The 72089-nt window shown below is 35.9% G+C and overlaps 3 pseudogenes; 2 read left to right on the top strand and 1 right to left on the bottom strand.

The window, feature by feature from the left end:
• Nucleotides 1-4395: 4395 nt before the first annotated feature.
• LOC114223554 (mitochondrial import inner membrane translocase subunit Tim23 pseudogene) lies at nucleotides 4396-5027 on the top strand (annotated as a pseudogene).
• Nucleotides 5028-33483: 28456 nt separating this feature from the next.
• On the bottom strand, nucleotides 33484-34180 carry LOC114223538 (V-type proton ATPase subunit G 1 pseudogene; annotated as a pseudogene).
• Nucleotides 34181-44525: 10345 nt separating this feature from the next.
• On the top strand, nucleotides 44526-45933 carry LOC114223553 (putative elongation factor 1-alpha-like 3; annotated as a pseudogene).
• Nucleotides 45934-72089: the final 26156 nt, after the last annotated feature.

Here is a 72089-nt window from a genome sequence, read left to right as displayed (position 1 = left end):
TACCCATTGAAAATGTAGAAGGGATGTAGATGTGTAGACACTGTTATTATTTTAGAAAACTAAAGGCTCATATTCAAAATATTACTGCCCTAATTAATACATGGTATGTACAAGACGGTAAAGTGGCCAGAGACTATATCATAATGGGCAGATAAAATCAATATTTATATATTTTCATGGGTATTTAATGGAAAGAAACAGAAGAAGAACAGAAATTCTGGTGTTGGCAACCAATACAATTTAGAAATTCATTCCAACTATTTGTAACTTGAAAATCAGACTTAATTAAAACACTATTCTGAGGGGAAATATAAATATGTCTATTGGAATGAATAAGTGAAAAAAAGACAGTAGTCATGTGCAAAAAAATGTCACACCCCAGAGTGAACAAAATTAGGGAGTATTAAATGTCAATATTAAAGCTGAAGACAAAGACAGAAATAAATTTTCTTTAATCAAAGAAAAAGGAATAACTTATTTTCGTATAACTAAATAAATTCAAATGATAGGCTAAAGTCAATTAAATCTAAAACTGAAATAATACAAGAAGGAATAATAATCTTAATCTGAAATAAAGAATTTCTAAATATCCTTCCATATTGAAATATCATTTGTTTTTTGTTATAGTTGGAGCTGAAAATTATCTGGCTATGAATGCATTTATCTATTCATTATGTAAAGAAATACATAATGAGATATGTTAAAAGGACTCTACCAGGTACTAGAGATAAAATAATGGAAAAGACTACACCCCATCTGTAAGAAGCTTATAGTTTAATAGCGCATTTCAAAACCTGTGTTCTACATAGAACTAATTCTGAGAAAAATTAATGACAAATATTTTGAAAATATAGTGTTCCATCATCAAATAAATTCGGAATTATTGCTTTCACTCCCTCTCTTATATATTTTCTGATATGTCAATCAGCATCTTCTTTAGGAGTTAAGTTTTAAAAAGCAAAAATGAGAATACTCAAAATGATCCTTAAAAGTCCCCTAAATCTTCTAGAGGATACAACATACATGGCTAAATTTATAGCTCATGTTGGAGGAAAATATATAGTCTAAATCTATTTCATTGTTTTGTTGGTAGAGGATCACATGAAATGTTTGGCTTGAATTTAGAAGCCAAATTGTGTTGAAAATGTGTATCTTTAAACATTAGTTTCATATGCAACATGGCCAGATGCTCCCATGAAAAATGAGTAGCAATTTAAACCAGTTCAGCCAAAAGCAAATTCCTATCTCCTACCTCAATTTTATTTTGGATAAATGGAGAGGATCAGTAGGCAGAATCACCTACAATATTTATGCCTTCTTTTTTCTTATATTTGTTTTTATGGTTGTTGTTTTACTTTCTTGTTTATCTACTTTAAATTGTTGAAATCTTGCAAGTTGCATATTTAATGAGACTTCCCTTTAATGAGAACTATTTCTCCTTGCTTAACATGATGTTTTAAGATTTTACTTGACCATGGAATTCATGTATGTGTGTACAGCACTTATTATTCTTAGAAATGGTGTCCCACAGAACTCAGTTACCTGGATGAACAAAGCCACTGTATTTAATGAGCAACATGAATTTGCTGAAAAATAGTGGGAGAGAAAAGAAAAGCTAGGTTTTATATTTACTCCTAATTATAAATAATTTTAATACTCTTTGTGTTACTTTGAAGTCCACAATTCACTGATACAAATATAGCCAGCTGATTTTGACAGAGGTGTAAAGGCAATTCAATGTAGAAAAAATTATCTTTACCATAAAGGATGGTAGAAAAATTGGACAATCACTTGAGAGGGCAGAACTTCAACATATACCTTATACAAAAAATTAACTCATAAAGGATCATAAACCTAAATATAAAATGTAGAACTCCTTAATTTTTAGAATAAAACATGGAAGAAAAATCTCTATGAAGTTAGATTTGGCAGTGAGTTTTAGATATAACATCAAACATGTGATCCATAAAAGACAAAAAAAATGATAAAACATTACATTATAAAAATGTAAGACTTTTGGTGTTTAAAACTACTGTTAAGAAAATGAAAAGATTATGCACAGACTGGGAGAAAATATTTACAACTCATATATTCTATAAAAGAGTTTTTTATCCAGAATAAATATAAAAAATAACACTTAAAACTCAACAGCAAGAACACAAATAATATATTTTAAAAGGAAAGTACCAAAATCTAAAAGATCTTTTACCAAAAATACAGAGATACTAAAAAAACATATGAAAAGATACTCAATATTAGGTAAATGTCAGTAGGTAAATCCTCATTAAGACCATAAAGATAAAATCATTAAAAAAATTTGAAAAGTGACAATATGTCCTACTGATGAAGATATAGAGCAATAAAAATTCTCATTCATCAACGGCAGAAATGCAAAATGGTAAAGCCATTTTGGAAACAGTAAGTTACTCTAAAATTAAACATGCAGTGATTGTATGACCCAGCCATCACATTCCTTGTATTTACTCAAATGAACTGAAATTTTATGTTCACAAAAAAGCCTATGTGCAAATGGTCCTAACTGCTTTAATTATAATTGTCAAAAACCGGAAACAACCAAGAAATACTTAAAGAAGGTAATGGAAAAACAAACAATGATACATCCATACCTTGGAATAATACTCAGCAATAAAAAGGAATAATTATTTACTCATTCAAGGACATGAATGAATCTTGAATGCATTTTTGTAAAAGAAAGATGCCAGGCCATTAGCTAATGACTGACTGGTACAGAAAAATGAAAGCCAGGCTTCCACACCATGAGTTGGGACAACTGTGGAAGCAAAATTTTTACTCTGGAGCTCTCCTGAGGGATTAGTCTGTGGCTAGGACTTTGCCCAAAATCTTGTTCTTACGTGGATTTTACCCCTTCCTTTTCCTGCCTCCTTTTGTTCATTTCTAGATTTGCTCCTGAGAATACTTCTTTAATAAATCATATATATATACAAATCCTTGTCTCAGTATCTGCTTCTAAGACAGTAAAATGAACTGAATTTAGAAGCTCTCTCTAAAAGTTCCTTACTGTTTTACTTACTGAAATTGAAGTCCACAGAGCATTCATTCCTTTGCAGCTCTTAACTATAGTTAACAATTAAGAGGCTTTATCCAAAACATTTAGCATATTTTTTGAAAAAATGTAACTTAAAGATTGTTAGCAAATATAGACAAAAAGTAATTTTTGTTTTAAAACAACTAAATTTGTTCCTTAATTTGATAATTCCAAGCATGTAATTAATGATCCTTCAAACTTGAAAATGGGAAAAAAAATCATAAAGAAGTTTTTGCAATTCTTCAATATGAACTCCTAGATTCCAAAGCAGTAGATATCCTTTCTGATTTTCATGCAGGATAATGAGGTTATAAACAACAATGGAAAATACATGAAACTTAGGCAAGAAGCAGTGAAAATAAGGGTAAATATGCCCAACCTGTCCATTTAGTTTTATTTTCCCTAATATTGCTTTAAATGATCATATGTAATTTATATTAATTTATTTTAATACTTATTATTGGTTTATATTTATTTAAAATACAAAATAATTTGTATATGTAAATTGGTTTGATAAATATTCAGGTAGTTTTAATATGGAATGGAATTGAATGAGACATAAAATATTTTATTTTTAAAGATTTTATTTATTTACTTGAGAGAGAGAGAGCTCACACAAGCAAGGGGAAGGGGCAGAGGCAAAGAGAGAAGCAGAGTCCCCGCTGAGCAGGAAGCCCCACATAGGGCTGGATCCCAGGACCCTGGTATCATGACCTGAGCTGAAGGCAGACGCTAAACGGACAGAGATACCCAGGCACCCCTAAAATATTTTAGACAAAGTGATGAAAACTATGACATTTAGTCTATAAGCAAGCTAGCAATAACTACTGTTTGATGGCATAGATTAAGCGATATTAACAAACCTCAGCAAATAATTATTGGTGTGAAATCTAGGCACATTGTTTCTCAACGTGTCATCCTGGGAAAAAATATGAATCTGGTGTTTGAACAGAGATTCTGATTCTGCCTGTCTTTTGTGGAGCTGTGATGTCCGCATTCATATCAAGTACTGTGGCTGATTTTTGTGCATTCTACCGGTGAAAATCCAAATACATCTGTGTTGACAATTTAATTCTTCTTCAGTTAAGACCACTGTCATACCAAGTAAAAGAATCCTTATGGTTATCTACATGAGTTGAGAAAACCTTGTTCCTTCCCAGAAGGTCGCCGTGTTAAAGAGGCAGTGGTAACGCGGGTCTCCCTGCTGTTTCTGGGGAGCAGCGGCGGAGCAGACGAATCCAGCCTGAGGCGGCGGTGAGGAGCGGACCGGCAGTTTGCTGCCACACCATGGAGAGCGGCAGGGGCCGCGGGGGGGGGGGGGGGGGGGGATGGGGTGAGGGGCGGGAAGCGGGAACAAAACCACCCGGGGGTTGGCCAGCTTTTCTGGAGCGGGCCGGGCAGGTTTCTCGCCCGGGGATTTGGCCAGCGCCCCGGGGACTGGTACGAACCCTCTGTCTCCGTATTTAAATGTGGATACATGATTTCTCGTTCAGGATACAGATGAGTTTATCTTATCGATGGAGCTAATAAAACTCGGGGCAGATTTGACCTGGACTTCTTTACCATTGGAGGATGTTGTATGACAGGGGCGGCATTTGGGGCAATGAACGCTCTACGGCTAGGATTGAAGGAAACCCAGTACATGTCCTGGTCCAAACCAAGAAACGTACAGATTTTGAACATGGTAACTAGGCAAGGGGCACTTTGGGCTAATACTGTAGGTTCTCTGGCTTTGCTCTGTAGTGCATTTGGTGTCATCACCGAGAAAACACGAGGTGCAGAAGATGATCTTAACAGGATAGCAGCTAGAACCATGACAGGCATGTTGTATCAATGTCCAGGCGGTCTTCGAGGGGTAGCACGAGGTGGTATAGCAGGACTAATAATGCTTACCAGCCTCTACGCACCATATAATTACAGGGAGCACATGAAAGGCTCCTGACTCCAACAGTCACTCTGAGGATTTTGACACCTTAGGAGTGGAGGACACTTTAGTAGTCATCCAGATGAATTTATATGTCAGTCTGGAGTTACTCTTTCTTCCTACAATTAGTTTGAAAAATTGGAGATTCCAGTTTGCTGTGGTGAAGATCATGGGTTGACCAGGACTGGCATTCCTTCTAGCCAGAGTTGAAGCCAGAACCCTCTGGTAGCTGAGTAATGTGGTTCTCCCCTACCCCATGAACCGGAAAACTACTTACTCACAGAATTCAGGTCATGATTGTTGTCAGTAAGGTATCCCCACATTTGTTTACTTAATGATCTGAAGCTGTAACTTTGCCTTGTATTCCCAAAAAAAGGTGAAAATAGAAGGAAAAAAAAAGAAAACCTTGTCCCTTAGTACATTTGGAAGAGATAAAATCATGACATTATTTTCAACCTAAAAATACAGAACCCCAAGTTATTGCAAATTTTGTGTTACTAACATGTTCCACTTTCTATTTTATAAAAACTATCTGGTTGTACTGCAATTGGTTTACATTATAGTATCTTATGGCCTTGAACCACAATTACTACTTTTAGAACATAATTTAGCAATATTATTATATTAAAATTCAATATCTTTACAGGTAAAATCAATTTAGTATGCATGATTTAATAATTTATACAATTGGAATAATTTCATTTGTGTTGTTAGGAGTGCTATTCAGACACTTCGTTATAATATAGTGTGTTCAAAGTACTGATTTATGACTTCTGAGTGATTTGTCCAAATTAATGTGAAATTTGCACTGAGTCGTTAAGGTTTTTCTCTGTTACTTGGTAACCAAAAAAAAGTTTTAATAATTGCATATCATAAGTCATTCACTTTCTAATAATAATAACAAAAAAACCCTAAACTCTTTGTGGTTCCAAATACAGCAGTTGTGATCTTCATGAGGTTTGAGTGTCAGTGGAGAGAGCTGAACACAAAACAAAGCCAAGGCTAGCCAGGAAAGCAAGCGGGAGTTTTCCAGACAGATTTTTAAGAGGTATTTTTTTTCCCAGAGGAAGAAAAGTGTGTCAGCCGGAAATGGGACGCTTTCAGGGATTAAGAATAAAAAGAAACTAGGCAGAGAACTCCTACAAGAGTGAAAAAGGATAGAGAGTAAATGATTATTAGTAACACAACATAAAGCTCTTTGTTGTTCTATTTTGCTTGGCTCCTCACGCTTCCTATCCAGGAATGTCTCCAGCTGGACTCTATTTACCAAAATAAAACAGTTGTTCAGCGAAATTATGCCAATACCCTGGGGGGAGGAGGTGGGATCATTATAACTGTATCGTCTGTGCAAGGTACTGTGAGGACTACAATTTATGATTTAATCTTTAGAGTAGTCTCCATAGCCTCATGTGAGATAGAATTTTGACAGCTCAAACCCTCTTTCTCAAAATAATCCGAACAATCCATGAACCAAAGTTTTCCGTATTATTCCCCTTGAGGTGCAATTATCACAAAGTCCAGTTTTAGTCCTTGATTAAAGAGTGAAATTGAAGGGGAAAAAAAGTGAAATTGTGTTGTATATCTAACAATCAGGAAATAGAAGTGAAGGAGAAGCTCCTGGGTAGTGTGTATCCCACTCATGATGTAATGATTAGTCTTATGTGTCAATTTGAAAAGGCAATAGTATTGGTTATTTAATTAAACACTAATCTAAGTGTGGCTGTGAAAGAATTTTGTGGATGTGGTTAATTAACATCTGCAGTCAGTTAATTTTAAGTTAAGATTACCCTCAATAACACAGGTTGGCCTCAAACAATCAGTTGAAGGCCTTTAAAGCAAAAAGCTGATTTTTTTTTTCCAGAGAAGAAATTCTGCCACAATGCAGTATCAAATACTGGCAGCATTTCCGATCTCCTGATATGCCCTATAAATTTCAGACTTGCCGACCGCCACAATCATGTGAACCAATTTTTTAAATCTCTCTTTTCTTCTCTCTCCATATACATACATGTAAATGTATGAGTATACGTATGTGTGCAACCGCATATTGGTTGTGTTTCAACCAGGACTCATATAAGTAGCTACTTAAAATGTCAAATAATTATATATGGTAACCAGAAAAAAAGCATTGTGAGCTCTCTGAACACATGTTAATGTCACTGAGTATTTTGGTCAATATAAGGAATAGAGTTGAGAAGAATCAATAGCTGACGCATTTTGACAGGACTGGAGAGAATGATGGTATTGAAGAGATGATAAGGGAGCCATAGCTAAGACACACAGATAGGTTTTCCATGTATCTTTGACAGTAATGAATGGTACATGATATCAGTTCCAGGTAAGGAATGCTCAGTACATTCAAAAGAATGAAGAAGTCAGAGAAGCATGGAAACATTTGGAATTACTAAGTGTCATAAAAGCAAGATGACAGAATAAAGAACAGACAGAGTATATCATCATTGAACTGTTTTATTTTCATTTTCAAAAAGCTATTAGCTTTTATCTTTACATTGAAACAACAATCTTAGTCTTGAAAGGCACCTAGTGAAGTCATGTTTTCTATTATTGTGCCTTCAGATAAGTTTTCACCTAAATAGAATCTCTTTATTTTATTCTGTCTATAAAGAGCAAAAGACATTCACATGTTTCTTTGGTTCCTTCTGTCTGTGTTTAATATTCTCATCTTGTCGAGATTATATTTCAGTGGTTTTCATAGCGTAGTCAGTGGATTCCTGTGTGTCTGAGATATATTCAGGGATCCATAAGGTCAAACCGTTTTCATCACAATACTAAGACGTTATTGCCTTTTTTCACTGGTTGTACTGATGGTGGAAAATGAATTGGTGAGGAAAAAGCACGAATTGAAATTATGCTCCTAAACTACAGTAGTCCTTTTATTTTTTACTTCTACACATTCACATGAAAACACGTTTTACTTAGGAATGTCCTGATGAAGCAGTAAAACATTAATTATACTAAATCTCTATCCCTGCCTATGTGCTTTTTAAAATTTTTTGTAATGAAATGGAAAGTACACATAAAATGTTTCTGTCATGTACTAAAATGTAAGAGTTATCTTGAGGAAAAGCACCTGGGCAATTGAGTTGCTAGCTGAACTGGCTGCTTCTTTTGTAATGGTAAATCATTCTTACTTGAAAGAATGACCAGCAATCAATGGTTATTCAGACTGGGGTATTTGGCAGACTTTTCTCCCAAAAGAACAAAGTAAGCCTGTCATTTTAAGGAAAGCAACTGACAGAATTTATGGCGAAGGATAGAATTTGATCTTTTAAGTGAAAGTTAGAGTTTGCCACTCTGAGACTTGCTAATACTTAAATTATTTTCTGGTAAAATGTGTAGTGATATCAACAAAAGTAATTTCCCACATTCCATAGTAAAATGTGACAACATTTGGAAGATATGCATAACAATGAACCTTTGCTTTCCAAATGATCAGTGATGATGTAACAAAATCAGTTCAGAGTAAATTATGCCGTGAGAGTGCAGGAAAGACCACAGGATTTATTATAATACTCCCTTGATATGATACACGAGACTCTAACTTGTTGGTATGATATCAAATAAGAAATATTCACACTTAATCTGAAAAGGCTATTGATATATTTCTCACTTTTTCAATGACATTCAAGTACCCTATCAATCTTTTTCCAACAATATAAGTCTTTTTCAACTACATATTTCTTCATTAACTTCAACCAACACAACATAGAGTCACATATTGAATGTAGACACACCTATGACAAGCCAGATATCCTATAAAACCTAAACACTAAAGAAATTTGAAAAAAATACAAAACAATTCCAGTGTCTTTACTATTTGTTTCTATTTTCCAAAATAGTTGTATTATAAAAATATTATTTATGTTACCATATCATAGGTTAATTTGAGACATATATGAGAAATATATTTAAAATTATTGTTTTGATATTTAATATGGTTAATATAAGTAGAGAGTCCCAAAAACAAAACAAAAAGAGCTCTTCAAAGCAGTAAAAATTAATTGTATTAAAGCTCCACCACTCTGTATATGTCTTTTCAAAATGCTATGTGATGAAATAGCACCTATAAAACACTTCTAATAGCACCTATAAAACACTTCTGTTATATGCTAAGCAGCAATTTTGAGGTTCTAATTGGATTCTGAGACCAATAAGTTTGAAAATATCCCATGACAGATTATTTTTTCAAAGGACATAGATTTGTGCTGGTTTCCGTGTTAGTGTCAATATTTATATATAGGAATCCCTTGCTCTCCAAATGCTACCTGGTTAAATTTGCATAAATTCCCAAATCCCTTGCTATCTACATTGTTCCTATTTCTTACCTAAAACTCAAAATTCAGATATATTTGGATGACAAAGTCATCTTAACTCTCCATACTCAGTCTTCAAATCCTTGCTATCTGAAATAAAGAACAAAACAGATTTGGTGATTAAAAGTAGCTGTGTCACGGGGCGCCTGGGTGGCTCAGTCGTTAAGCATCTGCCTTCGGCTCAGGTCATGATCCCAGGGTCCTGGGGACGAGCCCCACATCGGGCTCCCTGCTCCATGGAGAGCCTGCTTCTCCCTCTCCCACTCCCCCTGCGTGTGTTCCCTCTCTTGCTGTGTCTCTCTCTGTCAAATAAATAAATAAAATCTTAAAAAAAAAAAAGTAATTGTGTTTTAAAACATTGCATTGCCTATTATCCTTTCACTACTTTAAGATCATGGTCATCTATAGTCTTGTCTGCCCAGGCACTCAAGTTCTCCAAGAATATTGCTTTGCAATTCAGTTCTATTGGGAGGCCTGTTTGGAATGAGTATCTGTGTTCATCCACAAGGATGACCTCCCTTTAGCATTTTTGATGAGGTTGTGGCAGGCACCTGCTATCAGGTGAATTAGTGAGCCCATCCATTGTTATATTTGGACAAAATTTTCTCAATCCGTTTGATGCCCTTAAGCAAAAAAAGCTATTAACTCTAGAGCTGCCAGTTGCAATTTATCACTAAGGGAATTGGAAGTCAAATCAGTCAGAAGAGTGAAGCAGATGTTCGTGGAGCAAGAAAAGAAGGAATGAGAAATGGGGAAAAATTTTTCTCCTACTTTTTTTTCCTGGTCTTTTTTCTTAAGAGATTGCCTATGTCTTTTTAAGATCTCCAGTAGAAATCACACTGTCATAACAGATTAACTGTAAAATTATCAATTGTACCCTCTGATCTGATTGTTACTTCAAAGTTCTCTGCTTAGGGATCCTTGCATAGAGATTACATATAAATGTGTGAGGTAAAAATCATTTTTGTTAGGACCTCAAGTTTCTCTTTCTTCTGGTTTTCTTGTTTTCTGCTTCCATCCCTGACAATTACTTCTCACAGGTTCCTCTTTGTCATGTTCTCATTCTCCAAGGTACTGTCCTTGCCTGTGTTTATTTTTAGCATATATAATTTTCCCCATTGCTTTCTGCTGCACCTATGATTTTAATTTCTATTGTGCACTGGTAATTCCCAAATGTGCATGTCTTACTCGGACTTATCTTCTGAGACAGAGATTCATTTTAATTAACTGCTTACTGAACATATCCTATTGTTGCCATATAAAGTCAGAGACTTTGCAAACTCAACATTGAATTTGACAGTTTCTCCCCAAAACCAACTCTTTCCCTTCTACCCATTGAGTGGCTTCTCCACCTGCCTATTTACTGAAGAGGAAAACAATTGAAACCCTCCTTGATATTAACAATTTCTTTCTGTAAAACTTCACCTACCCCATACTTTTATTTCCTAACAACTGTTAAATCTGTCTCATAAATATATTCTGGATAACCTTCTCTCCAACTCCACAAATTTTCATTATTTCTCACCTGGACAATCAAAGGGAGACTAGGTGATCCCCTTGAGTTTAGTTTCCTAATTCCCTACTCCAGTTTTTTATATTGCTGCCAAACTGATTCTCCAACCAAATCTGATCTTGTCACTTCCTTGATTATATTTCTCCAGTGGCCTAGCATCACCACTACAGACAGATATTTCAATCTAATGTTGTAGTGTCTTAAATAGCTTTTTATAATTATTCAAGTATTATTATTCAAGTATAATAGCGTTCTTCATTATTCAAGTATAATCTATTATTCAAGTATAATTCAAAATCTTTAAAAAAAAATGAAAATAACACAGGGGCCAAAACCATGGTATGAGGTAGCCCACAGTGTAGCTTACGTGCACATCACCACATCTCACCCTTCCCAGAGGCAAGGTCAGGTTATGGCCAAACAGTCCAAGTTTGAAACAGCAACCTAAACCAACACCAAGCCACGTTGTTCTAACCAAAGGAAGCCCAAGTATCTTCTGCAATAGAATTTCTGTGTAAGTCAGCTCCAGACCCCAGGACAGTATAGAGTATATAGTGTCTTCAAGTGTTGTGTTAGTTTCAGGTGTATGATATAATGATTCAACAATTCCATAAATTTCTCAGTGTTCCTCAAGATTAATGTGCTCTTATTTCCCTTTCTCTACTTCATCCATTCCCCCTCACTGACCTCCCCTCTGGCAACCACAACTTTGTTCTTTGTATTTATTTGAGTCTGGGTTTTTTGTTGTTGTTGTTTGTCTCTTTTTTTTTCTTTTGTTCATTTGTTTTGTTTTTTAAATTCCACATATGAGTGAAATCATATAGTTTTTGTCTCTCTTGGCTGACTTAGTTCACTTAGTATTAAACCCTGTAGGTCCATCCCTGTTATTGCAAATGACAGGATTTCATTATTTTTCAATGCTGAGTAATATTCCATTGCAGAAATACCATATCCTGTGGTCTTGATGTTGCAGTCTTCCATCAGAGCAAATTTCCAAAGCTAATTTATCACATGCAGTCCACTGAACTGATCATGAAGAAAATAAAACAAACAAACAAAAGAACAGCCAGGTGCAGAAAAAGAAAAAACAAACCATATACAGAAGAGATCATATACCTACTGTACACGCTATAGTATGTATATGCTTACACTGGGAGCTGCATAATACCGTAACTGCTAGAAAATACTGCCTAAATAGGTAACACTGGCCCAGAGTTGGAAGAGTTGTCTTCTTCTTCTGGAATCTGAATTTTGCTAACTGTGACACAGAGCAGCAAACATTGGTGTGATCTGCTTTTGCTGTCAGCCAGACCTTATAACTAATATAGCTTATAGATACTGCTGGCTACATATTGCTCCTTCAAGAACCTCCAGTTTAGGAAAACAAAAAGCGAAAAACAAAACAAAACAAAAACCCCAACACCCTGGCATTCTTAAGATTTGCAAAGAAATCTTAACATATCTCCACACAAAAGATACCCCCACCACTGAGCTACATTGAAAACTCTGCAAGAGAAGGGAGTGTCCATTACCCTATTCCTGACACATACCACAGCACCTGTCATCATTCAGAATATTAATATATCTTGTAAATAAATAAATGAATACATTAATTGAAACAATACATTCCTGAAGGGCTTGAAATATTTCCAAACCACTTTCTATGGCAACTACACTCTTGATCCTTTGTCACAAATACAAGATACATTGAAACAAAGTGTCTCTAACACCAAATTATCCTTTAGTTTGTTTGTTTGTTTGTTTTGTTTTCTGGGAGGCTTTGAGATGATATTAAGTTTCTAGTATTGTGAAAGCAAATTTATCAGATGCAGAACAAGACATTTCAAGAAACTATGGTAATCTAACTATATACAGACATAAAACTTAAGAGAACACAGAGAAAGAACTACAGAAGAAATGAAGCTTAAAAACAGTGGTCCTTAGAGAGTTCTTTTATTGTTTATTTATTTGTTTGCTGGTTGTTTGGTTTTAAATCACAGACTTTTAAAACCGGCCTTCCCCCAGGAAAACTCTGAGTCTTTAGGCCAGTGGTGGAACTCCAGAGTAGGTATTTTTAAAAATGATAGATCTGAAGTGCAATGAATTTGGGGCAGTATTACTTTCTAAGAACATTTTTAACTAAAACAAAAAAAAAATACATTTATGAATTTATTTCACTTACAGAGAGTTGCATCTCTAAAATTTATCAATTTTCCTATAATACAATATCACCTCTAACATGCCACTAGGGAATAAATGGTTATTGCTTTAATCATGGAAGTCCTTATTAGGCTTTGTGATGGTAATGTCAAATACTATTTTTGCCAGGTTTTTCCACCAGTTTGCTCTTCTTTTTTTTTTTTTTAAGATTTTATTTATTTATTTGACAGAGAGAGACACAGCGAGAGAGGGAACATAAGCAGGGGGAGTGGGAGAGGGAGAAGCAGCTTCTTGCTGAGCAGGGAGCCCGATGTGGGACTTGATGCCAGGACCCTGGGATCATGACCTGAGCTGAAGGCAGACACTTAACGACTGAGCCATCCAGGCGCCCACCACCAGTTTGCTCTTCTGTTGTTGACATATTTCTTCTGCGTTCCAAAGGGCTATGATTTCTTCATTGCAACTTGCATGGCCACTCTGGATCCTGCTAAGAAACTTCTGTGTGATTTTTTTTTCCATTTGAATGATCTGGTCTTAGCATCCCATACTATATAATTTTATAACCAACTTAGATCTTACTGAATTACTATTCTGCGTCCTTACTTTACTTTTTAGAGCAAAAAAAAAAAAAAATACTGGCAAAAGATTTTTTAGACATGACTAAAATATTCCAAAGTATCTCAAAAATGAAAACATATTTTCTTTATTGATATCTGTCCCTTATTTTTCCTGGTGGAGCATCTAGGCATTTTCTTCAGGATAAACCGTTAAATGTTATATCTAGAAAACAAAATTTTAAATATTTTTGGAGAACTGTTCAAGTAAATTATAGTTAGGTATTTTAAAAAAGAGTTGAAACCTTCTTACTTCAATGGCTCTGTCTACTTACCTTCAAATTCATTGATTTCCCTGAATAAGATAAAATATTTCAGAATACGACAAATTTGCTTGGGATTCACTTTCACATTTTGATCTGAATTTAATTAGTGCAACTGGCCATGATGAATCTGATAACTTGTGTGCTATTTCTTTTCCCTCTGCAAGGTGAACTCTTCCTCAGCACTTAGCACAATGCAGTATCTAAGTAGGAAAACTGTCAGGAGCTTCATGACTTAGTATTATTTCAACCTTGTGATTGGAGGTATTCTCATCATATGTCATGTACAAAGTTCTTTCTTTTTTGTTTGTTTCCTTCAGTTGTGAGAATATTAGATCTTTTTCAGGCATTTACTGCCCCCGTTGCTTAATAAGAAAAATGCAGAGAGATAATGCTACATATGATTCCTCAATATATTCGTAAGTCTTCAGCCCATCTCCAATGCAAAAACTCTAGACATGTTGAGCTAATTCATTTACTCCCATATCTGCTTGAAAATACCTTTTTATTCATCTGACATAGGCCTATGTTCAACATAGGCCTTCTCTTCATGCCCACACCTCATTCTTGCTGATCAAAAGAGGTAAGCAAAGATCCATTCAAACAAATAGTTTCTTCCTGGGGTCTGGGAGAACAGACTAACATTTCATTTACTATGCTTTTTTGTAAGCATTGCATATGTATTTAAATATTTTCTCCATGAGTAAATCTAATTTCTTTGCCCCCTAGAATACTATCTACTAACTCAACCTTATAGTCCTGGATTCATCCCTACATCCTCAGTTCTCCAGAAAGTGATCAAGTAGAAGAGGCATTAAAATAAAATCTTAAACCTTAAATTAATGTATGTTATATGAATTTTATACTTGCTATTCCATCGGTTGTAGGAAAAGGCAATTAGTTGAATCCTAACCTCTAACCTAGGAATGAAGGGACCAAAGTGATTGCCGTATCTGTCATGTTGCCTCCATTTTGGGGTGAATCCTATTTCCTAAGATAAACCTTAATAAAATAAATACACCAAAGTGAAAATAATTTCAACATGTGAATCACCATGACTGCAAAACATAACAATAATCTGGACCCTGTACAGAGACATTTGAGCTGTCCAGATGAAATTGGTATGTGTTCAATAATGTGTATATTTGAGTCCTGGAACCAAGACTGAATATAATAGAGGTAGTTTGGTTCCTTAAATATTTCCTTCTAATACTTCTACCGTTTGCCATTTTCATCAGTTTGTGAAATTGCCCTAGGTGAAAAACATTCTTCCTGTACAATCAGTTTTTCCTCTGAGTTAAGGAACTCATTCTTTATATAAATCATTCCTGGCTCCTAATTACATGATCCAAACATGTGAAGCACTTCTATTCTCCCAGTAATGACAGATATTTTATCCAGTATTACCTGCATTTAAATGCCATTATAGTATAATTTTCTCTAATGGTCTGTAACGGTGACTCCAAACAAGGGCTCTATTCATTTTAAAAAGAAATCACAATCCATATAATAATAAAAACTTCACATATTCATGTAATTTATTATCACTCTACATAGTAACATCTTGTACACAGAGTAATTTATTTTGGACCAAAAACTTAGCATTCAAGACCCTGAACTGCTTATGCTATGTTTGTGGAATTTTGCTCCAAGCAAATAGTCCTTGCATGTAAATGGCTCTGAGGCATGACTTCCTATGTGGTGTGACTAGTTAAGCTAGGATCTACATCTTCAAGCATTTTGCTTATTCCCCATAAACACCATTTGGGATTTTCTTTTAATTTTCCTTTTTTTCTGCTAATACAGGTACCCCTATTTGCAAAACAACATTTAAAAAATGGCCTAAAGTTGTGTTGTCCAGTGCACAGCAGTGGTGTTGGAGCAGTGGTGTTGGAAAGGAAATAAAGGGAAGACAGACAGGAAAACCTTCCCAGTCACTCATGGTCATTCCTCCCCAAATACAACTCCTCAATGTAAGTTTCTCTCTTTCTTCTTTCTTTTCTTTCTTTCTTTCTTTTTCTCTTTCTTTCTTTCTTTCTTTTTCTTTCTTTCTTTCTTTCTTTTTTTCTTTCTTTCTTTCTTTCTTTTTTTCTTTCTTTCTTTCTTTCTTTCTTTCTTTCTTTCTTTCTTTCTTTCTTTCTTTCTTTCCTTCCTCTTTCTTTTTTTCAAGAGAGTGCACATGAGTGGGGGGAGGGGCAGAGGGAGAGGGAGAGAGAGAATCTTAAGCAAGCTCCATACCCAGCACAGAGGCCAACTGGGGGCTTGACCTCAGGACCCTGAGATCATGATCTGAGCCAAAATCAAGAGTTGGATGCTTAAGTGACTAAGCCACCCAGGCTCCCCTCAATGTAAATGTCTAAGTCTCCTTGACTATGTTTATTATTTTACTTCTATCTACACACCTGACTCAAGAAAATATCCCTAGTCAAACATAACAAGGAAATTAAAAGAGGTACAGGTTGACTAATCCTTTGGATTCTCAAGATTAAGAATTAAAAAAGAAAGATGTTAAACAGTGAACTATGGCTAAAGATTTGTCCTGGACTACATTCTGTATTCAGAGACTTTATTAAGTAATAACAATTTTCCTCCACTTAAAATAAGTTTTTCTATGTTGCTAGAAATTTTGCCATAATTTAAAGTACTCTTTTATCATCCTAAACTAACAATTTACAGAAGAACTTTTAAAGCAATGACTTTGCAACTGAAGAGTTGACTGCATTTCTTTCATGTTGGCAATCCAAAACATTTTAATCTCTATCTAACATTAAGGTAGAAAGGTACAATTTTCCTAAGATTATTATCATGAAAAAAGCTATTCCATTGTTCAGTTTGTTACCCTCCTCACTCCTTTCCTATCCCTCTATATCCATACTAATCAATAAGACATTATTCACCACTACCTGATTGGAGACAATTTCCCAGTTCTGGCAAACACAACTTCATGAAATCCCTAGAGATAAGTAGAAAAGACAAAACCTCTCACAAAGAATGAATTGTCAGTTGCTCTTATAAATTCAAAGTTGAAGAAAGAAACACTTGTAATCATCTAACAATTGTGTATCAGGGAAGAAACTGTTTCCTAAGAATCACATACCACTCAACCCTCTTGAGATATTTTTCTTCATCTTTAAATACTTTAAAGGAGATCAAAATACAATGTGACCTTTACCAGAATGCCCACATTTTTAAAATGCTCTATCTATTCCCGATTCCTTTTCCTGCAGATCAGTCTTTTTTAGCAGCTGCTAGATTGCAGCAGTCCCTTTGTTTGACATCATTTTTCTACATGGTAATTTATTATCTCAGACTTTATACTTACATTAGACTAAAACCTAAATCAGATGCTAAACAATTCCTGGGGGATATTATGCATGTCACCTATAAACCATTCTTTAAAGTACAGTGATTGTGCAGTATCACCAAAGATTAGGCACATTGCCAAACTACTATCATTAAAAGAAAAAAAATCTAGAGTTGTTGCATTAAATACAGTGATTATAAGCAAGATGTATATATAAAATACTAGACAATTTATAGTAATAATCAAGAACCACTTGGGATTAAAACAATTCTTTCCCAAAAGAAAGTCTCAGAGAACTTTTTTTTAAGATTGTGTTTTTATTTTTAGAGACGGGGAGAGTGAGTGGGGGGAGGGGCAGAGGGAGAGGAAGAGAGAGAATCTCCAGCAGATTCCATGCTGAGCACAGAGCCTGATGTGGGGCTTGCTCTCAGGACCCAACTGAACCACCCAGGTGCCCCTCAGGGAAACTTTTAAGAATCAACCCTTAGGTCCCTGCTTTACAGAGAAGTAGATTGTATTACTCTTACTTACACAGTAGGTTTTGGAATCTCAATAGTATGGAAATGCACGAGAGCTGTTTTTTACTTATACCATACTTACGTTGTGGCCCAGATCCACCTAAACCATCACTTTTTCACTTTTTTATCTGAGCATAGAATACCCACACCACATCCTGCATAATCTCTAGAATGACATAGCAATGCAGTTACTTGCCAAATTACTGCTTTCCAAGGACAATGAATCAGATGCTCTCCTTGCATTTGTAAAATGTGGAATGTTGTTTGAACTATGTATCAGTGGAAATGCTGTCTAGAAAAATGTATCTGAGAATGTAAAGGAGATAATCAAAATAGTTCATGAGCAAAGCTTACTTTGCTACTTCCATCTGTATTAAATCTCTTTTGTAAAATAACAGAGATTTGGAACGTATGTATGGCCATTTTATATCTTATCAAGAGAAATAGTCAAACTTTCTGTTTAAGAGTTAGAACAGCCAGATTATTTTGTATTTAGTCTTCATTTGCATATTTACTTTTGATTCCTGCCTCCCCCTTACCCTAGTGTTAGGCTTTTTCCCTTGTCTCAGTGTGACTTGGTATTAGAAAAATTTGGGGGAGTGAAATGAACTTGAAAGTCTTTCTTCACATATTTTCAACGCAGGCTAAATTTTTTTTGGGGGGGGTTAAGGGAAAACTCATTTTTTTTTCTCTCAAAAGACTAGAAAAAGCAAAAGCAAAATTTATCCCTATGTCAAACTGCATTTGAGTCTCATAATATCAGCAGTAATATAAAAATGAAATCTGTTCATTGTTCTAGTTTTTCTTATTTGCATCATATTTACTGTCTCCTGCAACAACTGTTGGAACTTCTCAGTAAATGTGCAAGTTGTAAAGGTTTTACTATTTCCCATGCCTCTGCAATGTAAAAGTTAGATTTTAAATATTCAATGCTTGAAATGCCAAAATGTGTTGCTGGAAGAGGGTATATAATCTCTTTTGCTGGAGATCTTTAAGAACAGAGCAGACACCTTTCCTCCTGGGTTAGTTTAAATGTAGCTATGCCTAGAGGCAAGGGAAGACAGTAACTGACCTCTGGAGATACTTCGAAGCTCTATGATTCATGAAATGGGTGTGCAGGATTTCAGAGTAGTGTGGACCTTCACACAGTTAGAAATTTATGAAAATTGCCTAACTTATATAGTACACTTAAGGAATGTATTCTAATGGGACGCCTGGGTGGCTCAGTCGGTTAAGCGTCTCCCTTTGGATCAGGTCATGATCCCAGGGTCCTGGGATCGAGTCCCACATCGGGCTCCAGCAAGGAGCCTGTGCTTCTCCCTCTGCCTGCTTCTGTCTCTCTCTCTCTCATAAATAAAATCTTAAAAAAATATATTAAAAAAAAAAGGAATGTATTCTAATGAATTGTAAAAGCCTTAGTCTCAATTTGTTAACTTGATTTAATAATCAAATAATAATCATTGAATATCATAATTATTTGTGATCAGATGAAGAATGTCCCCACAAAAGGTATGCAAACAAATCCTTGGAATCTGTGATTGTTCATCTTAGTTAGAAAAAGGGTCTTTGAGGATGTGATTAAGGATTTTGAAATGAAGACATAATCATGGATTATCAGGGTGGGCTCTAAATACAGTGACAAATGTCCTTATAATAGGGCAGAGGGAGACTGGAGATAGAGAGAAGAGGGGCAGTAGGCAGTATGAAGACCAAGGCAGAGATTGGAGCGATGCAGCCAAATGCCAAGGAAGACCCCAGAACACTGCACCAACCAGAAGCTGGAAGAGGCCAAGATTGGATTCTCCTCTATCTCCGCAGAGAGTGTGAGGCCCTGACAGATTTAGGACATCTAGCCTGGAGAATTGCGAGAATAAACTTCTGTTGGCTTAAGCCACTAAGGTTGTGGTAATGTGTTACAAAAGCCACAGGAAACTGATATATCATGCTTTAGTAAAATGTTAAATCTAAATCTCAGTTAATATGAGATAATCACATTAAGTCATTTGCCTTTACGTAAATTTTATTGTGTTTGCCTTATTACTTATATTTAAAGGATCTACTTAACAGTCTTTGATAGACAAAATGTGTGTATATATATGTATATGTATAAGATTTATCATACTTATCCACATATCTCAGAATACAGTTTTTATATGTGCATGGGACTACATCTGGGCTCTTAATCTGTTCCTACAGCTAATTCAACTATTCTAACACCAGTATTATGGGGGTTTAAATAACATTGCTTTATAATAATTCTTGACAGTTGATAGAATATGTCCTATAAGCGTATTAGTCTTTTTCAAGAGTATTTTTGCTTTAATTGGCCTTCTGCTGACCCAGAAATTTTAGATAAAGTAATCAAATTTTATCCACAGCCATGAGGATTTTTGGAGGTTTCTCATTATCATTACATTGTATCTTTTCATCAACTTTAGGACTGTTGACAGTGTTGTCCTGTAAAACACTCTTCTCTGTGGTTTTGATATATATTTCTAATTATTTAACATCTAAAAAAATGTTTTCAATAAATCTTGAATTGTTCATCTGAGATTAATCCAATTATATCATGATATATTCTTTATACTTTACTGAGATCTGCGAATATTTTGCTTAAGATTTTACGTTTTTAGGAATGAGACTGGCCTACGATTTTTTTTCTAGTTTTGATATCAAGGATGAGTATTATGATGTAAATAGGAATTGTGATTTGATTAGGTTTCTATGTTTCCTGAAAGAGTTAAAGTAAGTTTGAATTTTTTTTTTAATTTAGGTAGAATTTTTCTGATAGAAAATACCTGGCCTGGTGTTTATAAGAATTATTTCTTTATATGGTATTAAGATATTGTTCAAATTACAATAAATAAAAAGCAAGCAGCAAAAGACAAAAAAATAGCAGAAATCATTTAGCTAGCGAACAGAAAAAATATTTAAGGAATTCACACTAATTCTTACATCACATATGAAGTAAAAGGTTTTTAACAGTGACTTCTAACAATTGTCAAATTTCCAATTAGATAAATAATCTTCTAGCAAAATGTATGTTTCACAATTTGAGTCAAGTAGAAAACAGGAATAGAAAAATAACCTTAGAAAAGACCTGGGATATTATTTATAATGCCAGCATTTGGTATCACTAAATTCAGAGCAGGAAACGTACAGCTTAGCCTCATCAGAAATTGCAACAAAAAAACCATGAAGCTCAAAAGCTCTCAGAGATTGTCCACTATTCTCTCCATTTCTCCAGTGCCACAGACTCTTTCATTTCTCTTTTCTCCGCACACAAGCTTCACGCTTTTCTGTCTACAGCCACACTGTTCAGTACAATAGTCTTTAGTATGTGATTATTTATTTAAATTTGAATTAATTAAAATGAAATGTAATTAGATATTCAATTTCTCCGTTACACTAGTCACATTTCAAATAATCAAGAGCCACATGTGGATAGCAGCTATCATACTAGACAATGAAGATGTAGCACATTTTGAATATGTTACATATGTAACACTCCATCATCTACTTCATCATGAATGCATCCAAAAGTGGCTGCTCAAGCCAAACTTTATTTTTTTAAAGATTTTATTTATTTATTTGACAGAGAGAGACACAGCGAGAGAGGGAACACAAGCAGGGGGAGTGGGAGAGAGAGAAGCAGGTTTCCCGCTGAGCAAGGAGCCCGATGTGGGGCTCCATCCCAGGACCCTGGGATCATGACCTGAGCCGAAAGCAGAGATGCTTAACGACTGAGCCACCCAGGTGCCCCTCAAACCAAACTTTATAGCAGTTCCTAGTTATAGGTACTAATGGAGACTGAATTCTATGGTTTTCCAATTCTAAATTGCTGAGGAAGGTAATTTGATGGCTCCAGTTGGGTCTTAGTAGCTGAATTTTATCTAATCAATTGAAGCAAAGGAACAGATAAATTATATAATATAAATATAACCAGGATATGATCCTTCATTGGGAACAATCTCAGAAAGAAACAGCTCAATGCATATTGCAAAAGCTAATTAAAAAAGAGTAAATATTAATGACCCATAAATTTATTTAATGTTTAAAGAAATGTAAATTAATTGCTAGATTTAACTAACAATATAACTGCCAAATTGCTAGTTTTGTTTTATGTTTTGTTTTTTTAATAGAGGATCCAGTATTGGTAGGGTTGGGCCAAATGAACCCTCATAATTTTCTAAATGCACTATAATTTAATATAATATTGTTGAAGTGCAATTTTGTAATATTTGCCAAAAGCATTTTAAATGGTTGTATAAAGAGACCCAGGATTTTACACAAAAGCAATATTCAGAGAAGCATAAAAATGTTTATATAATAAAAATCTCTAAGTTTTCAGTTTTAACAGCTAAAAATGAAAACAAATATAATGCTTATGTCAATCAAAGTCTAGGCTGAATCCATAATATTCTGGCAGAGTATGGGTGCCCAATTAATATTGCTTATAATGGTTAACATTTTTTGCTATTATTATTTAATGAAATATTGATAATGCATTTCAAATAAGATTATAGAAGTATACCTAATAATAGGGAAAAAATGGCTGGATGGGAATATTTATCTCTGGGAACTGATACCATGAGATATTTTTTATTGTGCCTGCATATATATGTTAGGTAGAAGATAGATGTAAGCAGTGGAAGGAACCCCTGAGGAGCATTCATTCCTTGACCTGAAAGATTTTAGAGTCCGCAGTTCTTGAGGGAGGGGGGAAGATAGAGTAGGCAGTTAGACATGAGCTGAAGGCAAGGATGGTGATAAATTGGTTACACCTTAGAAGCCCAGGAACGGGACATCCTGACCTCGTGGCTTCCGAGACCAAGAGCCACAGGTGCAGAGCATGCGCTCTCCTCTTGCACCTGTGACCCAGGGTAACCCCTAGATTCATTATAATGCATCCACAGTGCAGTTACAGCCACCCTTCCCCCCCCCCCCCCCCGCATGGGGGAAAGCCTGCCATGACCAGTCTGGTACAAATCTTGTAGGGTCAAAAACTCCTCCTCCTAACCTGTAGGAGGAGTCTCCCAAAGATTGGAAGCAGCCTCCATTAGAGACCACCCTACTAGACATCACAGCTCCTCCCAGCCCAGAAAGACCAAATAAAAATCCAATTCCGAAACAACCAAGGGGCAGGTTCCAGCTCAGGAAACCTGCCGGCTCTGCCCTAGAGAGTTTACTGATGGCTTTAATCATAGTATTTTCTGCTCTCCGTTGGGGCACGGATCTCTAATTCTTTATTGCATCCATAACAAGAGCTGGAACACAGTGCTTTTCGCGGTGACATACACATCCTCATTTTATTTCAAGTTTTTACAGAGAACGTGTGCTGTTTTTATAGTAATAACTTAAAATCAATGCTATTTAAACATCTGATATTTTTAGATTTGCGGTCTAAAATGATAACATTCTTGCTCACCTCATAAAGTCCCTTTGAATTTCTCATTTTAAAAATTCATGAATGTTCATAATTCCAGGAAATTTTTCATCATAGGAAACAAAATATACCCTTTAAACGAAAAAAGAAGAACTTTCCTACAAGTGCATGTCTAATAAAACTGACCGAAGCAGAACACAATGATCTCTTAACACTTCGTTTCCTGAAACGGAATACATGACCAATTTGTTGACCTCAAAAGAACTAGCTATTTTACTAGAAAAATGAGTTTATTCAGGAACAGCAGAGAATCACAATTCGGGAAGAGTGAGCTACGGTGAACCATAGCCAAGCCTGGAGAACATGGGAGAGGGACTCACTTTTACACAGGCAAGAAGGAAGCTGGAGGGGCTGCTGCAGCTCCTTACTGGCTGGGTGTGACAGCGTCTCATGGGCTGGGCTCCAGGTGGGCAAGAAGTTTTTTCTTCCTACGACTGAGGTGTGTACTTCTTCCAGGTGGGGAATTTGAGATATGCTTCTTAGGGTGGGTGGTAGTGCATGAGAGCTCCCCCTTCAGGGATGCCCAACTCCAGTTTTTTTCCAACTCCATTTTTAATGAGGTTTCCTTTATTTTCACAATTAGTTTGTAAGAGCTGCTGTTACAAAGTACCACTAAATTGGGTGGCTTAACCAACAGGAATGTATTATCCCACAGCTCTGCAGGCTGGAAGTCCAAGATCAAGGTATCAGTGGGCTGGTATCAGAAGCCTTGAGGGAGAATCTGTTCCATGACTCTCTCCTATTTTTTGGTTGTTTGTGGACAATCTTTCGCATTTCTTGGCAAAGGGTGCATCACCCTAGTCTGCCTTCAACTTCACATGATGGTCTCTGTGTCCAAATTTCCCCTTTTTATAAGGACATATTCGTATTGGATTAGGGCTGCCCTAATGACCTCAGCTGAACTTTGTCAACTGCAAATACTCTAATTCCAAATAAAGTCACATTTATAGGCACTGATGGCTAGAATTCAGCATCTTTTTGAGAGACAAAATTCAACCCATAACAGGAAGTAAATCAGAAGAAATAGCCCAATGGGGCGCCTGGGTGGCTTAGTCCTTAAACATCTGCCTTCGGCTCAGGTCATGATCCCAGGGTCCTGGGATCGAGTCCCACATCAGGCTCCCTGCTCAGCGGGGAGTCTGCTTCTCCCTCTCCCACTCCCCCTGCTTGTGTTCCCTCTCTCTTGCTGTCTTTCTCTGTCAAATAAATAAATAAATAAAATCTTTAAACAAACAAACAAAACAAAACAAAAAAAGAAATAGCCCACTACTCTCTGTTTCCACATTTGATATTTAAAGCCATTCTAATTAGAATCCTGAGCAGCTACCACCATCATTACTCTCCAATTGCGCAAGTGCTATTTCCTGAGGAAATTTGCTTTTTTTCCCCACTCTTCCAACACCTGTCACTAACTCTCTCACTATAATCATTAAGGGACTAGGGCATACCCAGAGAGAAAGGGGAAGAGACAGTAGAACCTTGCTCAGAATAAACACGTAGTCCCTTTGAGAAGCAATTCCGTGTGAGAGACTGGGGAATTTCCATAGGATTTCCCAGAGCAGGGAGGATTGACACTGAATTTCAGCAGGTAAAACAGATAAATGGGAGGTAAGGGAACGGAGAATATAACCTGTGTAGGATACCATGTCAGAAATCTTGCCTAGAAAAGAATAGTTAATATTGAGGAAGTTGTCATGGAAGGTTAAGGTTTTTAATTTGGTTAGTTAGTTTTAAGGAGAAGAGAATTCTGTTGAAGGCAAGGGTATAATATAATGAGAGAAATGGAAAACATATTTTAAAAAGGAGAGAATACATGATAGAAGTTCTAGGTAGAATGGGATTTACAAAAGTGGAACTATTAGTCCTAGACATAAGCTAAAAGTCTTTTGCCCTGTATTACAAAGAGGGTGCCCAGGATTACAAATGACAGAAAATAAACAAGTTTTTTGTTACAGAATTACTATTGCACATTTTTGTAATATTTTGTACACTTTTTGTATCAAGTGCTGTTTATCCCATGTCTTTGTAATCCTTACGGTAGCAAGATCACATGTGGGAATCTGATCAAAGATGGTAAATTAAGGCTAAAAAATAGTGCTGTTACTCTGGATTTAGTTGTGATGATGACTTAACAGCTCTAAAAATTTTAGTGAATAAACAATAATAAATGAAAAAGACTTTAGTGGTCTTATTCAGAAGCAAAGAGAGAGACCTTCATTGTGAAAGAACGCTATTTTGTGTTTCTGACGTTCCATTTCCTAAGTGATAGTAACTTGAAGTTACTTTCTAGTGTGTGTTATATCGATCATAGAAGATAGAAAATAGGGCTAGCAAACATTTTTTCACATTCATCAAGTTTTATCCCTATCTTTAAGTTGCATTTATTTTTTACAAGCTTCTTTCTCTACCACAGTACATTTCCATATGAATTACAGTATAAAAATTAGTATGCCCATGCAGCCATTGATTGACAGGTAATTGGTAGAACACCTATAACTCCTATCGTCTGCGCTATTTTCCTAAGCTGTCATTCAAACAGTATCTTCTGGTTATACTTAAGAGCCAGCTCTATTCTCCCTGCTGACTGACAGTGCAACAGTGCTTGCTAAATACAGCATTTTGAATTTCACCTCAGGTTTGGAATAATTACTTTATTTAATAGTTAACTAATCAGAACCCAAAAAGAATTTCTGAAAATGAACTGATCTGAGCCTCCCTAGCTTGCTCTTGCAAAGTGCCTCTGTAAATGGAGCAAGCTTGACATTCATTTGAAAGTTGCTATTATTATAGGTAGCATTAGCCATGAGGCAAAAAATGTGAATTCCCTTATTAGAAGAACATACAATACCGTTGCTACTAGAACTCCCCCAGAGGAGTATGAGATAATTCAACATTTTTCTGGCAGCAAGGTATTTTTAATATTAAAATATAAGATTTTTTGAAATATATTAATCACATTAATGTTTATCTTAGGGTTTTTTCTGTAAGATAGTCAATATACCCATTTTATTAATATTTTTCTTTCTCTATTGCCTTTGATAATAATTTAACTTTAACTTTTACTGATTCTTTCCTATTTTTATACTTATATGAAACAAAGAATCCTACACATACTTATTTAGAAATTAACTAGTTATCATTAATTAGTTGCCACGTAGTATGTCACTAGCTTCATAATGTGAAAATAATGTTTGGAGAAAATGTGAAGAAATTAATATCTTAAAAGATTGTACTTTGTCAAAAATATTTCAAAAAAATGAAAATAATCTCTTCAGGAAAACATAAATAACTACAAATAAACATGTCAAAGATATGATAATTTATAGCCAACCAAAATTGGGTTACACTAGCCACCATTATTGAAAAAAGCACTATTCTTCATTTGCTGTACAAATTCTATGCTTGATATTCTTGATTAAAAGTGGAAATTTGAAACTATACATTTTCAAGAACACTCTAGCAATATTTGAAGTTATCTATATCTGAACATTTTAAGTGCAAACAAAACGATTAATTTAGAATTAATAAACCTAAATTTTAAAATGTACTGTTTACTAAATATTTAGTATAAACAAATATTTCTATTTTTATATTCTTGCATATGTGTATTTATATATAAATGTGTATATTATATGTTTATTATATTTATGCATCCTACTTATATATTGCATTTTATATTTTATGTAAATATGTGTTTATGTACAAATATGTATGTAGTATGATTATATATATAGATATACATAATCAATATTATAATATACATATTTATGTATCTATATATAGTCTGTTGTGCCAATCAGCTTCTTTTTTAATTAGATTTTATTTATTTATTTTTAAAGATTTTATTTATTTATTTGAGAGAGAGAGAATGAGAGCACAAGAGGGAAGAGGGTCAGAGGAAGAAGCAGACGCAGGGAGCCCGATGTGGGACTTGATCCCAGGACTCCAGGATCATGACCCGAGCCAAAGGCAGTCACTTAACGAACTGAGCCACCCAGGCACCCAAGATTTTATTTGTTTTGGGGAGAGAGAGAGCACAATCAGGAAGGGACAGAGGGAGAGGGAGAGGGAAAAAGAATCTGAAGCCCATTCACACTGAGCGTGGAGCCCTACACGCGATCCTACAACCATGAGATCAGGACCTGAGCCGAAGTCTGAGATTCAACACATTGAGCCACCCAGGAGCCCCTTGGCAGTCAGCTTCGAAGATGGCTCCCAATGATCCTCACCTTCTAGTATTTTAGTATTATACATAATCCATACTCCTTAGTGTGGGCTGGACCTAGTAACTTACTTCTAATGAATAGCATATGGTGAAAAGCTCAAAGATTAGGCAACAAGAAGACCTTGGCTTCTTTCTTGCTCACCTTCTCTTACTCTCTCACTTGTTTTGATGGAAGCCAGTTTTCATATTGTGAACTGCCCTGTAGAAAGACTCATGTGACAAGTAACTGGGCAAGGCCTCTGGCCAACAGCCAATGTGAAACTGAGTCCCTCACTTCAACTACCCCTAAGGAGATGAATCCTGTGAATGTTAATGACTGAGCTGGGAAGCAGATCCTTCCCTGCCTCCAAGCCATCCGGCCTGTTGAGCCTTCAATTAAGATCACATTCTTGGCCATTAGCTTGACTGCAGTCTTGTAAAAGATGTTGAACCAGAGAACCTAGCCAAGATGTGGCTGAATTCCGGAACAACAGAAACTGTGAGATACCAGATTGTTGTTTTAAGCCACTGAATTTTGGGATGGTTTGTTATGCAGCAAAAGCTAACTAATGCATCTATGTATTTATCTACAAATGCACATAAAATGATATAAATACTGTTTATTGGAGTATTTACTATTGATACTCCCACTTACAAACGTAGTGGTACAAATCTTGAGTTAAGCATCATAAAATTACTCTGGTTATTTCTGCTCCTGTTAATTATTGCAGAGATAAATTTAAATTCTAGATATTAAGAAATGTATGCTTTTCAAATGTGAACTATGGAAAATATTGTCATGAAAGCCTATAGATACCTTGTGGTGACTCCTCCTCTCTGCTGTTTCATCAATAACATAAATATTTTTAACCTTCTCTGACTTTGCAGGCTGAGTGCTATTTCAACATGTCTTTATTTTTTTTCTTAAAAAAAAAAGTTTAACTTGCATCCTCCTGCTTCCCACCATGAAATGACATTCCTACTTCTTTTTTCATACTCTGCTTCTGATGTAGCAGCATGATGCTTTCCTTTTTAATTATATCATGTGTTCTTATTTGTGTCTATGCTGACTTTCGAAAATTAATTCCGGGAGTTTATAGCTATATGCTTCAAAGATAGCCTCCTCAGAAATGAAATAAAAAAGGAAATGCTGAAATTCATTTCTCAATTCACATAATGATTCAATGTTTTAAGGAAAGTCATTTTTGAGTTGCTTACAAATTGAAATATTTTGCTTTAATTTTGGTTAGTAATAATACTAATGATAAAAGTAATATTTATGAGCACTGAATAACATTTGTTGGCTTTCACATATTTTATTTTCTCTTAATTACAACTCCCGTACTAGCTAGTAGTATTCTCATTTTTCATATGAAGAAACTAATGCTTGGAGATGTTAATTAACTTACATACAGTCACAAAGATGGTAAACAAGTGTGTTAGAAATTGAGTTGGCATACTTTGAATTCAAAATTCTGTTTTTTATTGCAATTAAGAATATTTAGCCTAAACAACTAATATCCACAATGAAGTTACTATCAGTTCAAAATTACATAACTATGTTTTCCTTTTCTTCATATTCTTATTGGTATTCTTATCTATAGAATAATGGATTAGATTGGATAATTTCTAATGAATGTAAAAACTGTAATATACTATGATTCTACTCAGGTGCCCATTCACACTTGATGGCAAAACCTATCACAGTGTGTTGAAATAACAACCTAAAGTATGTTTACTTTACCTTACACCTGTCAGAATAGCTCAAATAAAGAAGAAATAACAAGTGTTGAAAAGGATGTGGAAAAAACAGAATCTACATGCACTATTGGTGGAAATGTAAATTGGATAGCCAAAGTGGAAAACAAATGGAGGTTCCTCAAAAAATTAAAAATAGAATTAGCATATGATCCAATAATTCCACTGCTGGGTATTTATCCAAAAAAACCCCGCCAAAACACAAATTCTACTGCTGGCTATTTACCTAAAGAAAACAAAATCAAAAAGATATATGCACCCTTGTATTTATTGCAGCATTATTTATAATAGAAAGGATATGAGAGAAACCTGTGTCCATTGATAGATGAATGGATAAGGAAAATGTGGTATGTATACAATGAAATATTACACAGCCATAAAAAAGGATGAGAGTGTGCCATTTGTAACAATACAGATGAACCTAGAGGGTATTATGCTAAGTGAAATAAGTCAGAATGAGAAAGACAGATATCATATGATTTCACTCATATGTGGAATCTAAAAAACAGAAAACAAAAAAGAATAAACAAAAAGCAGAATACAGAGAACAAACTGGTGGCTGCCAGAGGGAGGGGGTGGGAGGATGCACAAAATGGGTGAAGGAGAGTGGGAGAAACAGGCTTTCAGTTATGGAATGAATAATTCATGGAATAAAAGGCATAAGGAGTATAGGTAATGATAATGTAATGGCATTGCGTGCGACATACGATAGCTACACCAGCAGTGAGCATAGTATAATGCATAGAGAAGTCACAGGCTGCCTTTTGGTTTTGTTCCTTGGTTTCCTTTGCTGTGCAGAAGGTTTTTATCTTGATGAAGTCCCAATATCATTTTTCTTTTTTTTCCCTTGCCTGTGGTGATGTGTCTATAAGGAGTTGATATGGCCAAGGTCAAAGATGTTTCTGCCTGTTCTGCTCTAGGATTTTGATGGTTTCCTGTCTCACATTAAGATCTTTCATCCATTTTGAATTGATTTTTGTGTATGGTGTAAGAAAGTGGTCCAGTTTCATTCTTCTGCATGTTGCTGTCCAGTTTCCCAACAGTATTTGTTGAAGAGACTGTCTTTTTTCCATTGGATATTCTTTCTTGCTTGCTTTGTCGAAGCTTAGTTGACTATAGAGTTATGGGTCCATTTCTGGGTTTTCTATTCTGTTCCATTGACCTATGTCTGTTTTTGTGCCAGTACCATACTGTCTTGATGATTACAGCTCTGTAATAGAGCTTGAAATCTGGAATCATGATGCCGCCAGTTTTGATTTTCTTTTTCAAAATTGCTTTGGCTATTTGGGGTCTTTTGTGGTTCTGTGAAAATTTTAGGATTGTTTGTTATAGATCTGTGAATAATGCTAGTGGTATTTTATGGGATTGTATTAAATGTGTAGATTGTTTTGGGTAGTATGGACATTTTAACAATGTTTGTTCTTTCAATCCATGAGCATGAATGCTTTTCCATTTCTTTGTGTCATCTTCAGTTTCTTTCATAAGTGTTCACAGTTTTCAGAGTGTAGATCTTTTACTTCTTTAGATTTATTCCTAGGTATCTTATTGTTTTTGGTGCAATTGCAAATGGGATCAATTCCTTGCTTTCTTTTTCTGCTGCCTTGTTATTGGTGTATAGAAATGCAACAGATTTCTATACATTGGTTTTATATCCTAAGACTTTGCTGTATTTGTGTATGAGTTCTAGCAATTTTTTGGTGGACTCTTTGGAATCACTCAGTTGTACACCTGAAACTAATGTAACATTTGGTGTCAACTATACTGAAATATCTAAGTAAATAAAACAGATAAGCTCGTGTTACAACAACAAGAAAAAAAATATTTACTTTATAAAATAGATTCTATTCAAAGGTGAGAGAACACTTTCCAAACCAAAGTTTCTGAAGTTTGAATGTAATATCTTACATTCTGTATATATATATTCTGAATATATACATTCTGTATATATACATTCTGTATATATACATTCTGAATGTAATAGCTTACATTTCATATTTTAGCAAGAAATCCATCCCTTTTTTGAAAAAGGCATGTTATAGGTTATGAAATAAAATAATTTAAATGTAATAGAAGATTAAATTTCAGGAAACAAAATTACTGAAGATGTTCTAGAGTAAAGTTATATACTGAAAAAAATAAAAAGAATTAAAAAAGATATGAGTTTGATTTTCTGGCTATTCTCCTCTCGTCTCCTCACCACATACTCCCTCTTCTGTGCTTCTTTCTTATAGATGTCATATTCTTCATTTACAAATTGTGACTTTAAATCTTATCATTGAAGTTTTTTGTTTTTTTTTATTTTTTTTAATGTCAATTTGCTTTGTCTCCACACAAATAATCAAACATCTTGATTGTTCCATTCATTTTCTTTCTCTGGTGATTCCAGTATATGATCCTTTTGAGGATATGATTTTGTTGTCATGTGTTGACTTTTAACCATTTTAATCATTTGGCTCTCAAGCAATTTGGTAGGGGTTTTTTTGTGGGTTCAATGAATTTTTTTTCAGTTGCAAATTTTCCATGGATTTTTTTTTTGGTAGAAAATTGAGACCTGGATATAAATGATTCCTCAGAGAACATTTTACTTTTGTTCCAATGAAGTTCCTGGCTTTACTACCAGACAGGAGCCACCTTAGACAAAAATTTTTGTTCTTTTTTTTTTCTTAAAACCATACAAGTCTTGTGAATTTTATCTGCAAATATGCTTGATAATTTCCAAATCCTCAGAGGAGTTTTTTTCTCCCTTGTGCTCAGCAATAGTGAAGGAGGAACGAGGTAGAGGTGTGTGTAGGTGTGGTGATAGGTGTATGGGTTTATTATGAGCTCATATTTGCTTTTGTGATGATGCTATAAAGCCCATCCTTAAACAGGTTCATCCATTAGCCTCCCATCTATGAATTGATCCTTCCTCTACCTTTGGTTCCCCAAGCTCCACAAGACCACGAACAGTGATACTTAAATTCACCAAGTTTGATAAATGCCCTCAAGACAACTGGTCTCAATGAAGATTCTAGTCCATGTGTATTCCCCTTTCCATAAACCCAGCACTGAATATCACGTGATCAAATTATGTTACTTACTAATATCTCATGTTTGTGTTCATTCACTGGCTTTCAGGCCATTCCCTTTTACTTCTAAACTCATTTATCCCCTGGCTCTTTATAATTATCTCCAACATCATTCATAATTTAAGGACTGGTTACTTCAGTAGTAACAAGGTGATTCTGCTGAAATCCTAGCTCTCAGTTCCTCAACTTCTCTCTTATCATTCAATCTCAACCATTCATTTTCAAGTGTAATGCCCTCTCGGAACTTGTCAGTACCAGGAACGTCAACTCCTCATTTTTTTCTTTTCCCATTTTCTAAAAAACAGCAAAAAAAACCCAAAAACAAAAAAACACCTTATTTTTCTGGCTCACTTCCTCAATTTGTCCATCTCTGACAATTCCTAGGACCCTTTAGGATCTTACTCCAGTATACTTTCACTTTTCAATGCACCTTTCTGCCTCAATGTCTTTCTTCCCTGCTTATCCAACCCAATGGTCAATCATAATTTCCTTGAATGCATTCTTCACTCTCTGTTCTTTCTGTGCTTCCTCAAACTCATATGGAAGAAACAGAATCCCAGTTAACTGCTTATAATTGCCTTCACCTATCTAGCATGATAACCTGCACTTACACCTTTAAAATATATTTAGAGTCCAATTACTTTCAACACCTCCACTGCCATCACCCTGTTCAGAGCCACCATCTTTTCTCAGAGATTTTGTAGAAGGCTTGCAGAAGTCTTCTAACTTGTCTCCTTGCTCCCACCCTGGTTTTTCTACCATCTGGGCTCAACACAGCAATGATGGTCATCCCTTTAAAAATTAATTAAGATCCTGTCACTCACCTGTGCATGTGCACGCACACACACACATAAACACACAAGGAATATCTCCCCACTTCACTCAAAAAAACCCCAGGAAATGTATTAAAATTATGTACAATTAAGGTGAACCTATGTCTTAGTTTGCCCAAGAAAATTTCAGATTATGCCTATTTTCTTTGCATAATTATTCTTAGTTCATATTTTCATTCTTTTTTTTTTTGCATGACAAAGTCTTTACTTTCAAATGATTATCAGTACACCAAGTAAGAACATGTATACAAGAAGTTCTTGAATTCTATCATCTAATAATTTTGGGTAAGAGAAACTAAGAGCAGCCCGAACAATATATACTAGTATTCGCTGTTCCACCCTTAGCCGAGATGACTTAAGGCCAGCTGCTGCTTCACACAAGTTACAGTAACTATTTACTACTTTTCCATAGAGAAAGCCCCTGACCTTCAAGAAAGCTTTAGGGAAAAAAAATATTTAATCCCTTTCTTTCTTTGAACAGTTTTTTTTTTCTACATCTAAGAAAGAAAAAGTATTGATACATATGTTGCTTGAACTAAAAGGCATAGGAAAACAGACAACGTATACACATTAAATTTCTAAGAAACATGAGGTAAAAGGAGAAAATCTTTGGATACCCTCTACGTTTGTACAAAGAAGCTAGATTTGCTATTCTCCAAGAAGTGAAGGGACCTACTACGTGATACACAGAAATAATTTAATGCCTTTTCACAAGGATGTAACTACTCAAGCTTTGCTGAAGCTTCGTATTCCATGAAGGCATCTAACATGCCAATCTGCACGCAGAGCTGATCCTTCCTCCCCTATCCATTTATGCGGTAGTTTTCATGGATTTCTGGCCGGATGTCACAGACAAAGGCCAGCAGGTTATCCAGGACTTCATCCCTGTTCTGCTGGAAGTAGGCCTGGAGGATGGTCATCTTCTCCTGGGTCTCCTTCTCCACTTCGGTGCTGCAGCTGCCATGGGATCCCAGAGCCGCAGCTTCCTTGGCCTTGAACTCCTTCTCTCTTTGCAGACAGTATTGTTCAATTTCAGCCTGAGCTTCTTCTTTGGCCTGCTTCAGCCTCCGGTTCTTTCGCTTGCGGGCCTCCGACACTTTCTCGGCGGCCCGCTTCTCGGCCTGCAGCAGCTGCTGAATGCCCTGCGACTGGCTGGCCATGGCTGCGGCGACTCTAAGGCCACGGGACGCGGCCTCCATATTTTCATTCTTAAAAGGGTCTTAGTTTATGCAATTAACTGTATTATTATTGCCTACCTTTAAGGCCTTATAAAATCTACCTTACTTCCATTATTTCACCTCTGACTACATCTCCTACTATGCACTTATTTGATAACTTACCTTTGATTTCTCTCTTGATCATTACCCGTCCATGCTTACCCCCTTGAACAATGTAGCATGTTGCTGCATGGGATCTTTGTGTTGACTGTTCCTTTTTCCTGGAAAAGTTAACCAGATAATCAAAGAACTATTTCCTTCATTTAATTTCATGTCTTTTTTTTTTTCCAAATTTCTCTTTCCGAGGACAGCCCATCCTAACCACCCTATTGAAAATTGCAATCTGCCTCTGTAACCTAAGACTTCCAATTTCCTTTATGTTGTTTTATTTTTTCCTTGGTCACTGATCACCTTTTAACATTCTTTGAAATATATATATTTTTAAAAATCTGTCCACCTCCATTAGAATATAAACTGCTTAAAGGCACAGATTTTCTGTTTTATTCTCTCTTGTGTTCTAAGTATCTAAACACCCTGCAACAAAGTAGTTTCTTAAACTATGTAATGAAATAAATAATACAAATAAGTTACTTAACCAAAAGACATTATTTTCTAGATTGAAAGGATCAACCCATCAATAATCATCCCAGTACATAAAAAAAATCCTCATACCAAGCAGAAAATATTCAAAATATTGTGGATAAAGAAACAGTCTTAAAGCTTACACAGAAGGAAAGAGACAAATTTGGATCAAAGTTCATAAATAAGAATGATATAAGAATCTTTTGTAGCCACATCTGAAGTAGAAGAAAATGGAGAAAAGCTTTAAGTGTTTTTAGGTAACTGTCCAATCTACTATTCTATCCCAAGGCAGTTCTCCCATCAAGGATTCATATTGAATAAGGATATTGTGAGGTATCTACAGCCTCAAAAATTCACCTTTTATTCATCTTTTCTTCCTTTCTTTGGGAGCTAGTGCAGAATGTGCTTCACTAAAAAAGTAAACCAAGAAAGAAGAAGGTCCATGAGTGATAAGTGAATAGATATCTCAAAAGAAATAGAGGATGAAAATCCAAAGATAGCAAATTTGAAACAGAGTGGGAGGGCACCCAGAACAGGTTGGAGAATGGAGGCCTGGGGTTTTGTCATTCAAGAAGAGTTGAGGCAATAAGCTACATATTTTTAAGGAGCTGGAGCTGGTCTTCCTGAAGAAAATGAGGAGTCTTGAGAGGTTATGCCATCACAAAAAAAAAAGAGCTAGTAAAATTCTATCCATAAGACTGATCGAGAGAGCTTGATAACATTTCAAGACACTCACTCAAAAATAATTAACTGATGAGAAACTGAAACCATGGATCTCAGATACATGTAGTAGTGGGGTGCTAATTCTTAAAAACTGTTTGTATGTGAATCCTCAAGATGAGGAAGTACTATCAAACTGTTCTGTAGCCTTAAGGCTTTTATCTGTAGAAACTATGAAAGGAATAGAAAATGGAACAGACTGTGACAAAAGGTGGTAACTAGAATAGAATGTTAAGTCAAGGGAGGTTTATGAATATACAATAGACTTCAACCTATATAAAGACAGAGAAATTGTGTTATAAATAGGGAACAGCTAAATATACAGATGAGTTGGGACTCAATAATGAGGTGATAGTTCTCTTTGAGTAGGAGGAGAGGGAAACAAAAAACAAGAAGGCAATCCTTCCTTTGTGACAAAAAGGCAGATTATCAATGAAGATAATGAGCAATAACATATATGTGATAATGAAGTATATTTAAAAATGTTTAGTCACTCAGACAGTTATTGAAGGTAATTAGTATAAGACTAATGTGCTTGCAAATTTATTTTATAAAAACTTCTTAAAATTATCTTAAGAAAGGAGATTGAACTTTTTCTTCTAAAATTAAAGTCAACTGTAAAAAAAAGAAACTACCATATGCAAGATCAATTTATTTAATAAGTATTTACGAAGGACCCTACTGTATGCCAGATACTCAATTAAATGTTAATTGAATAACGATAAAATGGTTGATAATTCTATTTCTATGTTTTTTCATACTCTAGTGCTAGTTTTTCTTGAATAATATTTAATTCAGTGAGGTGGGGAAATTGTGCAGAGACTTCATGAGAAAATATATTTAGTTTGAGGATAAGATCAAGATACTTTATTTTGGAAAAATATCAAACTATATTAATGGAGAATGGCAGTTCCCACTTTCTATAATGATACTAAGTTATATAATCTGAAATTGTAGAAATTACATTCGAATATGTTGACATTTATTTTTTGAAATGGGGTGAGACTCAGTCCTATTTTTCATTTTGTGTTATTTTTTTATTGCAGAAGTCAACCATTGTATAAACAACTGTTTGTTAAGATATTGTCTGGTACATTATATAATTATACTGTCACCAATCTCCCTTTAGCAATTATTCTCCCCACAAACATAAGAGAAGTCTTATTTATGCAGCTTTGTAAAAGGGTAACAGCATATTAAGAGAAAATACACAACCTACACCTTTCCTTTAGTCTTACAAAAGATACTTCACTTAAATTATACAAAATACTTTCTTAAGACAAAGATTGTTTCAACAAATCATATTTCAAATAGAATATGTATATAACTCATGATTACATTTCAAGATACAGTGTTTTAATTCCAAGCCTTTACTGGGTTTGAAGTCATTATTGTATTATAAAGAACCAAGATTTAAAAGAATAATAATAATAAGCACACTTATCATGATGGAAAAAATAAAGTGGAAAAAACAAAAAATATATAAAAAATAAAAAAGAATCAAATGAATTTTTCAAAGTACTGCATCTTGAGGATAATTATATATATATATGTATTTCAAAGCTGCATTTCAAAGGTATCCTTAATATGAAAATAAAAACCCAACAGAACTTCCTGTTGAACCACTAAAGACTTAGAAGAATCAAATAATTTTTCAAAGTGGAACTTCAAAGCAAAGTATTGATTTGCACAATATTTATTAGCATTTTTGTACCATATATATATATGAGACACTCTGGTAGGTAGGTACTATGGGAATAGAGATGTCTATAAAGTATTATCACTTTTCCTCAATGTACAGACTAGTAAGTAAAATAGATTACTGAATACTTACTGTATACAATAGAAAGTAATAGATAAGGAATGTGTAAAAAATACTATGGAAGGGGGGCAACATTACATTTTAAAGGTGAGAATAAACCATTGCAAGATGAATAGAAATTGGTAATTTGGTCAGTGTATTAGATTTCTATGGCTGCTATAACAAACTTCTACAAATTTGGTTGCTTTAAAAACAACAGAAATTTGCTCCCTTATGATTGTGGAGGCCAGAAGTCCAATGTCAAGACTATGGCTGGGCCACACTCTTTCTCAAGGCCCTTAAGGAAGAATCCTTTCTTGCCTCTTCCAACCTTTGGTGGTTTCAGGCGTTCTTGGCTTGTGGTTGCATAGAGCTAATCTCTGCCTTTGTCCTCATGTGGCTTCTCTATAGCTACCTCCTCCTCTTCTGTCTCCAAGGACATTGCCATTGGATATAGTGTCCATTCAGGATAATCTCATATTAAGATTCTTAACTTAAAGACATGAGCAAAGACCGGGCAAAGTCATATTCATTGATTTCATGGGATGGGACATGAATTTTTGTTTTTTTGGCCATTATTTAACTGGCTAGTCAGAAATTGGTGTGAGGGATTCTTGGGGGGATAATGTGAACAGATTTATAGAAAAAAAAAAAGAAAGAAAGTAGCATGCTTTAAAGGGAAAACTGACCAATGTAGAAAAATAATATAATGTATAAATATGTGGAAAATCAACTGAGACCAAAAAAGACTGAATATAAGACCAGGAATGTTGGAAGTTATCTTGTAGGCAATGAAGAAGCATTGAGTTACATTTAGGAGAGAGAGCACATGCTTAGAGTTTCATTTTTAAAACTATTATGTATGAGGAAATGTTAATGAGAGGAAAGAATGAAGACTGAATGTTCTAGCCAGTCAGCCATAAGAAAGAAGGAAATCCTGCCATTTGCAAGAACATGGGAGGAACCTGAAGGTCTTATGCTGAGTGAGACAAGTCTGATGGACAAATAGTGCATGCTCTCTCTTATATGTGGAATCTAAGAAAGCCAAACTCGTGGAAACAGAGTGGAGTTGTGGATATCAGGGGCTGGGCAGCGGGGCAATTGGAGAGATGTTGATTGAAGGATTCAAACTTGCAGTTACAAGGTGAATGAGTTCTAGAGATCTAATGCACAGCATAATGATTATAGTCAACAATACTGTATTACATATTTCAAAGGTGTTAAGAAACTAAATCTTAAATATTCTTACCACAAAAGGAAATGATAATTATATGACCTGATAGAGGAATTAGCTAATGCTAGGTGATAATCATATAGCAATATATAAATGTATCAAATCAACATGCTCTACACTTTAATCTTACACAATGTTATATGTCAATTATATCTCAATTAAAAAAAAAAAAACAGAAAGTTAAGCTGGTAGGAAGAATAGTGGAGCTGACCTTTTCCTGGCCATGATATTTCAGCCTATGGATGACTTTCACCAATGAGAGTTGAGAGGAAGAAGGGACCTCTTGCCTTCTGTGGCATGAACACTTTCCCCTTCACAGGTCCTTTTCTTCAATACCTTTCTAAACCCTTTGGGCAGCACCCACAGGTACCTCTGCTTTCTTTAACACCACTACACAGTATAAATGCAACAATAGCTACATATATCCTTTTCAATTTTTCAGTAGCCACATAAAAAGTAAAATGGAACAAAATAATTTTAATAGTATTTTAAATCAATATAGCTAAAATAGCATTTCAACATGTAATCAACATAAAAAATTATGAATAAGATCTTGCTACAGATTGAATGTTTGTGTCTTCCCAAAATTTATATACTGAAACTTCTATAATGATATTTGGAGGTAGAACCTTTGGGAGGTGATTACGTCATGAGGATGAAGCATTCATGAATAGGATGCGAGCCTTTATAAGAGAGACCCTAAAAATCTCCCTCACCCCTGCTGCCATGTGAGGACAGAGCAAGAAGACAGACAGTCTATGAACAGAATGCAGGCTCTCACCAGACACTCTGTCAGTGCCTTATCTTTTACTTCCCAGCCTCTAGAATTGTGAGAAATAAATTTCTGTTGTTTACAAGTCACCTAAGTCTATGGTATTCTGTTAAAATAGCCCAACAGACTAAGACAGAACTTTTACTTTTTTTTCAAGGCTTTGAATTTGGTGTGTATTTCATACTTACACCGCAGCTCAATTCAGATGAGCCACATTTCAAGTGCAAAGTGGATATATGGGGTTAACAGCTATCTTATTGATGATCACAGCTCTGTAAAACGTCCTTGTCTTTGTGTTTGTCTCAATAAGATAATTGGAAATCTGGCAGTCACATCTCATAGAATTAAATGAGGGTATAGAGAAACAAATAACAATGTGTTTCTATGCATGCGAGTATTTCTTTTCTCTCTCTATTTCCTTCTCTTGCTCTTTCCTTTCTCGTTTTAAGCAGAAAATCATATCCATCTCACTTGGGAACTGGTCTTCCTTATTTATATGTTTGCACCCCTCCCTCTGGTATTTTCCATATTACCCCATGCCCTGCCCGCTAATGACAACTTGTTTGAGCATGCCTACTTAATGTTGCATTACAACAATAATTACGATTTATTTTGTTCACATCATTATCCTAAAATGCTGAAGAGTTGGCATTAACATTTACCTTCTCCAGATACTCCCAGAGGCAAATGTACTTTGCAATTTGATGTGAAGTGCAGGTGTTAGAAATAAACCTGGGTCTGAAAACAGAGCTGCTTGGGTACCACTGTTATTTTGTATCCTTCTTCTGGCTTGAAATATGATGCTTTGATGTAACCGACTGTATATACTAGCCTGATAGATCTCCCTGTAGGCACATTTAATGGATGAAAAGACTAAGGCAAAGAGGAAAGATTAATTAGTTTGTCTGAGGTCCCTTAATAAGACAGTGGCAGAGACAATAGCAGAGATATGTACCCAGCAACATGAATTTGTAGGAATTTACACAAAGTACTTGGCAACTTAATTTTCCTTGATGAGAACCATAACTACAGTGTAAAGAACAGTAACTTCTGGATGCCAGCCACTCTAAATGAATTTAAACTCAGTCATGAGTGTCATGTAAATGCTTTTGTATTAATTTCATATTTGCTGTCAATCTTTCTCCCATGAAAACTGATCTGTATCTTTATCTTGAGCTATCTAAGGGCCGTTATTTGTTATGCAATCTCATGAAAACAGGTGTTTGTTGCTGAGTTCCCCAAAAGGACTTAGCATTTCTACTTTATATGAAAATATTTATCTTCAAATTCTTATAAGAAGTTACATCAAAGAGTTCATGAAAATCTACACATTAGCTACCAGTTACATACAGATCTTTTCCTTTGCATATTTGAAGCCAGAAAGATGGAAGTTTGATCATGCAAATTTGATGATAGAGCAGATGATGTATATTATAAATAAATATTGCATGAGAAGATCATGTAAATATTAGTTACTAAGTTATAATACTAAACTCCTAAAAAATACTAAAATCCTAAGTTTGAAGTGTGAGGGATGGAAGAAAGTAAACTTAGCTGGTGATGATGGTGATACAGTACCTGAAAATGTAAGTTGTCTCGGCACAGTCTTGGTTTATTGATTTATTTATATTCCAAGATGGGCTTAGTGTTCTCAGCTTGCCTAAATTTTAGGCAGATTTCTTCCTGATTATAGGCCTCAACCTCTCTTTTCTTAGAACATTTACTTTAGAAAACTTGCAATTATAAATTCTTTCTTTGCCTCTTTGAGATGTGAGTAATCATGTATATATAATGTTTTTATATAATATTATATATACAGTTTTAAAAATACATGGTTTTGTCACCAGTTAGACCCCAAAACCTGACCTCTACTGCCTACCTGCTTATACTAACTGACCTTGTCCCACATTTTTCCTTAAGCTCCTTTCCAGCTTATCTCTTAATTCAGACAAATGGAAACCAAAACCACCCTCAAGTGACAGCAAGTGCTCTAACAAGACCTCCCACCAGCCCAGACCACCCAAACCAGTTTGATTGTAATCCCTAACTCATGCCTGCGCAGATGGACCATGACATGACCTCTAGAATAACCAACAACTACCTTTTCCTCATTATAATACTAACATTTCTGCCCAAGGAGAAACACGAGCCTCATCTACATAACATGCAATGTATGTATAGGCATGTTTCCTTAAGGCACGTGCGCAGCCTTATGCCCGCCTTTACATAGAGGACAAGGCTTCCCTATCTAAATATCCATCCTAACCCTAAATGAAAGGAACCCATTTACCCCTGCTGGGGGAGTCCTGGCTTTGAAAGTTATTCCCCGTGATCTCCTTATTTGCTGCAAATAAAGTTTATTTTGTGTGACAACTCCACCTTGTGTATGTGTGACTCACCAAGGAGTGCACTCACATTGGTTTGCTTACAATTTTAGGTATATATAATTTTAGATATGTACATAGTTTTAGGTATATATATAATTTTAGGTATGACATAGTTTTAGATATATGTATTTTAGGAATGCATTCAAAAGCAATAATCACAGGGGCGCCTGGGTGGCTCAGTTGGTTAAGCGACTGCCTTCGGCTCAGGTCATGATCCTGGAGTCCCAGGATCGAGTCCCACATCGGGCTCCCTGCTCAGCGGGGAGTCTGCTTCTCCCTCTGACCCTCCCCCCCTCTCATGCTCTCTATCTCATTCTCTCTCTCAAATAAATAAATAAAATCTTTAAAAAAAAGCACTAATCACAGATTTATGAATAAGAATATTAAAAACAATATTGTTTATTTTTAAAGAAGATTTTTTTTATTTATTTGACAGAAAGAGAGAGTAGCAGAGGGAGAGGGAGAAGCAGACTCCCCACTGAGCCGGGTTCTGATGCCGGACTCCATCCCAGGACCCCGGGATCATGACTTGAGCCAAAGGCAGACGCTTAACCAACTGAGTCACACAGGTTCCTGAAAAATAATATTATTTAGAATAATAAAACAATTACAGCAATTAAAAGTTTCAATAATAAGGAATCATAATATGGAATACTATAGAAACCTTAAATTCATGATTTGAGACTGTTTTTAACATGCAAATGCTCATGTTGTATTTGCAGTTTAAAGACTATAGTACAGGTGAGCCTGGGTGGTTCAGTCATTTAGGCGGCTGCCTTGGGCTCAGGTCATGGTCAGTCCTGGGATCGAGCCCCGAGTAGGGCTCCCTGCCCCTCATAAGGCTCTCCAACCTGCAGGGAGCCTGCTTCTTCCTCTCCCTCTGCCTGCCACTCCCCCTGCTTGTGCTTGCTCTCTCTGTCAAATAAATAAATCTTTAAAAATTTTTTTTGAAAAGTCTATAGTACATATATCATTACCCCATTTTTAATTAGAATGCATTTATATGGAATATAATTTTGAATAAATTTGTATATAATAAAACTCAAACTTTAAAATAGTAATTGCTGGGTTTGAGCAACTTTAATTTTCTTCTTTAAAAATACTATATCCCTTAACTTCTTTGCAATTAACAAATATGGTAGAAATCAGAATTTATAACGATATTTTCCTTAAATTAAAAAATATTCAAACTTCCTTGTGTGAATTTATGATTTTTTATGAACTCAGGTCAAAATTCACTGAATAGTTGGTGATAGGGAAAATTGACTTGTGCTTGTTTCATTATTCACACAGCTGTCTTAATTACTAGTAAATTTGAAACAGTGAAGGTTTTTTTTTGTCATATGCCCTTCAGCTATTTTTTAACTTCTTTATCTTTTATGCCTTATGATCAACTGAAATTAAAAATAAGTAGTTTTAATTTAATACAAAAGTTAATTGTTCAGCACATTCTGCCAGTAAGTCTGGTCTTGGGTCTGCAAGTACTTTGCCTGAAGCAATACAATTGCAGTTACTCAAAATACATTCCGTTCAGAGGATGTATGTATTTTAAGACCCACTTTGCACAGGTTGGCCACAGAGTTACCTTCTGTTACCAGTATGTAATGATCCCTTCATTGAGGTAGGTATTATTTTTAGCAGAGTTAGTCTTCTATAGCTTATAGTAAAGAAGATAGAAAAAAATGACAAAAACACTAGCCTTCCATTTTGTGACATGTGTTACTATCAGTCACTATATTATGTAGACTATACCACCTGGAAAATACAAGAAGAAATAGGGAGAGGGTAAATTATTTTCCTTGTATGTATTGTGGAAATGTAATTTCTTAAGGGGGGGGTGGTGAGAGAAAAAGATACTGTGTCAATAGTATTATATCCAGTATGCAGAACAATCACCCGCCATCCTTTCAGAGTTAAGTATCAAAGCTCAGGGAACTGAGCAGGTAAAATAAAAATCAATTTGAGACATTTTTCTTCTCATTTATCTGGGCCAAACTAAATTTCTTTCATAGATTCAGATTAGCTCTGATTAATATTTCTGATTTTTATTTTCTTCTGATCTCAAAATCTCTTTGGTGCAGTCTACCAATCCTGAAGGTTTTTTAAAAATTTTGAATGCAAAATTTAATTTTAACAGAGGATATGTCCATACTAGATTACTAATCTTTTCTTTTATACCTATGTCCTAAAAGTTCTTCTTATAAATATTTATTTATTTATTTGAAAGAGAGAGAGAATGAGAGAGGAATTGCATGAGTGGGGGGCAGGGCAGAGGGAGAGAATCTTCAAGCGGACTCCTCTCACCCCTGAGCTTGAAGCCTGACACAGAAGGGCATGCTCATGGGTCTGCCCATTCTTGGAGACACCTGCTTCAAATGCATCAACACCAGCAGCACAACACCAGCAGGACAGCACAGTCAGCCTGAGATGTGCCTATAATCATGTTGCATGCCCCTGACCCGTGAGATCGTGACCTGAGCTGAAATCAAGAGTTGGGCACTTAACCGACTGAGCCACTCAGGCACCCCTAAAATCTCTTCTTATAATTTCTTCTAGTCGTCAGTCAATCTTTATGAAACATATTAAACATAAAGTGACATAAGTAATAAATAAGCTTTCCTTTTTTAGGGAAAGAAAAAATTGTTTCAAATTTCTTAAATGTGAACAGAATATAATTATACTATTTATGCATCTTTCATAGGAATCTCTTTATTTAAATTTTCTAAAATAATAAAATAGCTTTTTCACAACAGATTTGCTGCCAAAATACAGGTGACATGAAAACCACCACTAAACCTAAACCAAAATGGGAAAGGAAAAGACTCATACCAACATTTTGATCGTTGACACATAGATTCAGGCAAGTCTACCGCTACTGGTCACCTGATCTACAAATGAGGTGGGATCAACAAAGGAACTGTCAAAAAATTTGAGAAGGAGGCTGCTGAGATGGGAAAGAGCTCCTTCAAGGATGCCGGGGTCTTGGGTAAACTGAAAGACGAACGTGAACATGGTATCACTGTTGATATCTCCCTGTGGAAATTCACATTGATGTTTCAAAGCTACTGAGAATGAAAGTGAGTATTATGTGAAAGACCAGTAAGTATTATGTGACCATCATGGATGCCCCAGGACAGAGAGACTTCATTAAAACATGATTACAGGCACATCTCAGGCTGACTATGCTGTCCTGATTGTGGCTGCTGGTGTTGATGCATTCTAAGCAGGTGTCTCCAAGAATGGGCAGACCCATGAGCATGCCCTTCTGGCTTACACACTGGGTGTGAAACAACTAATTGTGGGTGTTAACAAAATGGATTCCACTGGGCCACCCTACAGCCAGAAGAGACACAAGGAAATTGTTAAGGAAGTCGGCACCTGCATTTAGAAAATTGGCTATACTCCAACACCATAACATTTGTGCCAGTTTCTGATTGGAATGGTGACAACATGCTGGAGCCAAGGGCAAACATGCCTTGGTTCAAGGTGACTACTTACAAAGATGATGATGCCAGTGAAACCACACTGCTTAAAGCTCTGGATTGCATTCTGCCACCAATTTATCCAACTGATAAGCCCTTGTGTCTGCCCCTCTGGGATGTCTACAAAATTGGTGGCACTGGTACTGTCCCTGTGCGGCCAGTGAAGACTGGTGTTCTCAAACGCAGCATGGTGGTTACCTTTGTTTCAGTCTGTGTTACAACTGAAGTAAAATCTGTTGAGATGCACCATGAAACTTTGAGTGAGTTTCTTCCTGGAGACAGTGTGGGCTTCAAAGTCAAGAACATATCTGTCAAAGATGTTTGTTGTGACAGTGTGGCTGGTGACAGCAAAAATGACCCAACAATGGAAGCAGCTGGCTTGGTGGCTCAGGTGATTATCCTGAACCATCCAAATCAGTGCTGGATATGCACCTATGCTGGATTGTCACAAAGCTCACATTGCTTGCAAGTTTGCCGAGTTGAAGAAGATTGATCGTCATCCTGGGAAAAAGCTGGAAGATGGCCCTACATCCTTAAAATCTCGTGATGCTGCCATAGTTGATACGGTTCTTGGCAAGCCTGTGTGTTGAGAACGTCTCTCCTCTGGGCTGTTTTGCTCTTCATGACATGAGACAGACGGTTGTTGTGAGTGTCGTCAGAGCAATAGACAAAAAGGCAGTTGGAGCTGTCAAGGTCACCAGAGCTGCCCAGAAAGCTCCGAAGTTTAAATAAATATTATCTCCAATTTCTGCCACCCCAGTCTTAATCAGTGGTGGAAGAGTGGTCTCAGGACTGTTTGTGCCAATTGGCCATTTAAACTTAAGAGTTAAAAGATGGGTTAATGATAACCATGGATCGTAAAACCTCAGAAGAAAAGGAGGAGGTTTTGTGGACCGTTTGTTTTTGTGAGTGTGTGTGGCAGTTTTAAGTTACTTAGTTTTTAAAAATCAATACTTTTTAGTGGAAACAACTTGACCAAAAATCTGTTACAGAAAGGCTGAAAGTTTGAAGTACACAGGCTGTGTGACCTTTATGATGAATGGAGCAGGTCGGCTGAATTATGGTCCGGTGAGTGATACAAAGCAGCATGGCAATATCCCGAGATAAGAGAGGAAGTAAACTGTAATTTTGTCCAAGGATGGCTGGAGAGGGATAGAAGACAAAGACCGGAGACATGATCATGAAGGTCTTCATAAACCATGTGAAGAAAGAGTTTGGGAGTGCCTGGGTGGCTCAGTCCTTAAGCATCTGCCTTCAGCTCAGGCCCTGATCCCAGGGTCCTGGGATCGAGCCCTGCATCGGGCTCCCTGCTCATCGGGAAGCCTGCTTCTCCCTCTCCCACTCCCCCTGCTTGTGTTCCCTCTCTCGCTGTGTCTCTCTCTATCAAATAAATAAATAAAATCTTTAAAAAAAAGTTTGCACTTTTTTTGACAACAATAGGAGCTAATGAGGAGCAGGTGAAGGATGGGCTAAGATTTACATTTTAGGAAGACTACTTTAATGAGATTAGGATGAGAGATATAGAGAAGACTATTGAAGGAAAACAGGTAAGGAATGAAAGAGCTTCTGATTTAGGGGCATAGCAGGGGAGGTGAGAGAGGAGGACAGCAAACTTGAGAAATATTTACATGATAAAATTAATAAATTTGGTGATTGATTAGCTTGGAGTGAGAGGGAAGAAAGAAATTCTGTCTTAAATAATTGAGTGATATGTTTACTAAGAGAGCAATCAAGGGAATGGCAATTCTGGGGAGCAAGATTGGATCAGAAACAGTGGTGAATTAACATTTGGAACTTTCATTCTCAGTAGCTTTGAAACATCAATGTGACGATGTCTACTGGAGAACTGGGTGAATTGTTCTGGGTTTGGAGTTTAAAAAAAAAACTTAGAAATTGCAGAATTCATAACAGTGATTTTCATCCTGCCCACCTCATCTTTTTTTTTTGGCAAATAAACTTGTTGGGGGAGACAATATTATTGTTATATGTTCCTATATTTTTTATTCAGTGTGACACTCATATTTTCCATCTCCTACCTTGTATCTCTTACTTAATTTTACAAAAATGTTCCTCACTCATATACTTAGAGGGAATATTGATGATGGGATACACTAAAAATGCAACCAATTACTGGAGGTTCTTTAAAAAAATGTTAATTATATCTTTCCAAATGAAGTCCATAATACTGTCTGTTGTTTATTTTTTAGATGAAAACATTTGTGTACACATGGTTTCTTAAAGACCGGTTATCAGGTATTCAAATGAGCTTTATTTTCTCTTATTTCAGAGGTTGTCAGAAGTTATATTCAGATTAGAGTATATCCCTTTACTATGAGATAATACCAGATGAACATAGTAGGAAATATTTACAAGAAATATACTATCGGGCGCCTGGGTGGCTCAGTTGGTTGAGTGTCCAACTCTGGATTTTGGCTCAGGTCATGATCTCAGGATCTTGGGATTGAGTCCTGCATTGGATTCTGCACTGGGTGTGGAGCCTGCTTAAGATTCTTTCTCTCCCTCTCCCTCTGCCCCTCCCCACTTGTGCTTTCTCTCTCCAAAAAAAAAAAAAGGGAAAAGAAATATACTATCTAAATTTAAACTAATATGTACCATTACTAGATAGAATATGCCAGTTGCTCTTCCATCATAGATATCCTTAGCTCCTGGTAATAAATTTTATGTGCTGTCTTTGAAATTCAAAAGTGCTTCTAAACCATATGCAATATAACTTGTTCCAAACATCTCTGAATTAAGTTTTATTATCCTTCTTTTATAGGTAAGATAAATGAAACTCCATAAGGTCACACAGTTTGACTAGCATAACACAGGTCATTTGTGAATTGAGCTGGGACTAAACTAAATATTTCAAGTCCAGTGATTTTCTTTTTCTCTCTCATAAGGTTTTTCTTTTTATCAATGAATTCTGTTTTCAAGGTTGCTGGCCCACTTTAGGAATGTTGCTCGTAGAAATAAAATCACAGGTCCCCAAATGTATTGAACTCAAAACTTTGGCAAGATAGTTATTAAATCAAATCAAATGTATGTAATCAGTGAAAGTTTGTTAATTTAACTTGTAATATATAATTTTTTATTATATATGTACACACACATATCTTTATACCAGGACTCATTGCTGGTTAACAATGTCTTTCACACCCACGCACATACACACATGCACACGAACACATATATCAGTATTCAATATATATCAGTATTCAATACTAGTTAGCAAGAATAGCGCTCATTTATATAGAATGTACATACAATTTATATGGAATTTACAGAGATTTATTAGCTTGTTACAGCTTACCAATGGTTAAATGGCAGAGCTAAAATTCAAGCCCTATTCTTCTGAATCTGTATAATTTATTTTACTACATCATAAATAATGCCATTATAAAATTGGGAGAAAAAATTATTATGAGAAATCTTATTCAGATTTTGTTTGGAAAAATTTTAGGTATTTAATTTTGTTTCATAAAATGCTCTGATTCAAATGAATGTTTGCTGGCTTCACACTGTACTAAGAGACTTCTATTAGTTCATACTCCAAACACTAAACATTTCCTTTCGCTTTTCTTTTAGAGATTGCAAAATAAAAAACAAAATGTCTCTTTACTTCATAAATATTAAAGCATCAGAATAAATGCAACCATTTACATGCAACTCAACAGGATCAACTAGCATATGGTCATTGTATTCTTTTGAATATTGCATTGGAAGATTGATCACCAACTGTCACCCATATGAACTGATTTGCTGATCAAGATGGTCATATATAAAATGCTTAGTTGCATAATTTAGAAAACTAAAGTGTTTTAGCAACGAGTGAATCAGATTTTTCATAGATCACACAGATAAATATTCATTCTAGTAACCTATCCCATTTTATTCTGAGTAAATGCATCTTCTTATTTCTTTATCCTGTATCATAATGCTTGTGCGCTTTCTCTTGTTTTCTCCCTATTTACCTATCTACCTACCTATCTCTATCTATGTTATTTAGAATATGAATCATGGAACACTAAAAAAAAAAAAAAAAAGAATACACATCAGAGCCAATGCTGAAAAGTCTAGGGCAGAAGAATACTCTGCTTGATCCACAGGTTGGTATCTTTAAGGTTGCATATCCATTGGTTTGTAATTCTTTCAATTCTGTCTTCCTTGCTATGTTGGCTTTATCCTTTACCCTGTTTTCCCTCACGGTTGTCAGATGGCTATTCCATCCGGGCTACATGTATGAATTTATTTATTTATTTATTTACTTATTTACATCTAAGAGAAGAGCATTGCATCAAGTTTACAATTATTTAAGAGAAGATATGGGCTTCCCCTCCATTTGAACTAACTCAGGTCCCCCAAACCAATCGTTAGGGCCAGATGAACAGCATCTGTTAGTTTATCTTTGTTTTAAACCACTGCCAAGTCTGGAAAGATCACCTTGACAAACATCAAGAACAACAGCAACAATAGAATTACTAAGATTAGCTTAAGCCAATCAGGGCCATCCCTTGGAGCTTAGAATGGAATCAAAACTCAAAAGCTGTCTAAAACACAGAAAGTATGACTTGATTCTCCAAAGTAAAATCTATTAGATTTTACCATTAAATGAACTATCATAGAAGTACAGGAAATATGGGGATATACTGAGGTACTAGTATTTGTATTAGATACTCTTTTTGGAGAAGAAAAACTGTCAACAGAGGATCACACTGAAACTTAAAAGAGACACTGAGTTAGTTTTCCAATTATATTTTTTAAGGATTCTCCAAATTCTTAAAAAATAATATTTATGATTTACAATTATTATATATAGTTACTGGCATTGTATGAAATTTTACAAATGGAGGATAAGAAGAAATTTAGTGTCATGCTTTAATATTTAAGGGGGTTAAAGATTGAAGTAAAGCCACTTAATTATTAATAAATTTGATGATTTGGATAGTATGCTAAAGAAATAGAAAAAAAATTATCTAGTTGTTGAGAGAAGAACCAAATAAATAAGTATTGCAGATTGGAGGAGGTTCACATACATTTTGCTTTCACAATATATTAGATAAAAGAAAGGTTTAGTTTTGAGGGATGCACAGTTTGAGAGAGCTTGGTTTGTTTGTTACTTAAGTGGAGAATGTGTGTGTGTGTGTGTGTGTGTGTGTGTAGATCAAAGGGCAGAAAGGATAACATTAAAGATGGAAAATAGAATGATTGGTGACAGGAAGGTGTAGAGGAAGAACTGTTTTTTCAGTTGACCTGGTGGAGAAGTAAGCTCTCAAAGCCAAAAGATGTGTCTTTGAAATCGGAGATGAAAGAGAAAGCTTGGACTTGGTAAGCAACTTCAGGTTCAGAAAAGAGGAGGAAAAAATGAAGCAATTCATCAGAATAGCCACAGAATTTCAGAAAGTAAGATGCAGAATTTTCTGCTAATTGTCATAATATTAGAGATTGAAAGTTCCATATAGTGAAGTATTCGAAAGACTCTTTGGAGTAATAAGGGATCAATTAACAATAAAACTAATAACCATCTGCCCAAGTTAAAGGAAGAGTCAATAGGATGGGAGATTGCTGATAAACTGAGGAAGTTGGAAAAGATTCACATAGCTTATGGAGCCACTCACAGGCATAATTTTCTTGTAAAGGAGCAAGAGAGGAGAGAAAGAAAAAAAGAAAAGGAAAAATAAAAGATAAAAGAATCCATTAGTCCGCAATGGAGTTGAGCCTCTTATAAATTACATAATGAAAACATCATAATTCTACCATTTAAGTCAAATATGTATTTTCAGGTATTTATATGTTCTGATAGCCCAAATAATCAATAAACTATTGACTTGTACAAGTTTTTCTTTCCTATTAAATGGATTCAATGCTACAAGTATATTACAACTATTTCTACTCCTTACCTATTTTCCTTCCCTCCCTTCCCCCTTTTTTCCTTCCTTCCTTCCTTCCTTCCTTCCTTCCTTCCTTCCTTCCTTCCTTCCCTCCCTCTTCCCACTTCCCTCCTTCCCTCCTTCCTTCCTATCTTCCTTTTACCCTGTTTCCACGCACAAATATTTTGAGTGCCAAATATATGCCAATTGTCAAAGGACATAGTACAGATTTGTAATGATCTCCTAGCTAATAGGAAAGAAACAGACACAGATGTTTTGATTACAGAGTCACAGGGTATGAGAGTGGCAACAGACGGCGTGATGGTAGAGCATTAACTCTTGAAGGATGATATGACAGACCGTAATATTGTTTACAAATGGCCTTTGTCTCCTCAACTGGCCCTTTCCTGAGGGCCAGTTTCCTGAGCCTTGGCTATGTGACTTGTTTTTGCAATAAAATGTAGATGAAAGTGACAAGCAGAAGTTTTATAAGCCACTGCAATCTCACCATTTTTTTTCTGTCACATGACACACAGTGTCCTAGAGAAAAGCCACTCCTTAAGCCTAGATCCCAGAATGTAGAGTACATGAAGCAAGACCACAGCTTACCCACAATGGACATGCCCATGACAGAAGAATTAACATTGGTAGGCTACTAAGACCCAGCCATTAAGAAGGCATGGTTTACTTTGGAGCTGAAAGTTCAATGCAAATGTGTACAAATGGTGAGAAATGGAAGGAGAGGTGAATTACCCACCAAGGTAATTCACTTTTTGTCGCTGCCTGAGGGTTATCCAAGGGCTTGGAATCTGGGAATTGCCTTTTGTCCTACTGCAAGACCTGGCCTTTTTAATCTCATTTTTAGTTGTAACCTGCTTGAAGGCAGAGAACACGGGAGTCTGTTACCTTCTTGAGGAACTGGACCTGTTAAGGTATTTTCTTATAATGTAAGAAGAGCAAGCAGAGAAAAAGATAATGAAATTAAGCCTATGTTGGCTCAAATTTCAAGGATCTTCTAGAACAGAATTTCTTTTTTTTTAAGATTTTATTTATTTTTTTGAGAGAGAGAATGAGAGAGAGCACATGAGAGGGGAGAGGGGCAGAGGGAGAAGCAGACTCCCTGCTGAGCAGGGAGCCCGATGCGGGACTCGATCCTGGGACTCCAGGATCATGACCTGAGCCGAAGGCAGTCGCTTAACTAACTGAGCCACCCAGGTGTCCCTAGAACAGAATTTCTTAAACTGTGGAAAAAAGACCAAGTTTATTTCCACCATCATCTACCTATCATGGAGCTATACTTTAGTAAAATTTAACAAAATGAATTGTTAGAAAAATGATAATGAAAAAGACATACAGGACACCTGAGTGGCTCAGTCAGTTAAGAGGCTGCCTTTTGGCTCAGGTCATGATCCCGGAGTCCTGGGATCGAGCCTCACAGTGGGCTCCTTGCTCAGCAGGGAGCCTGCATCTCCCTCTGCTCCTCACCTCCTTTGTGTTCTCTCTCAAGTAAATAAAAAATCTGAAAAAAAAAAAGACATACAAAATACAAGTCTAGATTTTTCAGATTCAGTAGGCATAAAATTGCTCTGTGAAATTTCTATAGTTGTTTCTAAATATTTAGTTTTAATTTTTGTATTGATATTGTTATAGACTAAAAAAGTTTGCAGACAAGAACTGCCTTAAAACCTTTTGATTAGAATAATAAAAGAATAATAGAATCATATTATGCAACATAGAAAATCCACAGATTAAAATATCAAATAAAGAGGTAAATTGTAAAACCAACCATCTAAAGAGAGTTGTCCTGACACTATTATTAATCATCTTTTATTAAAATAAAGCTCTCTCTACTGAAAAGTCCCTACTGCCATATGGCTATCTAATTTAGAATGAGTCACCAACCTCATTTTATCAAAATAATGTTTCAAAAACAATATTTCAATTTAATTTCTCACCTCCTGAAAGTTTCATACTCATTCATATGTATTTTTTTCAGACTGAATAAATACAGCAAAATGAGGAAACATTGAAATGGTTAAAAAATTCCAGTCTATGAAATAGGATCAGAAAACCGAACTCTCTCTCTTTTTTTTTTTTGTAATGAAAGTGGCTAAGTTCCTAAAAGCAAAGAACTGAATAGCTAATTGGACTTGATTAGACAAGTAAAATTGCTAAGATTTAAGCTTCTCCCTAAATTCATATATTGGCTACTGATCTTGAATAATGGAAAATGTTGTACTACATTGTGCTCCTATTATCTCTAGAGAGAATAAAGAAGCCATGGTGATTAGCAATCTTTCAGTTGGTGGCATATAAAAGTGCATTGCGACATTTACCGATATTAAAACATTAATGATAATAATTGAAACATTATGTATATTTTTCTCCAGGATTCTGGCAACACCACTCACTGCAGCAGTTAAGGCACTGGAGGAATTATAATTAAATTTCTCCATTGAGAAACCTCCCCAGGAATGCTAATGATGTATTTCAACACGTTATTTATCCTACTCAATAATTCCTCATGAAGTTTAATGATAGCTGTCTTTATAAATAACAACTGATAAATATGCTTTCAAGATACAAAGAATTATAAAGCTGACTACTTGCCAAAAGACTGGAGGATGTTAACATACACTTCAATATTTCCGTTTAAGAAGGACGCGCTTCGTATAGCCATAGGATAAGAATGGGACGAGATAAGGTTAAGCAGTGGTCCTCTGCATTGTGTTAGGGAGAGATAATCTGCAGACTTTTATCTAGTAATAAACTATGTCTTAGTGAGAGAGAATAAGATATTTTGGACTGCAGAAAGCTTTTCACTTCACTACAGGAGCTACTCCTGAGAGAGGGGATGCTCAATTCTCTCAATTCTATCATAAGAAAATAAATTAAAAATAGATAAGAAAATAACAGCAACATGAACAAGAGAAAACCTATGGAGTGAAAATTTGTTAACTCCCTAGGAGGAATTCAGTAACACATAAGTTAGTCTTTTTGTAAAAAGGCTGCTTCACACTGGGCCTCCGGGGGCTGTTTGTTCATATGCCAGAGCACCTGCTATTAATTTCTTACATCCCATTTCAGGAAGAACAATTCCTCTCTCTGTCTTCTTCACCTCTTTCATCATGTCGTAGTAGGAGCAACTAAAAATAAACCAAGACAGATAGTCAAGACACGGGTTTTTGAACAAAAATTCTGCATTAGTAACCCCTCATTTGGAAGGGCTCAAAAGTAACTTCGGTAAAATAAAAGGTTATTAATTTGATCAAGCCATACAGCTAGCAGGTGGTTGGGGTGCAACACAAATTTCAATCTGTCTGATTTCAGAGCTTATTCATGTAACCAACATTCTATAACCATATAGAAAATCTGCAAAGAATCTTCACGCGTGCTTCTTTAATTAAGCTATTTGCTAATAGCTGGTTATAACAGTAAACATAATTTTGTTTGGTCCTTCATTTTATAGGCTAAATATGCCATCTTCTTTAGCCTTCTTTTGAAGAATTGCTACCTTGGAAAATGCGTTTGACCCTTTATCTCAAACATTCGACAACATCTCTAACATCTATTGCTGGATGGCATTCTCTTCATACAAAAACATATCTTCTGTGAAATACTTTCTCAAAATGTTCATTTCTAATTCTGCTTGTTAGAGGGAAGGTTTCTGAACAGTGCATTTGTTTCTTATATGGAGACACATCAGAATTAATACTGGGAAAGCAGATGGCTGAAGGAAGCCCCCCATGAGAGGATCTTTCATTTTGCAGGACACACACATGGTTGTAAAGGAATAAAATATGAGGAACAACCTCATGGCACTCTGAAGTGAAAGCCAGAAACCATAGGCCAAGGAAAGGATCTTCATGCTGCCTGAAAAGCATTTCCCCCCAGGGATTGATTATACTCTTGAGTTAATCCTTCCTATCATTCCTTATGCCATTTGCTACTACGTCTATTTACCCAACTTTAACGAAAGTTGAAAGGAAATAGAAGACTTTTTTTTTCAATCAGATATATTAGGAAGAGTCTCTTTATTATCAGAAAATTGGTATGGATAAACTATTTTGCTATAAAACATTTTCCTAACAAGTGGCCAAGTTTAAATATTTATAAAAGTTTGTTTTGCTTTACTGTTTTTCACAAAGTAATTTCACAACAATGTTCATAACCAAGTTTTGTTGCATATTTTGCCCCCTCAAAATTTGAGTTGTAACACATTTGCTTCTGAAAATTAATAATGTAATTTTTTTTTTTATTTTGGAAAGATCATGTTTTTGGAATTTAACTTAGCTGGAAAAATTGCAGTTGTCAATTTTACTATGATATCTGCCTCCTAGAAAGGCCTAAAAGAAATATGTGCTGTGGGTATTTAATGCCCCCAAAAGGTATAGCAACTTTATTATTGATTCCATCTGATTTAGGATTAAGCCCTTTAACAATTCTGTTTTGACCTAGAATTCAAACAGAAGACAAGATGCTGCAGAGGAGAAAGAACCAAATATCAGATTTTGTAACGTGGCTTTCTAACATGCTCTGGGAATTTCCTTCCCCTAGAAAAAGAAGGTGGTGCTGGTGGTGGTTGAGAAAAAGCAAATGCTGGAGTCATAAGAGAGTCATACAAAATTTAGAATTCATCCTCTAATCCTTGGTTTGGTCATAGATATATGACTTCAGGGAAAATCAGTTAACCTCCCATTAATTTTCCCTGTGATAATATATTAAAATGCTTATCTGAATTTATAGGGCCTGCATCCTTTTTACCCATTTTCGTACTTTCTTTAGCATCATATGCATTCATCTGTCTGATTATATATATATATATATACATATATATATATATATTTCAAAACATCAAGGGATCCTGGGCTTTGTTAGCCTAGAGGAAATGGACAACTCCTTATAGTCACAAAAATTAATCTTGTCTATCATCCCTGATCATACATGGAAGTATATTAAACTTTATAAAATGCAGGAAAAATAAATAAAACATTAATTGTATATGTAGTTAATGCCCATGACAGTATAACTGTCCATAAATAAGGACAGATTTTTACATCTTTTATGAGAGTTGCCATTAAATAATATATAAATTCTTTATAAAACATAGATCACCTAGAAATAAATATTCTCTCATCTGATTTAGATAAAATGACAATTTTCTATGTCAATAAGAAATACAAGTCTGTCTCATGCCTTGAGAAAATGGATATTTTTTCAAGTCAAATTTTCTTATTAAATTCTGTACATGGTTTTCTCTTCATTATAGAATGGGTTATGCTAAGTTATTATCTAAGATATTATGAAATATGAGAGATTACAAATTTGTGTACTGGGAGTTGTACTCAGACAAAATCAGTTGATTGTCTCAAAAGTCTCCACAGTGACACAATGATTACCAGAAAAATCTGCCAAATCCCTCCCACTCTCTCCTCTTTCCCAGACACATGCAGTTATCCATCCATGATGTTCTTAATTGTGTGAGGAAAGCTACACTAGAGGTACTGGTAGACAACGGGTCTTCTCTGTCCCTTCCAGGTCCGGAGCTCTTGCTCCATGCTACTTAGATGTAGCTTCTGTATCTGCAGCATCCCTTCAATAAGTTAGTATTTTGAGAACCAGTATGTGCACTGCTTCTTATCTATTACCGTGTCCTTTATCTACTTTCCTCCAACCACACATGCAGAAGTCCTCGTCCCCAATTGCTTTAGAGAGTCGGACCCTGTTTACACTCATTTCCTTTGAGTTTATTAATCTAAAGGAACTGCTTGTTTATTTTGTGATGTTCCTCATTCCCCTGCACGCCCCCTTCACTCTGGGGGCAGAGTAGTCAAGAACGAGAGCTGTGGCTCACAAACCAATTTTTTGTTATTTGAACAATCCTAATAACACATACAGTTGATTTAACTTCTGCCCTCCCTTTCCAATACATAAATACTCATTTTCTGAAAAGCAGGTGGAAGGTTCCTTCTAGGCTTTTATTTATTTTTTGGTTTACGGCTTGCAGGAAATACTATCTATGCAGCTCAAAGTATACATTGTCTAAGATTAAATACCAATGTTATACTTTACTCTTTAGGTACTGACTCAGTCTTGGAGTCCATTTGAGTGAATGAGTAATAGGAGGGCCATGGAGAGATTAACGGGACAAAACAAGTAAATCATCTGTTAAACATCATTTTGTTAAAATATAAAAGTATATTATTTATCCACATTTTAGATTTATTGGTAAATCCATGTTGATCTATGTAACAATTTTTAAAAAGTACAGAAATACAGTTTTTCAAAGGTCTCAATTTTAGTGAGAGTCTTGGGTTGGAATCTCAATTTTGACGTGAACTTGTCAACTTGTTGTATGACGCTTAGGTGAGTAGCTTAATCTTCTTAAGAATTATTTCTTTATCATATAAGCATTTTAGGTTTCATATTCCTGTCGTTTAAAATTTCATGATGCTGTGGTCCCCTGGGAAGTACAAGGACTAAAGTGTTGGGCACAGGCAAGAAGAGGTATCCTGCCAATCATCTCAGTTCCTGTAGGCAAAGAAGAAATTCTCCCATCCCATATTAGTATACAGATGGGGTTGTAGAAGCTGCTTTAATACATATTTTAACATGATGTTTGTTATAATATGAAGATTTAAAATAAGGTTCCTGCCATGATGTTGCCTGAAGATGTTGCTACTGTTGTGTTTTTATTTAACATCTGAGGAAGGGAGCAATTTAAGTGACTTCTCACTATGCTCAATATAGCTTGATTATATGTTATATAAAATCACAAATTGTAGCATTCAATGGTGTATATTACACAGTTCTAATGGTTCTTAGAGGTTTACATATATTTGCTGTTCTAATAAAATTTTGGTTGCTATTTTTGTCAGTAATTCCATGCCCCTAGAATTCCAATAAAATTTTGGTTTCCTCTAACTGATACTCAGTTTATTTCTAAGATAAAGAGTTTTAACATTACCTATACAATTATGCAATACATTATTTCATAATTTATTTCAATATACAACATACAATACTTCATTTTAATACTTTATGAAATACCTTATACAATAATTTGTTGTAATATCATAATAAGGACCACGTTCATTAATTTGTGATTACTTAAAATACATCAACACTGAGGCGGAGCAAGATGGTGGAGGAGTAGGAGACCTGGATTTCGTCTGGTCTCAGGAATTCAGCTGAATGGGGATCAAACCATTCTGAACACCTACGAACTCAACAGGAGATCGAAGAAGAAAGTAGCAACAACTCTCTGAATAGAGAAGCGACCACGTACTGGAAGGTAGGGTGTGTGGAGAAGTGAATCCGAGGCGATATTCGGGAGATTAGACAACGGGGAAAGGGGGCCTCTGCCACTTCGGGCAAGTGATAGAGTCACGGAGCACAATATCAGAACTTTTAGAAACCGGCTCCGCTTAGGGACGTCACTCCAGTGGCTAAGCGGGGGGTGGAACCCTCACAGGACAGTGTGGTCTCAGGACCCTAAGGGTCACAGAAAGACCGAAGGTGCCTGAGTGCGGCAGAGCTCCCAGGTATCGGAGCGGGGAAGCCGGCTGCTGAGACAGAGCCAAGGTGCGGACTCTCAGCTCGGGGTGGCCATAAACTGTGATCCGTGGCCCAGTCTGGCCACTGCTTCTCCAGCAGGGACCCAACAAGGAGGAGAGCTCGGGAGACTCCCCTTCCTCGCCTGGAAGGAGTGGCGTGGGAGCGCACTGCAGGGATCTGCTGGGTTTGGAGACTCCACACAGGGTCGGATGCCAGAGATAGAAGCGCTTGGTCATAGGCCGGGTGAGCACGGAGTGCGGCCGGAGACTGGGGAGACAGGAGTGATTGATTGCTTTTCTCTGGGGGTGCACTGAGGAGCGGGGCCCGAATTCTCAGCTCCTCCAGGCGGAGATTGGGAGGCCACCATTTTCACTCTCATCCTCCAAAGCTGTACCGAGAGCTTGTAGGGAAAAAAAGCTCCCGAGAGCAAACCCGAGCAGATTGCTCAGCCCGGACTCACAAGGGTGGGGCAATTCCGCCTCCAGCAAAGACATTTGGGAACCACAGCAACAGGCCTCTCCCCCAGAAGATCAGCACGAACAGCCAGCCAAGACCAAGTTTACTGATCAAGGACAACAGGAGAATTCCAGTGCTAGGGGAATACCGCACATAGAATTCATGGTTTTTTTACCATGATTCATTAGTTTTTCAAAGTTAATTTTTTTAACTGTTTTTTTTTTTTTTGAATTTTTCTTTTTCCCTTTTCAACCAACACCTTATCAATCCCTTTTTTAAAAAAAAATTATTTTTCATTTTTAGAGTCATATTCTATCCCTTCATAGTAGTTACCCTTATTTTTGGCATATATATGTAAGTTGTTCTCTCTTTAAAATTTTGAGATACAGTTTCTTCTAACAGATCAAAATATACCCTAAATCTCTAGTGTATGGCTTTGTTCTAGTCTCCTGCCTGATCACATTCTCTCCCTTTTTTTTAAATCTTCTTCTTTCTTTTTTCAAACAACTTCTTATCAATTCCTTTTAAAAAATCTTTTATAACTTTCATCTTTACACTCATCTTCCATCCCTTCATTGTATCAACCCTTATTTTGTACATATATAAGTCTTTCTTTCTTTACAATTTTAGGAGGCACTATCTTCTAACAGACCAAAATACACGCAAAATCTAGTGTGTGGCACTGATCTATGCACTAGTCTGATCATATTTGATCATATTTTGTTTTTTTTTGGTTTTGTTCTGTTTTTGTTTGTTTTTATCTTTTTCTTTTTCTTTTTCTTTTTTTTTCTCTTTCTTTTTTCTTTCTTTCCCTTTCTTTTCCCCTGGTTCCAGGTCTTTTCTGATTTCTTTAGAGCATATTTTCTGGGGACGTTGTTAACCTGTTAGCATTTTGTTCTCTCATTCATCCTCTGGACAAAATGACAAGATGAAAGAAATCACCTCCGCAAAAAGAACAAGAAGTAGTACCGTCTGCCAGGGACCTACTCGATATGGACATTAGTATGATGTCGGACCTAGAGTTCAGAATCATGATTTTAAAGATACTAGCTGGGCTTGAAAAAAGCATGGAAGTTATTAGAGACATCCTTCCTGGAGAAATAAATGAACTAAAATCTAACCAAATCGAAATCAAAAAGGCTATTCATGAGGTGCAATAAAAAATGGGGGTGCTACCTGCTAGGATAAAGAGGCAGAAGACAGAATCAGTGATATAGAAGACCAAATGATGGAAAATAAAGAAGCTGAGAAAAAGAGAGAGAAACAACTACAGGATCACGAGGGCAGAATTCGAGAGATAAGCAATACGATAAGACGAAACAACATTAGAATAATTGGGGTCCCAGAAGAAGAAGAAAGGAAGAGAGGGGTAAAAGGTATATTGGAGCAAATTATAGCAGAGAACTTTCTTAATGTGGGGAAGGAAACAGGCATCAAAATCCAGGAGGCTCAGAGAACCCCTCTCAAAATCAATAAAAATAGGTCAACACTCCAACATCTAATGGTAAAACTTACGAGTCTCAGAGACAAAGAGAAAATTTTGAAAGAAGCTCGGGAGAAGAGAAATGTAACCTATAAAGGTAGAAACATTAGATTGGCAAAAGACCTATCCACAGAGACCTGGCAGGCCAGAAAGGACTGGCATGATATCTTCAGAGCACTAAACGAGAAAAATATGCAGCCAAGAACACTATATCCAGCTAGGCTCTCATTGAAAATTGAAGGAGAGATAAAAAGCTTCCAGGACAAACAAAAACTAAAGGAATTTGCAAACACGAAACCAGCCCTCCAAGAAATATTGAAAGGGGTCCTCTAAGCAAAGAGAGAGCCTAAAAGCAGCATAGACCAGAAAGGAACACAGACAATATACTGTAAAAGTCACCTTGCAGGCAATACAATGGCACTAAATTCATATCTTTCAATAGTTACCCTGAATGTAAATGGGCTAAATGCCCCAATCAAAAGACACAGGCTATAAGATTAGATTAAACAACAAGACCCATCAATATGCTGTCTGGAAGAGACTCATTTTAGACCCAAAGACACCTGCACATTGAAAGTGAGGGGGGAAAACCATTTACCATGCTAATGGACACCAAAAGAAAGCTGGGGTGGCAATCCTTATATCAGACAAATTAGATTTTAAAGCAAAGACTGTAAATAAGAGATGAGGAAGGACACTATATCCTACTTAAAGGGTCTATCCAACAAGAAGATCTAACAATTGTAAATATCTATGCCCCTAACAAGGGAGCAGCCAATTATATAAGGCAATTAATAACAAAAGCAAAGAAACTAATTGACAACAATACAATAACACCCCCTGACTAAAATGGACAGATCATCTAAGAAAAAGATCAACAAGGAAATAAAGACTTTAAACGACACACTGGAACAAATGGACTTTACAGACATATTCAGAACATTCCAGCCCAAAGCAATGGAATATACATTCTTCTCTAGTGCTCATGGAACATTCTCCAGAATAGATCACATCCTAGGTCACAAATCAGGTCTCAACCAGTACCAAAAGATTGGGATTATTCCCTGCATATTTTCAGACCACAAATGCTTTGGAACTAGAACTCAATCACAAGAGGAAAGTCGGAAAGAACTCAAATACATGGAGGCTAAAGAGCATCCTACTAAAGAATGAATGGGTCAACCAGGAAATTAAAGGAGAATTTAAAAAATGCATGGAAACCAATGAGAATGAAAACACAACTGTTCAAAATCTTTGGGATGCAGCAAAGGCAGCCCTAAGAGGAAAGTATATAGCAATACAAGCTTTTCTCAAGAAACAAGAAAGTTCTCAAATATACAACCTAACCCTACACCTAAAGGAGCTAGAGAAAAAACAGCAAATAAAGCCTAAACCCAGCAGGAGAAGAGAAATAATGAAGATCAGAGCAGAAATCAATGAAATAGAAACCAAAAGAACAGTAGAACAGATCAACGAAATTAGGAGCTGGTTCTTTGAAAGAATTTACAAGATTGATAAACCCCTGGCCAGACTTATCAAAAAGAAAGGAGAAAGGACCCAAATCAACAAAATCATGAATGAAAGAGGAGAGATCACAACCAACACCAAAGAAATACAAACAGTTGTAAGAACATATTATGAGCAACTCTATGCCAGCAAATTAGATAACCTGGAAGAAATGGATGCATTCCTAGAGATGTATCACCTACCAAAATTGAACGAGGAAGAAATAGAAAACCTGAACAGCCCTATAACCACTAAGGAAATTGAAGCAGTCATCAAAAATCTCCCAACAAACAAAAGCCCAGGGCCAGATGGCTTCCCGGGGGGAATTCTACCAAACATTTAAAAAAGAATTAATACCTATTCTCCTGAAACTGTTCCAAAAAATAGAAATGGAAAGAAAACTTCCAAACTCATTTTATGAGGCCAGCATTACCTTGATCCCAAAACCAATCAAAGACCCTATCAAAAAGGAGAATTACAGATCAATATCCCTGATGAACATGGATGCAAAAATTCTCACCAAAATACTAGCCAATAGGATCCAACAATACATTAAAAGGATTATTCACCATGACCAAGTGGGATTTATCCCTGGGCTTCAAGGTTGGTTCAACAACCACAAATCAATCAACGTGATACAATACATTAACAAAAGAAAGAACAAGAATCATATGATCCTCTCAATTGATGCAGAAAAAGCATTTGACAAAGTACAGCATCCTTTCTTCATCAAAACTCCTCAGAGTGTAGGGATAGAGGGTACATACCTCAATATCATAAAAGCCATCTATGAAAAACCTACAGCAAATATCATTCTCAATGGGGAAAAGCTGAGAGCTTTCCCCCTAAGGTCAGGAACAAGGCAGGGATGTCCACTATCATCACTGCTATTCAACGTAGTATTAGAAGTCCTAGCCACAGCAATCACACAACAAAAAGAAATCAAAGGCATCCAAATTGGCAAAGAGGAAGTCAAACTCTCACTCTTTGCAGATAATATGATACTTTATGTGGAAAACCCAAAAGACTCCACCCCAAAACTGCTAGAACTCATACAGGGATTCAGTCAAGTGGCAGGATATAAAATCAATGCACATAAATCAGTGGCATTCCTATACACCAACAACAAGACAGAAGAAAGAGAAATTAAGGAGTCAATCCCATTTACAATTGCACCCAAAACCATAAGATACCTAGGAATAAATTTAATCAAAGAGGCAAAGGATCTGTACTCAGAAAACTATAAAATACTCATAAAAGAAATTGAGGAAGACACAAAGAAATGGAAAAACGTTCCATGCTCATGGTTTGGAAGAACAAACATTGTGAAGACGTCAATGCTACCTAGAGCAATCTACACATTCAATACAATCCCCATCAAAATACCAACCACTTTTTTCAAAGAAATGGAACAAATAATCCTAAAATTTGTATGGAACCAGAAGAGACCCCAAATAGCCAGAGGAATGTTGAAAAAGAAAGGCAAAGCTGGGAGCATCACAATTCTGGACTTCCAGCTCTATTACAAAGCTGTCATCATCAAGACAGTGTGGTACTGGCACAAAAACAGACACATAGATCAATGGAACAGAATAGAGAGCCCAGAAATGGACCCTCAACTCTATGCTCAACTAATCTTCGACAAACTGGAAAGCATTTCCAATGGAAAAAAGACAGTGTCTTCCACAAATGGTGTTGGGAAAATTGGACAGCCACATGCAGAAGAATGAAACTGGACCATTTCCTTACACCACACACAAAAAGAGACTCCAAATGGTTGAAAGACCTAAACGTGAGACAGACGTCCATCAAAATCCTAAAGGAGAACACAGGCAGCAAACTCTTCAAACTCAGCTGCAGCAACTTCTTCCTAGAAACATCGCCAAAGGTAAGGGAAGCAAGGGCAAAAGTGAACTATTGGGATTTCATCAAGATAAAAAGCTTTTGCACAGCAAAAGAAACAGTCAACAAAACCAAAAGACAACAGACAGAATGGGAGAAAATATTTGCAAATGACATATCAGATAAAGGGCTAGTATCCAAAATCTATAAAGAACTTATCAAACTCAACACCCAAAGAACAAATAATCCAATCAAGAAATGGGCAGGGGTGCCTGGGTGGCTCAGTCGTTAGGCATCTGCCTTCAGCTCAGGTCATGGTCCCAGGGTCCTGGGATCAAGCCCCGCATCGGGCTCCCTGCTCCACAGGAAGCCTGCTTCTCCCTCTCCCACTCCCTCTACTTGTATTCCCTCTCTCGCTGTGTCTTTGTCAAATAAATAAATAAAATCTTAAAAAAAAAAAAAAGAAATGAGCAGACAACATGAACAGACATTTTTCCAAAGAAGACATCCAAATGACCAACAGACACATGAAAAAGTGCTCAACATCACTCAGCATCAGGGAAATCCAAATCAAAACCTCAATGAGATACCACCTCACACCAGTCAGAATGGCTAAAATTAACAAGTCAGGAAATGACAGAGGTTGGCAGGGATGCGGAGAAAGGGGAAAGCTCCTACACTGTTGGTGGGAATGCAGGCTGGTGCAACCACTCTGGAAAACAGTATGGAGGTTCCTCAAACAGTTGAAAATAGAGCTACCCTACGATCCAGCATTTGCACTACTGGGTATTTACCCCAAAGATACAAATGTAGTGATCCGAAGAGGTACGTGCACCCCAATGTTTATAGCAGCAATGTCCACAATAGCCAAACTGTGGAAAGAGCCAAGATGTCCATCGACAGATGAATGGATAAAGAAGAAGTGGTATATATACACAATGGAATATTATGCAGCCATCAAAAGGAATGAGATCTTGCCATTTGCAACGACGTGGATGGACCTGGAGGGTGTTATGCTGAGTGAAATAAGTCAATCAGAGAAAGACATGTATCATATGACCTCACTGATATGAGGAATTCTTAATCTCAGGAAATAAACTGAGGGTTGCTGGAGTGGTGGGGGTGTGAGAGGGATGGGGTGGCTGGGTGATAGACATTGGGGAAGGTATGTGCTATAGTAAGCGCTGTGAATTGTGCAAGACTGTTGAATCACAGATCTGTACCTCTGAAACAAATAATGCAATATATGTTAGGAAAAAAAAAGACAAAAGAAGAAAATAGCAGGAGGGGAAGAATGAAGGGGAGTAAATCGGAGGGGGAGATGAACCATGAGAGACGATGGACTCTGAAAAACAAACGGAGAGTTCTAGAGGGGAGGGGGTGGGGGGATGGGTTAGCCTGGTGATGGGTATTCAAGAGGGCACGTTCTGCGTGGAGCACTGGGTGCTATGCACAAACAATGAATCATGGAATACTACATCAAAAACTAATGATGTAATGTATGGTGATTAACATAACAATAAAAAATATTTTAAAAAATACATCAACACTGGTACAAAGATGCGTTCAATCTGCATAATTTCTAGAGGATAGTATTTTTTTTATTTGCACAAAGTATTTCAGACTTTATAAGTATCCCCACATAAGTTTATTAAAATGTTTTGGTTACAGAAGCTATATTTTAGAAAGATGTGCAGACTTTGGTGATTTTGGCTTGCTTGTTGCTCCATTTGTTGGCTATTGTGTATATTTTTAATAGGAAAGTAACATATACAGTTTAACGAGAAGCTGCTGCCTCCCAGTGGGATGTCATGCTTTGCTACCACATCTATCATGTGAGCAGTCAGCTTCTGCAGTCTTAGACTACATTCATTCTTTGCAATGCACTACACTGTTTCACATTTTCCTACCTCACCCATGATTGTTTCTTCTATCTTCAGTGCCTTTTATATCAAGGCCAACTAGAAAACTACTACCTTGCAGGTTAATCTTAAATCTAATTTTCTTAGTCAAATTCTGAAAATCATCTAAGTAGTTTGGAATATTACAATAAAGTATTATGAAATTGTAAAGAATTAGAGGCAGGAACATCTGTAGGTGATGTTATGGGAGATAAGCAGATTATACTGTGAAAACAAATTACGGCTTGCAGATACCGCTGCCCAGCTATGGTCAACCCCACTATGTTCTTCCACGTCATGATGGATCGCAAGCCCTTGAGCTGCATCTCCTTCACGCTATTTGCAGACAAAGTTCCAAAGGCAGCAGAAAATGTTTGTGCTCTGCACACTGGGGAGAAAAGATTGTTTATAAAGTTTCCTGCTTTCACAGGATTATTCCGGGATTTATGTACCAGAGTGGTGACTTCACAAGCCATAACGGCACTGGCAGCAAGTTCATCAATGGGGAGAAATTTGATGATGAGAATTTCATCCCGAAGCATATGGGTCCTGGCATCTTGTCCATGGCAAGTGCTGGACCCAACACAAATGATTCCATTTTTCATCTGCACTGCCAAGACTGAGTGGTTGGATGGCAAGCATGTGGTCTTTGGCAAGGTGAAAGAAGGTATGAATTTTGTGGAAGCCTGGAGGGCTTTGGGTCCAAGAATGGCAAGACCAGCAAGAAGATCACAGTTGCTGACTGTGGACAAATCTAATAAATCTGACTTGTGTTTTATCTTAACTACCAGACCATTCCTTCTGTAGCCCAGGAGAGCACCCCTTCATCCCCATCTGCTGGAAATATCCTATAATCTTTGTGCTCTGGCTGCAGTTCTATGGGTTCTATATTTTCCTTATTCCCCTCCAAGTCTAGCTGGATTGCAGAGTTAAGTTATGATGATGAAATAAAAACCGAACAAAAAAAGTAAGTTATGCTAAATTTTATGAAAAAAAAATAAATGTACGTGTCTACATTTTTATATGTAGAATACTAAAGAAAGCATTAATAGTACTTGGATCTGAGGTAAGATGGACACATTTATTTTCATATACTTTTTTACTTGAATGTTTTACTATATTCATATATTACTTTTCAATTAACATTGATTTAAAAATATCCTTCACACAGTTGTTTTCTTTTCCCACTCAAGCAAAATTAATCATGACCTGCTTGTATCCTAAATTATTAGTCTTCAAATCCTTTGTGTCTAGTACTTTAATAAGAATTTCAAGGAACTTTATACCACATGACATATTTTTAGAGGAACATCTAAAATTTCTCATTGCAAATGGAAAAAGTTGCAAAGACTGTGAATTGCTTCTTTCTTTTTATTGCAAAATTCTCTTTCTGTCTTTGGCTTTAGATAATTTGACTATGTATCTAGGTGTGAATTTCTTTGAGTTTTCCTTCTTGGAGTTTTTTTAAGCTTCATGGATATGCAGACTAATATTCTTAATCAAATCTAGCAAGTTTCGGCCATTATTTCTTCAAATATTGCTCCTGTTTCCCTCCCCCGGCCCCCCTCTTCTTCTTCCCCTTCTCCTCCTCTTTCTTCTTCTTCTTTTTCTTTTTCTTCTTCTTCTAGAAGTCCATTTATGCATACGTTTTTATGATGATAGTGTCCTGAAAGCCTATAAGGCTCCATTTATATATCCTTTTTTCTTCTTTTGGATCCTTTAGATAAGACCATCTCAACTGACCTATGTTCAAGTTTTAAATAATATATATTGGCAGCTCTGGAAATCAGAGTCCTTCCTGCCTGCCAGGATTTGTTGTTGCTGTTGTTTGTCTACTTGTTAGTGACTTTCCTGAACTAATTCTTTTAAGTCTAAATTCCCTGTCGTATGTGGCCCTGAATTCCATGCTTGATTATCATGGTCACCTAATAATTTCACTTTGAACTCATAAGTCTCCAATCTTTGCTGAAGGGTATGGAGTGTGTGAACAGGCATCATCTTCTGCTCAGACAGAACCTCAGCCAGAGATAAGAGTCTGGGGTATTTTTAGATCTTTCCTGGATACATGCATGACCTTTGAGGTTTCCAGATATATATAAGAGTTTTCAAAGCTCTCTATGACCATTTGATTCCTTAGTTTTTTTGTTTTGTTTTGTTTTGTTTTTCTCTTCGGATTTCTTTTTTAGCCTTTGTTAACTCCAGTTGATAATCCCATCTCAGGCAGCTGTGATATTAAACAACTGTTGCTGATTATTTTTTTACAAATGCTCTATAGGTAGGACTGTTCCTACAGAGGAAGTACTCAGTCAGGTTAAATAGAAACAAACCTGGAAAACTGAGCTTTTCCAGGGAATTTTCAGACAAGTCAAGTAGTGACAATTTTCTGGGATGATGCTTTTGGTGAACCCCAAATATATGTGTCCTGCCTCCTCCAGTGGATACCAGGTTCCTAGTTTTCCTAATTTCTGTGGTTGTGAGAGTGTTGGCTTTCAAGATTACCATGGAGCTGGGGTGGGGGAGGATATGATCAGGGCAAGGTAAAAAGACAAGACTTGTTCTTACAGAGATTCTGTTTTTTCTTTCTTTTTTAAATAAATAATCATTGGATTTCTTCAAGCTTTCCATTAATTTTAAGATTCCAGAAAAAGTTGAGTTTGACCATATGTGCAAGTCTTATTATTTTTATAGGGGGCAGATTTTGAGAAATCCTTACTTCAATTTAATTTGTGCTTTCATTGGAAATGGTAAATAAAGATCTCTACCAATGTGGCTGATGTAATACTTGTCCATTGGATTGACTTTCTTTGCTCATATCCATGCTGTTTGTGCCTTTTCTTCAACTAGGTTCATGATTTCTTTGAAGTAATGGGCCATGCCTTATTTATTTTTTACTGCCACAATACAGAGCATAGTAACTGCCCTGCAGATGTTAAATGAATGATTAAATAAATACACAAAACTTCATATTCTCTTTATTTTTGTCATTCTGTATTTATAACCATCTCCCCCCCCCCCAGCAGTCTTCTCCAACATCATCTTGCGTAATCTCTATTCAAGCTACACTGGCTTTCTTTCGTGTTCTTAAATGTATCTCTCCTTTTAAGACCTCTACAAATATTCTTCTTTTTTTCTTTCTTTAAATATTTTGTCTTGATTAAATTCTATTCATAATTCAAAATATAATTCATATTCCATTTCTTTAGAAACACTTATACTGACCCACTCTTCCAACATTAGTAAGGTTCCCCTTGCCATGTGCCCTATGTGAGATAGATATATATAACCACAGGGTTTGGGGAGCAAAGGAAAATTAACAAAGTTTTAGTTTCTAAAGCATTTATCTTAAGTATATATGTGTATACATGTATACATGCTAATTTAAAAAGTTTAATATTCACTTCATATTCCATAACCTTCTGTTATATGGATGATAGCCATATACTATTGATTCTTATTTAGCATTTAATGTACATTAACGTTTTATAAATAGTAATGTCTCATTACAATTTTGAGTAGGTTGTCATTTATCCATCAATTTGAACCACTGAGAAAAGAGAATTTATGTGTCAAGGTTATGAGATGCTAAAAGACGGCATTTAATTATCCTACATTTGAATATGGAAGTTGAGAAAGAGCATGATATGGGGCTAATGGACCAGCAAAAATGCAAAGTACCATTTAGCACTAAAGTAATTGGGCAAAACAGTGGAAAAGACTATGATAAAAGATTACTTCATTAATTTTAAAATTAAAGGGCAAGATAAGGTGGTCACTATCATAGGGTTATTAAGGTAAAACAAGCTAATCAGCACATTTCATATGTAAAGTTGTCAGCTAATCATCCAATGATCACCAATTTCTGAAGAGTACAAAAGAAAGCAATTTATTCTTACTTTATCAATCAAATCATGCAATCAAATGTTTTACTGAAGGAAAAAAAAATTCTTAATTTATTTTTATCTTTCCTTAATATAATTTAACTATCATGCATTGGTAGGCAAACTATAAGAATATGGTAATTTTTATTTCTTCTGCATAATCATTATAAAAATGACTTTCTTATCAAAATAATGTTAAATGTCAAAGTCTTTCAAGCTTGACTACACTAACATAGTGATTGTTAATGTGAACCACAGACTCAATTATATCCTCAAATCTCTCTTACGAAAAAGCTTTACTAGTAGAAATCTTATAAGCATGTTATATCATAAACACTTTACTAACAAAAAGTCAGCATGCAGACTGCTAAATCTAGAAATTGGAGGGAAAACTATAACAGAGAGAAACTAGTTTTTAAAAAAGCACAAAAACAAAACTAAAAACATTTTTACAAAGAAATATCTTAAATTAAGTAGCAAATAAAGAAAAAGAGCTCAGATGAGGAAAAGTTCAGATGATTATACTGGGGACCTATATTTCTTCAGTTTACCTAACAGAAGGGAAAAAAAGAGAGGCAGAGAAAGAGAGTATTTAATGAACTCTGATGAGCATGTAAGTGAAATAGTTGTGTATAAAATTGATAAATATCAGGTAGATAGATAGACAGATAATGGATGCATAGATGCATAGATAGCTAAATGGATAAATGGAATTTTGCTCCTGGACATGATAGGGTATCAGAGAGTAGAGGTCCCCCATAGCAACAACAAACAAACAAACAAACAAACAAAAAACAAAAACAAAAACGGAAGCAAATAAGATGAACCGTCAATTTCTCAAGCTTTCTCTCTCGATTCAATTTTCTGGTCTGTGTAAGCAAGAAGGGAAAAACCAAATAAGGCATTAATAGTTTTAATGAATCAAGTAACTGAGACAGATGGGAATTGTGTGGCAGGGTATGCAGAAGAGGGAGTATGCAATAAGAGAAGTCTCAGGAGTCCTTTTAATATTTGCTGAATACACAGAAGTATATGCATAGGGCAAAACCACCAGTCTGAGCAGGAGTGATCAGAGAACTGGGAACTAAATGATTTCCAGAGCAACCACAGTTCTGGAAACTGTTTGAATTTCAATCAACCAGGAAGTATAGTTTTCAAACATCACTTGGGGCACTTAGAGACCATAGAGATCAATGGCCTAACCTTAGTGTCTAGGCTAACTCCTCCTACAGTCAAGGCTATTCCTCGCATAACATCATATAGCTTAAAAACCTGTCTCCAAAGGAGAAAATTTAAATAACTTAACTGCCTGCCAATGCAAGTTCCAATTCTCTTTCAAGAAAGATAACAAAATCCAGACACACAAAAACATAAAATTCAAAATATCCAAGATCAAAGAAGCAAGAAAATGTAATGAATACCCAGGAGAAAAATTAGTCAACACACACACACACACAGACACACACACACACACAGAGAACAGAAATAACAGCTAAAGATTAAAATAGCTCTTAAAACAATGTGCCACTATTTAAAGATAAAAATCTGAACATACACAGACACAAACACACACAGAGAACAGAAATAACAGCTAGAGATTAAAATAGCTCTTAGAACAATGTGCCACTATTTAAAGATAAAAATATGAACATAATATGCAGAGAAATGGAAATATAAATGACCCTAAAAGAACTTCTAGAGATGAAAAATACAGTATCTAAAAGGGAAAACGAACTACATGGAATTATAGGAGTCCAATCACTATAGGATAATAATCAATGAGCACTTTGGTAGAAACTAACTGAAACACAAAAAGCACTGAACCAAAAATTGAGTTACAGTGACTTATAAATAGTATCTAGTGGTCTAACATACATGCATCTGGAGTCCAGAAAGCAGTAGGCAAGGAGGGAGAAGACAAAAACATTTCTAGAAAAAAAATATATAGCTGATCCACTGTGGAAAATAGTTTGTCTGTTCCTCAAAATTTAAAAACAGAACAGCATTATGATCCAGCAATCCCCTCACGGGGATATATCCAAAGGAAACGAAAGCAGAATCTTGAAAAGATACCTGCACTCCCATGTTTATTTCAGTATTCACAATAGTCAAGATAATGGGAACAACCTAAATATCCATCAACACATGAATGGATAAAGAAAATGTGACATATACATACAATGGAATATATTCAGCCTTAAACATAAGGAAATCATGCCATGTGTGACAATGTGGATGAACCTAGAGAACATGGTGCTAAATGAAATAAGTCAGATGCAGAAAGACAAATACTGCATGATCTCACCTGTATAGAAGCAGAGTGTATAATAATGTTTTCCACTGGCTAGGAGGAGGAGAGGAAATGAGGGTACAGGGATCAAAGGAAACAACATTT

Source organism: Eumetopias jubatus, unplaced genomic scaffold, assembly GCF_037043125.1.
Source record: "Eumetopias jubatus isolate StellerSeaLion01/CBP00866 unplaced genomic scaffold, mEumJub1_p1.0 scaffold_4, whole genome shotgun sequence".
Taxonomy (NCBI): Eukaryota; Metazoa; Chordata; class Mammalia; order Carnivora; family Otariidae; genus Eumetopias; species Eumetopias jubatus.
The sequence above is the reverse complement of the archived record's forward strand: the minus strand, read 5'-3'. Positions and strand labels throughout refer to the sequence as shown.